Genomic DNA, 72089 nt, shown 5'->3' on the forward strand with positions numbered 1-72089 from the left:
AGGACAATTAATGCAATACATAGGTTCTGGGCTAGATTTTCACTGCAAAAAGATACTATAAAGGACATAATTGAGACAAATGATGGAACTGGAGTATGAATTATAGTTTATAAAGAGTACAATATCAATGTTAAATTTCCTATTTTTAAAAAAGTGCACTGTAGATATATTAGAAAATATTATTGCTCTTGGTCAATATATACTCTTAGTTTTATGAGGTAAATGGGTAAGAACAATACAGCATAGCTTCATATGGTATATATTTATACACACATACATGCACATATATGCCTACATACACATACAGAGAATGAAAGCAAATTATGTATGTGGCAAAATTTTAAAATGGGGGAAACTCTGTAAAGGGTGTTGCCAGAGGTGGATTCTAAAATGACCCCCAAGATTCCCACCCCCAGCTGTGCATCCTGTGAGTGGAACTGTGAGGTCGCTCCATGGTTAGATGAGGCTGTGTGGCAAGACGCAAAGATGATGTTGATGCAATTAAACCAGTTGCCTTAAGTTAATCAAAAGGGGATCACCCTTAGTGGGTCTGATCTCAACAGCTGCAGTTTTTTTGCTTTTGTTTTTTTAAAGATTTTATGTATTTATTTGACAGAGATCACAAGTGGGCAGAGACGGGGGGGGGGGGTGTTGAGGGGGTGCGCTCCATTCCAGAACCCCGGGATCATGACTGGAGGCTAAGGCAGAGGCTTAAACCCACTGAGCCACCCTGGCGCCCCAACAGCTGCAGGTGTTTTTTTTTTTTTTTTTTTTTTTTTTTTAATGTTTTATTTATTTTACAAGTAGGCAGAGAGGCAGGCAGGGAGAGAGAGAGAGAGGAGGAAGCCGACTTCCTGCTGAGCAGAGAGCCTGATGCGGGGCTCCATCCCAAGACCCTGAGATCATGACCTGAGCCGAAGGCAGAGGCTTTAACCCACTGAGCCACCCAGGCGCCCCTCAACAGCTGCAGTTTTAAGCTAGGATTGCTGTAATTTGTTACACAGCATAGAAAACAGATACCGGTAAACAGATGCTCTTTGTTTGATCCTCGTGTCATTTGTATTCTTTTGAAACTATTTCAGTAGAAAAACATTTTTGAAAGAACTTGCCCACTCTGCCCCACTTTTTCTTTTTCCTGCTTAGGTCCTAGGCTAGCTAATCAGCATAATCCCTATCTCAAACTTTCCATTTCAATAGCTCAAGTAAGAATGGAGACTAACAATAGTAATGTGGCCATTAAATGCCTTTGAGATCTTTCATTGTGTTTTGCTATTAATGTCAATATTGCACTAGCGTGTAACAGATCTGTTTATTTTGATATGATAATTAAAGCTTGTATATTTGCTTCTGGCCATGATGAAGAAGTTCGGATTGGATTTTCCTCCTGCCACAAACAACTAGAGAACTGGGCAATAGAAGAAATACCTACTTTTAATCACTGTTTCCAGTGTTTAAATGAGTGAATAATTGTAATCTCTAACTAGAACAGGAAAAAAAAAAAATGGAGTGAGCCACACAGTCATCCCATCTTCCTATCTTTGAGCATTTACTAAGTTACATTTCAGATTGGGAGATCTTAAGCAGAGTGCAGAGGTTTCGATGAATTGTGGAGGGTGAGATAGAAGTTTAAAGTGGCTGAAATGACCAGAAAAATGAGCGGAGTGTCAAGAGGAAACTATGCAGAAAGCTGCTCCCTGAAACTTCATAGATTACCCTGAATTTATTTACTGAATTTTAGGCTTGTACATTTAGAAGGGTTGGAGAACAACGGGGAAACCCCTAGCTGAAGAATTCTAGAAGGTCCCCAAATCCCGGGAGATGATAGGGTTCTGATAAAAGAAAGTTGACGGGCCATGTCAAGTAACTAGTGCATTTAGCAGAAACCCCCAAATGATCAAGTCATAGTAGAAGGCAATATTGTGATTGTATTTTTACCTTTACAGTGACCTTGTTAAACTCACTTTTTAGTTCTAGAAGAACTTTTTGTAGAATCACTGGGATTTTCTACATAGGCAATGTTTTTTATGTGCAAATAAAGACAGTTTCAAATCTCTAAACCCTTAACTATAATAGTAGGACTAAACCTTAATCTCTACAAAAGATAACTTCCATAGGACTTGACAATAAATTTTTAAAATATGCAACAGAGTAGGAGAAACAAAATAAAACTACATTGAATGCTAGACTTGGTATTGGAAAACGCTTATTTTAAATCTGATTTTACCATATACTAAATATGTGAAAAAGCAAAAGGCATTTAACTGCTCTGGGCCTTCTTATTCCCATTGATAAATGAGGAAACTAATACTTAATCCACAGAACTGTTGTGAGAATTGAATGAGAAAATATATACATAAGAGCTTTGTAAGCCATAAGATTAGCATAAATACTTAGCATTGTTTCATTTTTTGTAAAGCCCAGCAAGAGGAAAAACATAGTCTTTAAAACTAAAATTAAAATATTTTAAATAAAATTTTTCAAATAGGAGACACTCTTTAGAAAGACCAGTATTCCTGGGACTTATTTTTCCTTGTTTTTATTGCTTTAATATAATTAACACGTAAGTATAATAGATTCATTTTTTTAAATGTTAATAGTAAAGAATGGGAATTTTAAAATAAAACTGCATATTAAGAAATTCTGTTGTTTCTCTTGACAGTTTCTATACTACATACATACACACACAGAGGGACATATGTACATGTATTTAGATTTTACTGTAATATACACTGCTATTTCATAAATACTTCAAATCAAGATACTGTTCAAGTTTCCTGATTGTCTATGTGCTTCTTCAGTATTTTCATATTCAGTATTACCTCTTACCATTTTGCTACTTGACTCATTTTCCCATTACCCTTTTTGGACTCAAGAGAGTCCACTGTCACTGTCTTTCTATGATGTTTTACTATCTTTTTATGAAATCAAAGGTATGAAGTTATAAAGTGTGGGTAATTTGTTTGGAAAATACTCCCAATGTAATAATAACTACAAGAGTGTATATTAAAACTGTTGTGAACACGATTTAGAGGTAAATGTGCTAAGTGTATGAAATGTTTTTCCAAGTTTTATTGAAATTCCAGTTAGCTAACATACAGTGTAATATTAGTTCCAGGTGGAGATTTTAGTGATTCATCACTTAAATAGAACAGCCAGGGCTCATCATAAGAGCCCTCCTTAATACCCATCGCCTACTTAACCCACCCCTGCCCACAGCTCACCTCCTCTCCAGTAACCATGGAGTTTGTTCCTTACAGTTAAGAGTCTGATTTTTGGTTTACCTCTCTTCTTTTCCCCCATGTTTATTTGTTTTTTAAATTCCCCATATGAGTGAAATCATACAGTATTTGTCTTTTTCTGACTGACTTCTTTCACTTAGCGTTGTACTCTCTAGGTCCATCCATATTGTGATAAGTGGCAAGATTCCATTCTTTTTTTATGGCTGAGTAATACTCTGTTGTGTACATCTACCACATCTTTATCCATCCATATATTAATGGACATCTGGGCTGTTTCCATATTTTGGCTACTGTAGTTAATGCTGCATAAATGTGCATATATCTTTTCAAATCAATGCTTTTGTATTCTTTGGGTTAATCCCTCATAGTGAATTACCAGATCATATGGAAATTCTGTCCTTAATTTTTTAAGGAAACTCCATACTGTTTTCCACAGTGGCTGCACCAGTTTGCATTTCTACTAACAGTGCAAGAGGGTTCCTTTTTTCTCCACATCATGCCGACACTTATTGTTTTATGTGTGTGTTTGATTTTAGCCATTCTGACAGGTACGAGGTGGTATCTCATTGTTGTTTTGATTTGCATTTCCCTGTTAATGAGTGATGTTGAGCATCTTTTCCTGTGTCTGTTGGCCATCTGGATGTCATCTTTGGAGAAATGTCCATTTATGTCTTCTGCCCATTTTTTAATTGGATTTTTAAATTTTTTGGTGTTAAGTTATATAAGTCCTTCATTTATTTGGGGTATTAACTCTTTATCAAATATATCACTTACAGATATCTTCTTCCAATTCAGTAGGTAGTCTTTTTCTTGTTCTTGTTGTTGTTGATTGTACACTGAGAAGAAGCTTTTTATTTTGAAGTAGTTCCCGAAGTTAATTTTTGTTTTTATTTCCCTTGCCTCAGGAGACATACCTTGAAAAATGTATGTTGTTCCTGCCAAAGACAGAGAAATTACTGCCTGTAATCACAGGTCTTTAATCCATTTTGAGTGTTTTTATTTTTTATTATTTTTTAAATTTTTTGAGTAGTGCTTTTTTTTTAGTTTTTTTTTATTTTTGAGATTTTTTATTTTTGAGTTTGTATTTTTGAGTTTTATTTTTTGGTGTGAAAAAGTGATCCAGTTTCATTCTTTTGCATATGGCTGTCCAATTTCCCCCAACATCACTTGTTGAAGAGACTGTCTTTCCCACTGCATATTCTTGACTCCTTTTATGAAAGATTAATTAATCATATAGTCATGGGTTTATTTCTGGACTCTCTGTTCCATTCCACTGATCTGTTTATCTATTTTTGTGGCAGTTCCATACTGTTTTAATTGTTACAGCTTTGTATTATTTCTTGATATGTCCAGCTTTGTTCTTCTTTCTCAAGATTGCTTTGGCTATTTGAGGTCTTTTGTGGTTCCATACAAATTTTAGGATTGTTTGTACTAGTTCTGTGAAAAATGCTGTTCCTGTTTTGATAGGGAGTGTATTAAATTTATAGATTGCTTTGGGTAGTATAAACATTTAATAATATTTTTTTTCTTGGAAGCCAGGAGCACGAAACATCTTTCCTTTCACATGAATCATCTGTTTCTTCTTTCATTCGTGTTTTATACTTTTCAGAATACTGGTCTTTTACCTCCTTGGTTAAGTTTATTTCTAGACATTTTACTTCTTTTGGTGAAATTGTAAATGGGAATGTTTTCTTAATTTCACTTTCTGATAACTTATTATCAGTGTATAGAGATGCAATGAATTTCTGTATATTGATTTTGTATCCTGTGAACTTAGTGAATTCATTTATCAGTTTTAGAAAGTTTTTGGTAGAGTCTTTTGAGTTTTCTATATATAGTATCATGTTATCTACAAATAATGAAACTTTTACTTCTTCCTTATCGATTTAGGTGCCTTTATTTCTTTTTCTTCTGTGATTGCTGTGCCTACAATGTCCAGTACTATGTTGAATAAAGGCGGTGAGAGTAGAAATCCTTGTCTCTTACTTCTGATCTTAGAAGGAAAGCTCTCAATTTTTCACTATTCAGTATGATGTTAGCTGTGGGTTTTCATATATGGTCTTTATTATGTTGCGGTATATCTCTGTACCCCTACTTTGTTGAGGGTTCTTATCATGAATGGCGGTTGTACTTTGTTAAATGCTTTTTCTGCATCTATTGAAATTATCTTATGGCTTTTATCTTTTCTTTGTTGATGTGATGTATCACATTGATTGATTTGTGAATATTGAACCACCCTTGCAACCCAGAAATAAATCCCATTTGATACTATGAATGATTTTTTAAATGCATCGTTGGATTCAGTTTGCTAATATTTTGTTGAAGATTTTGCATCTGTATTCATCAGCGATACTGGCCTGTAGTTGTCTTTTTTGGTTGTGTTTTTATCTGGCTTTGGTATCAAGGTAGTGGCTGGCTGGCCTCCTAGAATGAATTTGGAATTTTTCCTTCCTCTTCTTTTTTTTCGGAATGGTTTGAGAAGAATAAGCATTAACTTCTTTGAATGTTTGGTAGAATTCACTTGTGAAGCCTTCTGGTCCTGACCTTTTATTTGTGGGGAGTTCTTTTCATTACCGATTCAATTTCATTGCTGATAATTAGTCTGTTCAAATTTTCTGTTTCTTCCTGATTTAGTTTTGGGATGTTAATGTTTCTAGGAATTCATCCACTTCTTCTAGATCATCCAATTTGTTGGTATATAATTTTCATAATATTCTCTTATAATCCTTTTTATTTCTCTGGTGTCGGTTGTTATTTCTTTTCTTTTATTTCTAATTTTTTTATTTGACTCTATTCTCTCTCTCTCTCTTGCCACCTTCAATGAAGCTGTCAAAGGTTTATTAATTTTGTTGATATTTTCAAAGAAGCAGCTCCTGGTTTTATTGATCTGTTCTATTGTTTGTTTGTTTGTCTTTTAGTTTCTATTTCTTTCTTTCTTTCTTTTTTTTTTTTTTTTGCTTTAATCTTTATTTCCTACCTTCTACTGGTTTGGGGTTTTGTTTATTCTTTTTCTAGCTCCTTGGGTGTAAGGTGAGGTTGTTTATTTGAGATTTTTTTTGTTTTTTTTGAGATAGGCATGTATTTCTATAATCTTTGCTAGTTTCATAGCATTTTTTATCCATTCCATCACTGTGTCTTTTGATGGAAGTATTTTTTCTATTTAGATTCAAAGTAATTATTGATAAGTTTGTACTTACTGCCATTTTGTTGCTTGTTTTATGGGTGTTTTCACAGTTCTTCTCTGTTCATTTATTCTCTTGCTCTCTTCTGCCATGGTTTGCTGGCTTTCTTTTGTGATATGCTTGGATTCCTTTCTCTTTATTTTTGCATCTATTACCAGTTTTTGGTTTATATAAAATGTGCACATAGCAGTCTATATTAAGTTGGTGGTCACTTAAGTTTGAACCGGTTCTTTACTCCTCCCTTCTCCCCACACATTTTAGGTGTATGGTGTGTATGGTGTCATACTTCATATCCCTTTATTTTGTGAGTCCCTTGGATGATTTATATATATATATATAATATATATATTATATATATATATTATATATATATACACAAACCATAAATACTTATGGGTATTTTGTGGATTTTCTTTTGTGGGTTTTTTGTGTTTGTGTGTGAGAGTGTATGTGTATGTGTGCGTGTGTGTGCACGTGTGTGTGTTTTGTTTGTTTTTTAGTGCTTTGACACTTCCTACTTTTCTTATACCTACTTATAGTCTTTCCTTATCACACAGAGAGTCCCCTTAACATTTGTTGTAGGGCTGGTTTGGTAGTGGTGAATTCCTTTAACTTTTGTTTGTCTGAGAAACACTATCTCACCTTCTATTCAGAATAATAACCTTGCTGCACAGAATATTCTTAGTTGTAGGTTCTTTTTCTTTCAGGCCTTTGGCTATATCATACCACTCTCTTCTGGCCTGTAAAGTTCCTGCTGAAAAAATCAGCTGGTAGCTAAATGGGGTTTCCCTTGTATGTAACTGTTTTCTTTTCTCTTGGGGTTTTCAAATTCTTTCTTTATCACTACTTTTTGCCATTTTAATTACTATGTATCTTGTTGACCTTCCTGTGTTGATTTTCTTGGGGGATTTCTGTGCCTCCTGGTTCTGGATTTCTGTTTCCTTCCCCAGATTTGGGACATTTTCAACTATCATTTCTGCAAATATTCTGACCCCTTTCTCTTATCCTTCTGGGATGCCTATAATGTGGATGTTATTATGCATGATGATGTCACTGAGTTCTCTAAGTCTGCCTTCAGTTTTTATTATTTTTTTCTCTCTTGCTTTCAGCTTAATTGTTTTCTGTTATTCTGTCCTCCGGGTCACTGATCCATTCTTCTGCTTTTATTCATCTACTATTTATTCCACCAGTGTATTTCTATTTTAGTTATTGAGTTCTTCATCTCTGATTGGTTCTTTTATATTTTATTAAGGGCCTCACTGACTTCCTGCACTCTTTTCTCAAGTTCATTAAGTATCTTTATGCCCATTACTTTAAATTTGCTGTCAGGCATATTACTTATCTTTGTTTTGTTTAGCTTTCTTGCTGTTGTTTTGTCCTTTTGTTTCATTTGGGATATGTTCCCTGTATCCTTATTTTATCTAACTTTCTGTGTTTCTATGTATTAACAAAGTCAGCTGTGTCTCCTGCTTTTGAAAATAGTGTCTTTATGAAGAAGAGGTCCTACAGTGCCCTGCAGTACAATGTCCACTGTTCCCCAGAAGCTGGTGCTTCAGGGCTTTCTCTAATGTGTGTTGTGAGTGCCCTCTTCCTGTGGCTGAGCTGCTTTTACCTTCAGTCCTGTCATCTACATTGGCTCTCTTTGCTTTTGCGGTCAGGGTTTGGTCCCTGTGGTATCTGTGGGCCAGTCTGTGGCAGCTTTGGCTTGAGTTCAGTCAGGCTAGGCCTTTGCACAGAGATACAGTAGCACCAAACTACAGGGCTCTTTCTCTGCGTTGTCCTCTGGGAAGCTTGCATTGGTTGGTGGGGCCTGCTGTTAAACCAGATGTCTGCCTCCGGCCCACTACTAGAACCGTAGTTGGACTGGTGTGTGTAGTTATTTTCTCCTCTGCCTGGGACAGACGGCAGTTTGGAGTGGTGTTTGTCCCTGTTGGGATTGCTTGCACACTGCTAGGCTTGTGTTAATGCTTTGGATGAGATCTAACTAAGGGTGTATTGGAGAAAGCAGGTACACAGGAGAACTCAGGGGTAGAGTGTGTGGTGTTAGCAAAGTTTGAGTTGGTCTGCTGTGGGAGAGGACCTGGAGCCTCTTTAAAAAACTCCTGCTGCAAGGTTGAAGAGGGTGGAAATGCTTAAGAGAGTGGGGGTGGGGCACACCATTCGGTAGAGACTTGCTGATTCTCTGCTAATTCCCACAGGTGTCTGTGTGTCTAGGCCAGGGGACAAAGGAGGGAAATGGTGCCCTAGCTCACTTGTTCCTGGAGAAGTTTCCTCAAGATCCCAGCGCCTCCAGCTCATGGTCTGAGATTAGTAAACAAATCTTCCTCTTGTCTATCCTAGGAGGTGTTTTTCAAACTCCTGCCTTTTTGCTGTATCTTTGTGGGGCTATTTGGTGTGCTGTCTCTTTAAGGGTGGGGATTTAGTTTCTGATCCCCCTCGTGGCTCTTCCAGAACTGATCCCACTGATGTTTCAAGTTCCAGGTAGTGAGCCCTGCTGAGTTCATTTATTGATTTTTGAACAAATTTTTTAGAAGAAATAAAATTTTTATTATGCAAACATATTCCAAAGGGAAAGAGTAAAAATGTAACTGCTGATTTTAATGTATTTGTTTTTCAAAGTCAGATGCTATGGGGATTTCTCTTCCCTGTGTGGTTTTCCCATTTCTGGGATGCCTGGTGTGAGGGTCTGGTCCTCTCCGTTTTTCTTGCCCAGTTTGCCTCCCTCTCTCAGACAGTTCTTTGTTTCAGAAAATCTTTATTCCTCTTCCAGTTATAAAATATATTTTTGATGGACATAGAGGTAGGGCTATAATTTCTTTTCTCCCTTCCAGGTCTTTGAATATTTCTTTCTATTGTCTTCTTGTAGGAATCGTGGTCGGTGAAGTCTGTTGTAAATATTATCTTTGTTCCAATGCATATAACATGTCATTTTTTCACTATTTTGAAGATACTCTCCTTGTCTTTTTGTTACAGTAGAATGAATAAAATATGAGAAATTTGTACTTGTTTGTTTTTTGTCTATTTTGGTATTTATTCCGTTTGGTGTTCTTTGAGCTTCTTGCCTCTGTAGATTAGTATCTGTTATTTAATTTGGAAAACTATTAGGCATTATTTCTTCGAATATTTCTTCTGCCCCATTTGCTCTTCTTCTGGGATTCCAATTATGTTTATGTCAGCAAACCTGATATTGCCATATAGTGTTTGAGGACGTCATTCTATTTTTTCTGTTGTTATATTTTTCTTTCTTTTTTCTTTTTACGATTTTGTGTATTTATTTACTTACTTATTTGAAGGAGAGAGAGAGAGTGAGCATGTAAGTTTGAGCAGGAGCAGAGGGGGAGGGAGGGGATGGAGAAGAATCCCAGGCAGACTCCGCACTGAGTACGGACCCAATACAAGCCTTGAGCTCATGACCCATGACGTTATGACCTGAGCCAAAACCAAGAGTCTGCCACTCAAATGACCGAGCCACCCAAGTGTCCCATTTTATTTCTTAAGCAGTGTTGTTGTTGTTGTTGTTGGTCCGTGTTTTAGTTTGAGTAATATCTATTGACTTATCTCCATATTCACTGTTTCTTTTTCCTCAGCAGTGTCAAATCTTTTGATGAGCCTGTTTTTCTCCTGTGTTATTGTGTTTTTCATTTTCAGCCGTTCCACTTGATGTTTTCCTTATCATGTCCATCTCTGCTAAAATTACCCACGCGATCTTGCTGTACTCCTCCTTTTTTCATTAGCGCTTGCTAATGGGCACTCCTTTACTTCTACTAAGCCCTTAGTTGGGTATTTGAGTCGATATGCGAGGAGTTGAGCTGGGTTTGAAATTTGTCATTACTGTGATACTCTCGGTGCATGTAGAGTTTAGAATTTTCTGGAGCTATGTGTTAAGGAGAGGCGCTGGTTTGCTAGAGGGCAGGGTTGGGAATACGGTGTGGTAAGTGAAAGGTTGGCCTCAGGTACAAAATTTAAAGTCATATCAGAAACTCAGTCCTCAAGATAAATAATATTTAATTCAGTATTTAAAAAAATAATAATGAAGAAAATCCATGATGAACACGTAGAAAACTTTAAAATAAAGACAGGTTGTTGTTGTCTATTTTACTACATTATGTTATTGTCCGTGGGAACAGCCTGTGGTTTCCAGGCGTGGCCTCCTTGCTGGGTGGGTTAATCAACATTGACATCGGTGTGCAAACTCACTGGGCAACTTGGGCTTTATCAATAGTCATGTGTATTGATTGTTGGGTTTTTATCCACTTTTTCCACTTGGTTCACAATGTGAAAGGATATTTTGATGAGTGTGAACAGGACACATTTTTTTCTTTTGCCTCTGGCTCCAATACAGTTTGTCACAGACTTCCCAGCAGATTTTTTTCAATAGCTCCTCCACGCTCAGCTTTAGATCTCCCCTTTGTGCTGTCCTAGGAGTATCTCTCTCTGTGCTCCTTTAACTCTCTCAGCAATATTTCCCTGTTACTTGTGACTTAATTCTCATTAGCTTGGTTGGAACAAGAGGAGTCCTGTTAAGCCTCAGACCTGAGCAGGCACTGTGGCCCTGGCTCGAGATGTGGTTGCTTACTGGTCCCCATTCTCCAACTCCCGGCTTAGCTCCTATTTTTGTCCCTCAGCCAATGAAAGTGAGTTTCTCTCTCTCTCTCTCTCTCTCTTTTTAAAAATCACATTGGTAAGTTCACAGCAGTGCTCTAAAAATGATGGTTTTTATTGCCCTTTCCCTAGAAGTTTAATGCTTTGGTCCTGAGGGGAAATAGAAGAAAGTGAGTGAAGCTTTGTGCCTCTCCACAGCAGCAGATGTTCTCATGCCCCAGGCCTGTACCAGGAAGGATGCCTTCTCAGAACTCACTCAGTTCAGCGAGTGAGGTCCAGCAAGAAGAGCTTTTAAGTGGGTAAGAGCATTCCCCGTATCTGCATTCCCCAGAGCTCCACACTCTCATCAGCCCATACTCAGCATCCACCAATTTATGAACAATTCTAGCTGAATTCTTTGTATCCGTGTCTGGTCGTATCTGTCCCAGTTAACAGGTGCTTCTAATCTATCTCTCCCTGTACATACCTGCCTTTCCTTAGATTTTGAGCTAGTTTATTATCTTGCAACCTCAGCTTTATGATGAGTACAAGAGAAATTGGGAACTTTGCAATTTGTCATTTGTTGTTGTGACAAGGGTAGAAATGATATTCTTTCCAGCTCTCTACAATGGAATAGAAACCATAATCCTATATACATTAAAAAAAATTTTTTTTTGTCTCTTCTCAACCTTTCCAAATTCATACTGAAGACATGCATCTTACTTTCTTATACCACTTACACAGTTAGTTTGACATTTAATCATGCATTTCTTATACTATTTTTGTTGCTACTTTAAATTCTTATAAAATAAACACTTTTAACTTTTCACATAGCTGTAAATATACAGATACTAAAAACAGACTTATGCCTTTTAAATTTTTTTCAAGTGAAAACATAAATTTTTAACTGGAATGCTAGTAATTAATGTATAATGAAAAATCTAAGTACAGTTAGGCTGGAAATTTTGGTGAAATGGTCAATTTATTCTTTCCCAGTCTATAAAAGAAGCCAATTATAGTCAGAAGTGTCTGTGTTGAACCTGAAACTGAAGGAAGAAGTTACTTGAAGGACCCGTGTCTCTGATAGCTTTGTTCACGCATCAAACACTGGAGTCCTCCGTTTGGGACTCCTCTCCCACTCTATCAGAAGCAGACTAATCAATCATTGTTATGTGGCATCTACTTTTCTTCTTCTTCTTCTTTTTTTTTTTTTTTTAAAGACTTCAGGAAGTGTATATTCAATACAAGGAGAAACTGTGTTAAAAAAGTAAAGGGAATTTTCTTCATGATTTTTAGTTGTGATCATAGTATGCTTTCATTATAGTTTTTCTGTGACATGTCTTCAGAAAATCTCTTGTCTTATTCATAAAGATGACTAATCCCAAATATTAGTGGGTTTCACTTGTTCTCAGGTTACATGGACACTCATTTTGTGGATATTCTTGTCAGTCATGATTATTACCACTACCTTACTCCCAACCAAACACATTTTGAAAATCATGTGTAATGAGGAAGGCTATACATGTGTGGGGGTATAGGAGAATTATATTTCTTGTACCTTCCTTGTAATTTTGCTGTGAACCTAAAATTGCTCTAAATGGTTAAGTATGTTATTATTTCATATAATACTTCTGAAGACACAGTTCAAATAATTTTCACTTTTAAGACTTCTGATAATTATTTGATACATTTAAAATTCCAAAGAATGGTACATCTCCAAATGTATCTCCTTACTTGATTCTTTGTACCTGCATCTCATTAGATTTTATCTCATAATATTTATCCATTTGGATGACTCTTGTTCTGAGATTGTCCTACTTTCTTCTGGATAATAAAATATGAGGTTTCCTTCCTCTTCTCTCAGCATTAATCTATTGTGTCCCTTCATAGTTTGGGCTGTCTTTCATTATGCACATCAGGCTGTCAAATTTTTGACATTGCTGAAAATGAGAATCCTTTATGAGTTGTTATGGTACGTAAAGAGTCTAGTTTATTTCTGTTTTTTTTTTTTTCTCTTTTTAAGAAATATGCTGAGCATATACTCTGAGGTAAATGCTCTTTATTTTGTTTCTCATCAAAAGACAATGTCTTATACCTAAAGTCTTTCCTTCAAGGGCAATATTTTTTCTCTTTTCAGGTTTTTCACCTTTTCAATACAGCAAAACATAAAAGTTTCATGGATTGATAGGTATTCTCTTACAGTTCTGGTTAGAGTGTAGTGCTGTTTCCTCAGGGATTAACCACTGTAGGATTTTTCCCCCCGTATTTCTAATGGCAGCATATCCTAAAACAATTACATCTAAGTAACATCTACTTCTTTGCATGGATTCAGTATACATATGCTCAGGATTTGGTCACTCCAGTCTTTTGTGTTTTTTTTTTTTTCTTTCTGTACATGCTGAAGGTCATGAAACATGACAAATGAGCGAAATATGGAACATTCACATAGATTCTTTTGTGAGTCTGTTGCACTCAATTGTTAAAGCCCCCCAGTTCAGAGTACATATTCCCATCTATATCCTCACAGTCTCTCAAACCTCTTAAATGATGGCTCAAATATATACTAATTCCATAGCATACCAATAGTATATGAGTGTCATTTATGTAACTCTGTTTGAATATAGGGACTTGCTTATCATTAATTCTTTGGAAGTTTTCTTAAAATCTGGCAGATTAGACTAGATACCTGCATTTCTGAATCTGTAAAATTACTATGATCTATGAGAAACTTACTGTTTGCTTTTTATGAATAGTCTTTGAAAACTTCCAACAATTAAAATGTATCAAAAAATAAGTGTTACTCCTACATATGTGGCTATTGAGATGAGTCACAGTTTTTTTTTCTTAATACAGTGGAAAATCCTGGCCAGTTCTGATTTATAATAATGAGTATAAATGTTGTCATGTCTTAAATCCCTATTATGTACAAACTCCTATATAAATTTTATGTCTAACTTTGACAACAGCCTTATAAGGTAGATAATATTATACCTGTTTTAACTGATGAGTCTTAGAGAGGGATTCTTGTAAGAATTCCTGCCTTTAAAATGTTGACAGTGGGGGCGCCTGGGTGGCTCAGTGGGTTAAGCCGCTGCCTTCGGCTCAGGTCATGATCTCAGGGTCCTGGGATCGAGTCCCGCATCGGGTTCTCTGCTCAGCAGGGAGCCTGCTTCCTCCTCTCTCTCTCTGCCTGCCTCTCTTCCTACCTGTGATCTCTCTCTGTCAAATAAATAAATAAAATCTTTAAAAAAAAAAAAAAAAAAATGTTGACAGTGTTTGATCAATTCCTTCCGCCCTAAGATCTGTGGGTTTGCCAAAAGCAAATGCAACGGTTGCCATGCTCTATTGTTTAAACAAGAAGAAAGCTTTATTTTTTAAACTAAAACTATAATGTATGTTTTTAAAGCAGATATTTATCCTGGCTTGTGGTGGCTTGGTCGGGTGTGGCTGTCACCTGGCATTTTCCCATCATGGCCATCCGGAGTCCAACATTGAGCCTTTGCAGTGCTCGCATTAAAGGATAGAAAGAATCTGATGCCCTGGCAGTCAGCTAGAATATAAAGCTGACTCTAGTGACCCCTGTAGTTACGGTGGATGTTTCCAGAAGGGTCACTTTTATAGTTTCTGCTGAACTGGTGGAGCATAGTAGCTGCTCCTAAAAACTGTCCCGTGGACACCACATACATGGGTAAGTCCTAGCACGTCATACGACTACTATTCCAATTGTTGTAAAGTAAGAAGGAGGGAGTGGTGATGAAGTTAGCAGCCCTCTGAACTCAAACATAAGGAAATGTCTGGGATTGGTTTACTCTATCATACTAGCAGTTGGCATCTCGGGACAACATGGGAGCTGGTGAAATCATATTCAAAGATTAAGCCTCTATTATGCATCCTTTACTTAGATATTCCTTTAATTCTAGAATAAGGGCCATTTTCTTTATGACAAAATACATTCTTATTAGTGCAAACAGCAAGGTATATGTGCCATCTAAGAATTTTTAAAAAAGCAAATACCAAGTTAATGTGTGGGGGGACATCTGTGTGTATGTGTTTGTGTGTGTGTGTGTGTGTGTGTGTGTGTGTGTGTTAAGCATTTAAAATAAGTCCAGGGACTAGCTCAATAATGCATAAGCTAGCATTGTGGTATATTGGTAAGCATAGCTGATTTTATTAACACAGTTGTCATACCATAGTGAATGTCTAAGCTTGGGTTAAATTCCAGGTATTTTTTTCCTATACAGCTTGTATTTTAGGTGTGTTCCACAGGGCATATCGCCTCTATGTAGTTTGATGTTCTTCCTTTGTTTATTGTATTTTTTTTCTCTTAGCAAATTTGATGATCATAATACAATATTGTTGTTTGTATTCACTAGGCTGTGCATTAGAGCTCTAGGACTTATTTACTACTCAGGAAGTTAGTTTTTTCAAAGATTTGAAGGAGAATACTTGATATATGGTCTGGTTCTCAATTTTCCTTCTCCATGAATTTTATTTTGCTAGCATACTCAGACTTAATTGGATCCAGGGAACAGAATAGGGCAACTAAACTCACAAAAGACTTACACAGAAATAAGAATATCAATGTATTGATTTATAATGATTAATATAAGTGCAAAGAGTACACAAAATTTGTTCCAGCTGATCACTTTGCTTTCACCTGTGTAAGAAATTCTGTCTAGAAAGCAAAATATAACAAGGTATATAGAATGACCCGAGTCAGAGAAAGGGGAAGTAATTGGCTGGTTTTAATAGCTGTGATATCTAATGTATACATTTCTGTCATAGGAACCTATTTGCTATAAGGACTGAATTTTGAGTCTTAGGTCAGTATATCTATCCTACTGAAGAAAAAGGAGAACATCTTGGCTTGATTTAGATAATTTTATCATCTAAGAGCAAGAATTATATATTGACTAGGAAGAGGATTTTGGGGGGAGGAGGGGGGAAGTACCAAGTTTAACTAGTAGATGTAGAATGAGTTAAATTATTAAATTCCAGAAAAATTGTAGGTCAGGTCTTGAGGAGAGAGAAGTAAAACATAAGAGAAAAGTGACAGAATCTGACTACAAGAGTCAGAGTAGCAAAGAAGACAGGATACTTTGCACCAAGTAGGAAGAGTTAAGGTTTCTCATGGAAAGTCCCCTAAGTATGCACCATTCATAGAGGTCCAAGAAATAGACCCTCTTCCCTGTGGCAACTACATGGTAGTAAGAAAAATCTTCTGCAAATGAGATAAACAGTAATTAAGGATAAGTCTATAGTTGGTCTAGTGAGGTTTCTTTTAGGTAAAGTAAATGTATATATTCCCAAGATGCAAATGCTTAGACATGATTACACTGGGAGAGCCAGTTAAGGGGTCAGGTGTTTGCACCTATGGTTAGAATCACCGTGAGTGTGACCGCTACAAATTGGCATTAGTATTAGATAAATACCCAAGGTCTGATGTGGGTACATTGTGTTGAAATTCAGATTTCATGAGTGGCATTTCCATGGGTCTAATGGTTTTACAAAATGGCAATCAGCTCTTGCTAAGGGTCTAAAGAAGGTGTAGTCTTTTGTCTCTTGTTACACAGTGGTTGCATTCCTAGAATAGTGTATATAAGTTAACCCCCCCGCACAAAAATCTTACTTTTATTCGTAAAACAAAACTATGCCATAAATTTGGGAAATTATGAACAGGTATTTTATCTCTAAGAATGTCCTATGGGATAGCTGAAAGTCTTGCAGAATGTAAGGCAATTCTTCAGTTGTACAGGACTGAAAGTATCCTTTTGGCCATCTAGTACCCCTGACCCTTGTACATTAAATTCTAGAAATGATCCCAACCACTGCCAGAATCACAGCACCCTTTCAGATTTCCAAAGCACTAGATATCAGAGAAGGGTCACCAGGAACAAGTCTTCTAATGTTAATAAATGCATTATTTGGGGGTATTTTTTATGGGGCAGTTTTCAAAATTTTCAGAACACTGGAGTTTTCTTATTGCCTTAGATGATTCATCAATCTGTGATTGTCTTTCAAATTAAATATCTACGTGTGGTCAAAGATACAATTAAGGGTGGGGATGAGGGGTTAATCAAAAGCAAGTATCAAAAACAGAGAAGGAGTGTGAGTCAGTAAGGGCAACTGGTTATTTCTAAATTTTTTAAACAAAAGGAGGTGAACCTAGAGATAAATACCTAAGGTCTGGAGAATGAGTGCTGGGATAAAGGCACATGGGACTTGGGGAATAACAAAGAGGATGTCCTGAGCATGTTTTCTAGCAGCCTGAGGTCTCAAAGTAACTGCTGCTTTGAACCTCTGTAATTAGAAGAACATGGGTTCGAAGAGGCTCCATTATCTCAACTTGACTTCAAATACTGATGCTCTTCTGAAGACACTTTGGCCACTATCTCAGGATAACCATGCTTCCTCGTTGCACATGGGGATTAGCAACTATGAACCAGAGCAGGGACCTAAAAACATTTTGGCCTTTAGCCAGAGATGTGACATGTTAATGTGGAGGCCAAGAAAAACAGGGCTGTACCCACCTTGAGTCTAGCCCTGACATAAGTACAGCCATCTTGGCAAAGCAAAAACTGGCACCTTGCATCTCCCCTCTCCATCCGTATGTGTGACATTCGTCAGCCACCTCTAACTGCCCTAAAAGGAAAACAAATAGTTAACTTGCGGAGATCACCATCCTGCAAAACAGGAGTCTCCCTTGGTTTACAAATATCCTAGAGATCTACAAAGAAGCTATCTAACAATAACACAATTTCCAGAGGCAAATAACTCAATTACTCAAGCCCTAAATAAAGTTAAATTTCTTCTAAACCCAAATCTCACTAACAAGGATGCTTGATAACAAGAACGTGACATTCCACCAGGAAACTCCCAATTGTCTTCATGCTAGTGCCTCATTAAAGGGAAAAACGGCCTTGGCTTGATAGTAACCAGACCTTCAATATCCTGACAGTCTTCTTTACCCTGATAGCCCTTCGGAACACCCCCTTTGTCCTCATCCACCACTGAGTCCACCCCTACTCTGCTTTTAAAAACTCTGACTGTCATTTATTTGGCTTGGGGTCCAAGTCCCTACTCCGCTGTGTCGGGTATACTTGGGCTGAGGCTTAAGCTTGTCAAATAAACCCTCGTGTGATTGCATCAGTGCTTGGCTCCTTGGTGGTCTCTCGGACGCAAAAACTCGGGCATCTGTTACCTCTTGCCTCGCTGCACCTTGTGTTTCCACTTACATTTGAATTTATTTCTCTCCCTTTATTCTTTTGGATTCTTTCTGTCTTTACCCCTAACCCCTGTCTTTTCTCACTTAAAATCGTGTTAACAAATTAGAAATGTTAAGTTTGATTTAGGTAAATAAAAAAGGCTAACCCTTTTGTCACGGGGGTAACTGCCTTCCCATCCCTTTCTTCCCATTTGCGGACATGGCTTTTTTTCTTCCTTTATCAGTTACCAGAATTTGCACTGGTTTTTAGGTTTTCCTTCCTCCCCTCCCACAGTGAGGCTTTTGCCAACCATCCACCATATACAATATTGCAGCTACAAGCTGTTCTCAGAAAATCCACTCAAAATAGCTGAGGAGCAGCTGCTTCTGTGATATTTTCAAAAAGAAGAAATTTGTATTTGGTTTTACAGGCAAAGGGTCTGTTGGTTTTGCACAGAGAGAAATAAATGAAGTCCTTCGCTCCAGCTGAAATCCTCTGCCTCTCGCTCTCTAGCTCCGACTTCAATGTATGGATAAGTGGGCAGGGAAATGGAAAGATGGTCCTGGAAAGAGTGTGCATCATTTGCTTAAAGACTGTTCATTTGCTTCTCATATTTTTGTAACCGATATTTACAAGTAGATTAACAAGAGCTAATTTATGGGTACAAATTAGAAAAAAAAAAAGGCCAGTTGAATCCGATTAGCATTTTTTAGCATTTTTTGACTCATTTGTCACTCACCTAGTATAACACTGGTGGGAGCACTTTAATAATGTAGAGGAAACGTATCATTAACGTGGGGCATGCTTCTTCTACTCTTGAAATTTAAAAGCTTTGGGAAATTTTGGGAGTGGGGCTAAGTATCCTTAAATTTTTTAGTCTGCTATTATAAGTCTCTTCTTCCCCTTCCCTCTCACACCTCCCCAGGAAGCGTTTGAAAGAACAGTGTGGCTGTCAGGATTGGAACAGAACAATTAGATGTCAAGGATGCAATTAGTCTAAGATTAGAGCATTAGGGACTCAAAATCATGGCATCTGAGACCAGGCAGCTATGAACTAGTAATTAAGAAACTACTTTCTACTTATTACTTCCCGGAAAAAAATGTATTTATGTATTTCCTGTGAGATCATGTTTAGTCACTGTACAATTATGGTTCAGTTGAGCACTTGATGCCATATCTTGATTCTGCAAGAGTTGAAATGCTCCTGTACAAGGACTACTCTTGGCAATGGGTGTGTATTAGCGACATATCCCATTGCCTGCAAAGTAGATTTCATGCTGCAGATCAAGCAGAGCTACAAATAATCACACTTCTTGTCACCCGCTGTGGGATCACATCAAGCATTATAAATTATTAGAGAATTCACATGGACATCATGTAATACCACAGGAGTTCCATTATGATTTACCGTTAATTAACATCCACTGACTATATTTCAAAGTGCTATTGCTCTGTCACACCACAGGCTGTTATACAAACCATAAATGCTATCAATATTCCTGCATTTATCTAAGCTCCAACTGATTAAAATGTGATTTGTCCCATAATACCTTCTTAGTTTGATATGTGACTTAGATTGCTGACCTAACATTACTTCTATCTCAAGTAGTCACGCAGTCAATTATACTGAATAACGGCAGGGCTCAAGAGCACAGAGGAGAGCCAGTATTGGAAGGAAAACATTACTCCCATCATTTAAAGAGATAAAAGAAATACTAAGATGAAGAGTGGGGGAGGGAGCTTTTCTGTGCCCATGAAAACCAACCGTAAAGGTTGTTAGTTTCTAGGAAAAGATGGTTATTTAGTCTGTCCCACAATTTAAATGAGTGGTAATGTTCTCAGATTTGAGGAGAAACCTGCTGGCTGGCTGACTGTTTACCACCCGCCCACCTTTCCTCCTTCCTCTATTTTGTCACATGTTTATTTAATGCAGATTCCATAGCTTTCCTTAGTGGGTCAGGGAGAAGTCAATTGTTTTAGGTGGAAGGGCACAGAATAAGCTCTCTCCCCACTCACCACTAGATCAAATAGTAGTATAAAAGAGTTAACAGGAGCGCCTGGGTGGCTCAGTGGGTTAAAGCCTCTGCCTTCGGCTCAGGTCATGATCCCAGGGTCCTGGGATCGAGCCCCACGTCGGGCTCTCTGCTCCGCAGGGAACCTGCTTTTTCCCCTCTCTCTTTCTGCCTGCCTCTCTGCCTACTTGTGATTCCTCTCTCTCTCTGTCAAATAAATAAAATCTTAAAAAAAAAAAAAAGAGTTAACAAAGAGTTTGTTTTCACTATAAAGGTAAATGCCAGATAGTTAGAGTTTCATAGGATGTTAGGATTAAGAATCTTCTTAGAGATTACCTAATCTGACACCCATCAGAAAAATGAAGCCAGGTTTATCAAATGAAAGGTCAAACACCAAATGGTGGGGCTCAAGAAAATCAGGGTGGAGAATCCCCATCTCTTAGAACTTAGCCATAAACATATGTTCATCCTTCTTGCACTTTCTTTTATACTTTGCTAGCCTAGAAAACAAATTATGAGATGGGCTTATTTAAGCACTTATTTTTCTTCAAGTTAAAACTAATAAAGAAACTATGGAGAGCTTAAGCCTTGTGTAATGGGAAAGACAGAGTTAACATAAGGGGGCACAGACTTAACTTTGCACAGTTTGAGGTGAAACACTTAGATCTGAGCTACAATGCAAGTTGAGTGTCGCTAAGCTTCAATTCTGGAACACCGCGTGGTATGAGCTCCCTCAGATAAAACCTGCCCCCACAGAGAGAAAACCTTCGCATAAAACTGTGTTTTCATGTTTAAAATGTTCAACGTCAAGAAGTTCTAGAGTAAAAAGCAACAATGCTTCGACATGTTCTGACTGTTGAATAACCAAGTTATAGCACCGATCAGACGGGAGAGGTTAATCGAGAGAGGAGAGAGGTTAATAATTCATTGCAAATGAGAGGGACGCTGGCTGTATGACCAGTCTGTGCAGCCCTGACTAAGAAATAGGAAGCCCTAGGAAAAGGAAAGACTTTGGGGGAGAGGTCTTACAGAGATCCCTTGCTAGTTCTTCACTTTTGCCAGGTGAAGGTCAATGTAGAGAGGTAGTTTGGTTGGCAGTGCATCTCACCAGCTCAGGGACTGATGGCAGCCCCATTATTGATAAAGCTCGTGTGGTTGTAGGATAAGCTGCCAACCAAGAAGAGCTCACTGGTGCCTGGGTGGGTGAACCGAAGCCTGGACTTCATAGAAGGTTGGAGTAGGCTGAACTGATAAACCTCCCTACACTCTAGATACCCTGGGAGCCGTCCTAAGAATAGAGCTAGTGTAGTGTAGGTCCAACCAGGGATGAGTGGAAAGAAGATTCAGACAGGAGGGGCTGAAGTGGAGCCCCCAGGAGCCTGCACAATATTGGTTTATAGCACACTCTTGACAGCTCTGATACAAGCTTGACATGATTGCTCTTCCAACGTGGGTGTTAGTTTTTTTCATCGTTTCGCTTCAGATCGTATATTCTCCAGAGAAGGTGTGAATGTAGATAGACTGAAATTTTAGATACCTTGATTTTGACATTTTGGCAATTAGAGGGTTTGTTTCAAGGAAAAGAAATCCCCGGTGACTAGATAATCCGTGTTCATGTCTCTTTCAGTTAACCTTGTAAAGAAAAGAGAAGAAGGAAGGAAAGGAGGGAGGAGGTGAAGGGAGAGGAGGAGACGGAGAGGTGTGGAAAGTTGCTTTTTATGCCGGCCTCAATGGTGCCTCCTGGTGGCAGCTACCTTGGGGTTAAGTTCCAAAATGAAACAAAATAGGTTCTGGGCCACGTGCCCTACAAATCTAGCTTAATTGTGGAAAACAAATGTCACATTCATTATCTTCTTTTTTCTCATGCAAACAAACAGATATAGCGTCTAAATATCAGGCACATTTAGAGAAATTTATTTTTGTTTACTCTTTAAAGGCTGTAGGAAGGGCTCAGCTGATTTCCCAAGAAATTAATATTCATTCATTCAACAAACATCTAAGTGAGTACTTTTTTCATGCCAGAACTGTGACTGTTCAGATGTAATATGTTTCTATATTTTCTATATTCATGTTGTGTTTTTAATTTCTTTTAAAAATTAATTTCATATTTTGGGAATTATTTTAGGGTGAGTTGAATAAAATAATAAAAGTACAATATTTAAAAAATCTTTTTTGCATGAGGGACTCTCTGATAAACTCAAGGATGACAAAAGTTGAAGCATAAAAGGAGGATGAAAGGAACAGTACAGGAGCATTGACTAGATCTTTGTGGAAATGCCATTGTTTTCAGAAGTGGGCATCAGCCTCCTGGGTAGCTCGAATAGTTCTGTGCTCTGAAGATTGATGGCTTCCCTGTGCTCCCTTCACTTAAAATAATAGTGAGTCATTGGGCACAGCTCCAGCTCAAAGCAGAACTTTGGAAAGAACATTTTTTGTCTTTTCCTAATGAATCACATGAAGCTCTCTTATAGTTAAAGGGTCCCCAATTAAGAAGGACATTGAACCAATTGGGCAAAGGAGTTTGATGTATCAGTGACATTCTTCATAATCTAGACTGCAGACTTGGAAAAAAAAAATGTTCAATCTGTGCACAATCTAGGTAATATATTTCCTCAAATTTTCCCCAGTCTTTGGGCTGTGGAAATGGCATCTGAAGGAAGGAGGGAATCGTGTTCCCAGTGCACTGGCTACCCTATCAGAGCCTCCTTCCCTGAGAAAGCTGTTTATATTTAGATTTTTAGGAGCGCCCCTCTTCTAGTGGACTGAGTGAGCCATACTGATGATGAAGTTCCATTTCTTAAAAGAAAGATAATAGTTACTGTGCAAAAAGACAAAACCTATGCTGAGCAAACAAACATCTCTAATCCTGGGATTTCTTCTGGTGCCATACTATTACCTGCAGATGTACTGGCCTTTTCTTAGAGGAGAATTCGTCAATGGACTAGACCAGGCTCCTCTCTCTAGCATTTGTCTTGTGTTCAACTCTGTCATTAACCTTTTTCTTTAATGTGACCAACACTTCACTCTAGATGTGATATTCTTCTGATTGTTTTGGAATTCTGATCAACATCTTTCCCCAAATGACTGAGCTCTGTTTACCTAGAGATTGCCAAGTCAACTTGCTTTCCTAAGGTTTCCTCACTTGCACAGGAAGGACTACAGCAAAGTACTGGCTGATCACAAGGCTTTGGATGCAGGAGAGCTTCAGGGCTTGAGGATTGTTTTAATAGTTCTTTTATTAACCAAAGCCAAAACTCAAAAAAAAAAAAAATGAGCATGAATGAATGAATGAATTTAATAGTCATGGAGTCCTTGTAATAGGTAGGACTTCATAGCACATTCCTGGATGCAGAATAAAATCAGACAGTTGCTGACTTCAAGGGGCAGGGACTGAGACACACATATAAATACATAATTACAGTGATAAGTGCTAAAATAGTTGCCAACCGTAGTGCCACAGAAGAGAGAAGAGGCTGTTATTCTTAACAGCTTGGAGAAGTCAAACGAAAATAGGAGTCTTGGCAGTAGCATTTAATCTTTTAATTAAGGCATCACTAATTTCTCACTATTATTTTCAAGTTATTTCTTTCATATGTCCCTTGCTTGCTTTTGCAGGCTCAACCCAATTGGCTAAGAATAGTGAAATCATGGCATTAAAATGCATTTTGATAGGTCTGTGTTCTGTGTCCTAGTTTACCAACGGAACAAGCATTAGTTGGCTCATGGTTTATTTTCTGTTATTTTCTAAGCTTTAAAAAATTTGAAACTCACCCAGATGATATCAGGAAATCTCTAATATGCCTATGAACCTAGTATATTTAACAATAAAACATTGTTTTAATCTTCTCATTCTTTCCCTTTTTCTAATATATATTCCTAGACAATCATGTACTTTACACAGGTTTTAAAGTATATTTTCCATAAAGTTGAAACAACAGTTATCTTAATTTCCTCTTTATTATGGTTCATTCTCATTACAAATCCTAATTTTGTAATTTTCTGCTTTCTCCTGGATTTTTTTTTTAATTTTTATTTATTTATTTGACAGAGAGAGATCACAAGTAGGCAGAGAGGCAGGCAGAGAGAGAGAGGAGGAAGCAGGCTCCCTGCTGAGCAGAGAGCCCGATGCGGGGCTCGATCCCAGGACCCTGAGATCACGACCTGAGCCGAAGGCAGTGGCTTAACCCACTGAGCCACCCAGGCGCCCTCTCCTGGATTTTAAAGTTAAGTTTACCTATTGCTTGTTTTTTTCCCAAAGAACAATATTCCGAATTCATTCATTAAAGTTATTGTTTTTATTTATTAATTTCTGCTTCTGTATTTATCACTTCTCTTGTGCCACTTGCTTTTGGGTTTTTTGCATCTTCTTTTTCAAACATTTTTGTGTGGAATACTTAATTTCTTTCTTTCTTTCTTTCTTTTTTAACATGTCTTCTTACTTCATTTAAAGCTCTGGATTTCTTTGTGTGCCAAATTATAGCCATTTCCCACAGTGTGTAAATTTTTATTTTGGTTTCCTTTTCTTATTCAAGAGTTTTTAGAGAAATTTTTCCCAAAATTTCAGGTCAGGGAGTTTTTCTTACAAATTTATAGTCTTCTTTCATAGTAATCCTAAGTTTTGGACTTCTTTATTTCCCCTTATGGAACTTATTGAAAGTTTTCCTTATGGAGTAATATATTTTCATACTTAGAAACAATTTCAGTGGCATTCATACAGAGGTATATATCTTCTTTATTAAACATACTATTTAGTTCTACACATTTTATTAGTAAAAATGAACTACTTAATTTTGTCAAAACTGTCACATGCTTCTGACCTGCCTGTGGCATATCTTTATCATATTGTATGTGAAAGTTCTTTGAAGGAATCAAAAACTACTTGCTCTAGGCTACCAGAAAGTATTGACTAGCACTATGGAGATTTCAACAGATTTACAAAGAAAAGTGAGAGGTTTATGTTCAAATAATTTTACCTAATTAATTTCAGTTAACAAAAATTTAAAAATGCGTTTTTCTAGGTTTCTCAAGACCTTCAATATGTTAAATATGAATTGAATTTCCCTAATGGGAAGTCATGTTGTAGAGCAAATGAAGTAAGACAATTGTATTCTAGTGGAATTTTTTTTTTAAGATTTTATTTATTTATTTGACAGAGATCACAAGTAGGCAGAAAGGCAGGCAGAGAGAGAGAGAGGGAAGCAGGCTCCCTGCTGAGCAGAGATCCTGATGTGGGGCTCGATGTGGGGCTCGATCCCAAGACCCTGGGATCATGACCTGAGCCGAAGGCAGAGGCTTTAACCCACTGAGCCACCCAGGCGCCTCTCCAGTGGAATTTTTTAACGAGGAAATAGAAACTGTAGAAAGAGAAGGTCTGTTGTCAAAGGCAGTAGTTTTCTGTTGGCACAACCAGGTTTGGATTGGATGTTCGGTGCCATGGCCAGTACAACATCAAGTACGCCAAGAGAACTAATATCTCCTATCAAATTAGCTATCTGAGCTGCATTCAGCTAACAATCTATTGAATTCCAGTCTGTAATCTCTAACTTGGTGGCTCAGTTTTCAAATGCTCTGATCTCTGACTTATTTAAATACGTGAATATATACTCCATGCTATACCTGTAATTCATTTAGTGAATAAATAATAGTTGAACCCCCAGTCATGTGCTAAGCACAGTTCAGTGTTAAACAGGACATTACTAAGTTTGCTTCTTGAAGTTGATGTTTTTAGTTGAAATAGGTAATAAATAGGAAAATATTTGATAGTTAACGAAGTTATGAATAAAGTCAAACTAAGTCTGTGACAGAATTCCTGGTAGGCTGCTTTAGATGGATGGACATGGAAAACCCTGTCTGTATTCTTGAAGCACCCTATTTCCTAATGACTAAGCACAGAAAATCTGCTATGTAGGATGACAGGCAAGCACAAGAGCCTGAGGGGTTCAGAAGAAATGTTGGAACACCGATCTGTAATAAGCAGAATCAGCTTTTGGTTCATCTGGAACCAGGAAATAGTTCTATTTAGACAGTATTTTCTATTCTACTATGTTCAATCAGGACAAATGCTGAATTTTTTAAATTGACGCATGAAATAAAATTCACATGTAAACCAGTTTATGACACATAAAATTAAAGGTTTGGTATTGGAAATGTTTAACTGATATTTAGTAGAGCTTTTTTAAAAAATAACAGTAACAACAAAAGTATTTCTCAACTCATCATGTGTGATCATGTCAATTAATGATCATGTGGCCCTGATTAAGTTAAAATTAGCACTTTCTTTTACCATATGTGATAAGTACAAGAAAATATTAAAAAAACACATTTGAAAGCACTTTTGAAAGTATGTATTTCAAGATAGGTATTTACAAGATCTCATGAAATTATCAGAAAAAATACACAAAATTACATTCTAGCGTTAAATTCTGTTACATTGTTCTCTGTTTTATTTAATCTTTTTATAAGTAATTGTTCCTGATGCTGTTGTTTTTGAGAGGGGAAAATGCCTTAAATAAGGAAGGTGCAGTAATGTAATTTTTAGATTTTCAAAAAGCCATGTGCAAATATCCCTGCTAAATATATTAAACTTTTAGTCACAAGCAAATATTAATATCTGCAATTTGTGATAGGTTGGTGGAAGAATGAACTTTCATAAATTTTATCAATATGCAAGAAGCTGTCTGATTCTGCATCACTTTGAATGTTACTGGTATAAATGTTCTTCAAATATTAATTTACAATTTGTAATTCTTCTACTGTGGTATTCATCCCAAAATAGTGAGAATGAACTCTCCTTGGATCCTTTTGAAAATCACCTAGATGCTACTGTAATTTTCTTTCAAATCTTAAACTGGGGACTGGATAAATCAGATTTAAAAGAATTTGGGAGGACTGGCACCGTGAATCATCCCAGGGGTGGAAACTCAGATCTGCATGGTAGTTTCCTCATTGCTTCTAAGAAAGTTCTATCCAGTGGTCAAGTTTCCATTTTGGTCTAGCCTGAAATTAAATTACATGGTGAATTTTCTAGCTTTCCAAGCCGTGTTGTCCTGCATGCTAGGAAATTCTCTGTAGCAGTGGAATAGGCTATATCAAGGGCAGCCCTACCATTCCCAAGTTTGTTGTGACCACTGACTGCTATTGAGACAGAGTAATTTCCAATCCCTCCCCTGTATTCTTTCTTCATTTCAGCGCTTGGTCATTCAAACTAAGAGATATGTTTAAATCTTCTTTCCTTATAGCCAGTGTCAATGCACTGAAAAGAAAAAAGAGCTAAAATTTGTCTTTTACTACTTTCTCTGAATATGTGAGACTTCTTAAAACCCATGTAGTGTTTATTCTTATGTCTAATGGGTGGTACCTTACAAAGGTTCTAGCATTAATTAAAATAACTCTTTAAAAAAAATACGGTATGGGCTTTTGACTTGAGTTCTCTTGTATGAAGAGTGGGTGGGGAGATATGGCAACAGACAATATAATGATATTTAGGCATTTATATAAAAGTGCATTCCTTTTTAAATGCTACATAATAAATGACTACAATCTTAGTGCTTAGAGCATCACATATTTATTATTTCACAGTTTTCATGGCTCAAGAGTCTGGGCACAGCTTAACTGGGTCCTCTAACTGCTTATCGTCTCACAAAGTAGCAGTCAAGGTGTTAGCTGGGCTGTATTCTCATCTGGTGACTTCACTGGGAAAGACCACACTTTCAAAGTCATTCAGGTTGTTGGCAGAACTCATTTCCTTGCAGCTGCATGAGGACACCAGCTTCTGGCTGGCTGTTGCCTGTATGCCACACTAAGGTCCTAGAAGCTGCCCACAGTTCCTTTACAGATCATCTTCTCCAGTGTGGCTGCTTACTTTATTAAGCCTGCAAGATGAGTCTTTCATCCCAAGGAAAGCCAAATCCTCCCTTAAGAACTCTTAATTTAGTCAGGCCTTCCCAGAAATATATTCCTTTTGATGAATTCAAACTCAACTGATTTGGAAACTTCTTCTTCTTCAACATCCCTTCACCTTCGGCGTTTTCTCTTGGCCAGAAGGTATTCAGAGACCCAGTCACACCCAAGAGAAAGGGATTATTCAAAATATCAATACCAGGGGGCAGAAGTCCTAAGACACCCCTCTTAGAATACTGTCTACCACTACAAGCCACTATTTTCCCCCAGTATATATCTATATATATTTAATGTATATATTTAACTTCATATGTCTAAAACTAAAATATTATTTTAACTTAAATGATGGAATTTATTTAGGAGAAGTGATTTGTTTATTTGGGGGGAAACCTTACTGTTATACAAAATCATCAAGATCTTATTCAACTTTCTAAAAGAATGCAGGTTGTTAAAAGTACTTTCATCAACATCCATGAAATGATTATGAACTAAGTATTCACTTTATTTCTTTAATATTCTAACAGTTTCATCATATCACTTTTTTTTTTCAGCCTAAATTTCAAATGCTCTGCTTTCCCTCTTCACAAAATACACATTGCTTCCCAAATCATGAAAGTAAAGCACTGAGAGAATACCCCATCTCAAATATGCATGAATGCCTAAGAAATAGTCCTTCTGTTGTGTTTTGTTTATTTCTTTCCTTTCACAATGATTCCACAGATCAGTGTTTTTTTGTTTTTGTTTTTGTTTTTGTTTTTTTCAGGTATTCAGTATGGAAATTTTAGAAAAATCAAGGATTAGAGGGGCACGTGGGTGGCTCAGTGGGTTAAGCCTCTGACTTCAGCTCAGGTCATGGTCCTAGGGTCCTGGGGTGGAGCCCGGCATTGGGCTCTCTGCTCAGCGGGGAGCTTGCTTCCTCCTCTCTCTCTGCCTACCTCTCTGTGTACTTGTGATCTCTCTCTCTGTCAAGTAAATAAATAAAAAAATTTTTTTAAATATACCCTTAAAAACTAAAAAATAAAGTAGCCTTCCCTTCTCCAGATTGTGCTTCCAGAATCATTCAACATTCAAGTTGAAGACGGCTGTGGCACTTTTGCACCCCGTGCCACTACTTTTTTTTTTTTTCCAGACACCCAATAACTACATGAATACAAATGTTGTAATGGGTTCTATTTTATTTTACAAAATGGAAGCCATAAACAAAGACAGAGTAGATGTCATCACTAGCATGATTTCATGCTAACCAGGATTACCATGGTATCTACTAGATGCCAATAAAACTAACTTTTTAAGTCATAAACTCACATGAACCACTAGAAGGCTCTTTGTGAAAGTGGTAGAAATTGCCTCTGACTGCAAGTCAGCTGATACTGGTAAGAATTGGAGGCAAACTAGCTTCAGGCAATCCCCTCTGTGCTTCCTCTTATTCTGACTTGCTGGTAGGAAGGGTGCAGGAAATTATGGTGTTCATTAAGAAAAGTGCCTTTCAAACATCCCTGGACTCTAGCCCCAAGTGAGCTGACTGCAAGTCTGCCTGTTTTAATGCTACAAAAAAAAACAAATTTTGCAAGAAAAAGCAAACAACTTTAACAGCAGGTGGCTGCAGCACTGCCTTCAGAAAGCTGTTAAGAACCATTTTTGTCTGTGAAATAAAACATGGTTGCAAGCAATGTTATTTGCACTTATTGATTCAGTGAAAGAAGTCACCTTATGTTTAATTCAAATTGCAGTCCTGACATGGACAGGCTTAAAACAATCATGTTTTACAAATCCATTTGTTTAAATGATTCTCTTGTTGGCTGTTCACACTGTGCCCTGTGTTGTTATAATATCACTCACTGCAAGTGCTGTTTAAAGAAGTGAGAAACCAGAAACACACATTGCTTTAAGCAACGGAGGCTGGATTAGTAGAAAAAAAGGCAAAACATAAGGTCCACTAATTTCAAGGTAAAACACAGTGACAATTAAGTTCAAGGTGAATCTTTGTCATTTCCTTAGCCCACTTGAACTGTTAGTTCTCTGTTCCCACTGCTGAGTTTAGGGGTTGGCCATGAGCATAATTTGATGGCCATATCTTTTTTTTTTTTCTCCTTTGGGGTTGAGGTACAGTATGAAATTGCGCAAAACCTTTCAATGAAGTTTCCTGTTAGTTCTATCTGTGTTAGACATCACAGTGCTTTCCAAAAACTTTCTATACTTTAGAGGCTAAAGGTCTGTACTGTATGGGAAAAAATGCTTGTCCAAAGTTGGTTAAGATGTTGTAGACTAATTCTCGGCAGGCCGATTATTATGATTTACATTAGAAAACCTCCTTGAAATTGCTAAGAGATTATTGCAAATTAAGTTTTTCCCCATTTTGCAAAAGTAATTCTGACCTTGGTTGCCTTTATGGAAGCTTCTCTGATGGCATTTGTGAAGTCCTGCAAGTGAAAGTAGAGAGAAAGTTTGAATAACCACCCTCAGAGTCTAAATATTAATAAGGAGAAAGTGAATCTTGTTTTGGTGTGGTTTAAAACTCCAGTTAGAACAGACCACTGAGGCATGTGTGTGGAATTAGAAACCCCAGATACATGATGCTGTGTAAAAGCTGAAGAGTCTGGTAGGAAGACTCGGTGTCAGTTGTCCAGGGAAAGGCATGGGAAAGCACCTCACTGTACAGATGAACTGAACAATGTAGGAGTGTTCCCCTTTCTCCACATCCTCACCAACATCTGTCATTTCCTGACAAATTAATTTTAGCCATTCTGTCTGGTGTGAAGTGGTATCTCATTGTGGTTTTGATTTGTATTTCCCTGATGCTGCGTGATGGGGAGCACTTTTTCATGTGTCTGTCGGCCATTTGGATGTCTTCTTTGGAGAAATGTCTTCTGCCCATTTCTTGATTCTATTATTTGTTATTTGGGTATTGAGTTTGATAAGTTCTTTAAAGATTTTGGATACTAGCCCTTTATCTGATATGTCATTTGCAAATATCTTCTCCCATTCTGTAGGTTGTCTTTTGGTTTTGCTGACTGTTTCTTTTGCTGTGCAAAAGCTTTTTATCTTGGTGAAGCCCAGTAGTTCGTTTTTGCCCTTGCTTTCCTTGCCTTTGGTAGTGTTTGGTTTGATTTTCTTTCTTTCCTTTTTTCTTGTATTTTCCTTCTTGATAGGCGAAAGACGTTAATCTCCTGTAGCCCATTCTACCCCAAACAAATCACATACACATAACTATTCAAAACAACAACAAACAACACAACAGTAATACAACAGTGGCCTTAGTGTAGATAAGCCCCAGTTTGCATCCCAAATCTTCTACTTACTTAACTACATAACCTTGGGCATTGAGCAGACTCTGGGAATCTCAGATTCTTAATCTAGGCAAACTGAGATAACAGGCCCCCCTTTTTAGATATGCCAAGAGGGAATAAATGAAACACATTACCAAATCACCTACAAGAATGCTTCATTCATTGGATTCTTTCATTCCTCAACTTGTAAAGCTGAAGGTCATAGGACTCACCCCTTCATGAAACCTTGCCTGAGCACCTGCTAACACTTTCCATGACATAATCTCCACTTGCATATAAATCATTCTTTTGTCTATATCTGTGGGAGCTAAATGCATCTTTTGAAAAGTAAATGAGCTTTCATACTGGGACATCAGCAACATGGCCAAATAAGATGTCTCTTGCTTATATCCTCCCTCAACAACAATTTGGCATCCATCCATGGACAGAGGTGCCTTTCTAGTAGTGCTGGAATTCAGCACCATTACACCAAGGGAATATGAGGGCTCTTGCTCACCCTTGGGTTGGGTACGAGGCATACAGACCTCAGGCACAGTGGTGGACACTGTTATAGCTATAAACCAGCCCTAGTCCCTCTAGGCAGCAGACTGGAAGCCCTTGGAGAATGCCATCTCAGATAATCAGCCATGGGTGAGAGAGCCTTTGTGGAAGTCCAGGTTTCCAGAGGAAAAGTTGTGGCACACCACTGGAGCGAAAATAGGCATGTTTGGACACACTGGAGAGGGTAAAAGGAACGGATTCACTTTATCCACATCACCCTCCCTCCAGGGTGGTGTAGCGTGGTGCCAAGAGATGCATTCTCAGCCTGCGATATTTTCCCCCAACTGTGTGGGAAGCTACCAGAAGCCCATTTCTCTCTGGCCCCATCTAGAGTATTGAGTCTTGAGTTGCATAAGGGCGAGCAGGTAGAGGCTGGTAGGGCAATAGGTAGGACTCTTAGAGGACATTAAAGGGACATAGAGCCTACTAACTGCCTCACAAATGACATCAAAAAACGCGCCTAGGAGCCGCTGGGGATATCTCACTCAGATGGCACACAGGCAACCCTAGAGCTCTGTGCACCTCACCTATACCTATGCTCCCCTCACCCTATGGCCAGCTCCCTGTGCACACTTCTAATGGTGGTGAGAGCAAGCTTTGGCCCAGGGCTAGCAAGCATGCTCAAAAAGCCAGTTGAATATGTGGGCGAGGGAGAGCCCACACAAACCCGAGCTTTGGCTCTGCCCTTGGGAAAGCAAAGGGAAGGTTGTGGGCACATGGTCTGGTGTGCTGTGAGATGGAGAGAAGCTATCCAAACTTAAAATACTGAAAGGACTGCTACACAAGGGAGAAAGAAGCATGGAACAGGCTTATTCACAGAAGGTTTGAGAAAGCCTCAGAATCCCTAGCAGAGATGAAGAAAGGTTTATCTCTCCAGAGGTTGTCAGTAAACGACTGGGGTAGGTACAGAGGACTTCAAGACTTCAAACTCAGAAATCTTCTGCACAGCAAAAGAAACAACAAAATGAAAAGCAGCCTTTCAGAATGGGAGAAAATCTTTGCAAATCATTTGTCTGATAAAGGGTTATGACCCAATATATATAAGGAACTGTTATAACTCAATAACAAATGCACAAATAATCTGATTAAAATGAGTGGAGGAACTGAATGGAAATATTTCCAAAGAAGACCTACAAGTGGCCAAGAAGTACAAAGGAGATGCTCAACATCAGGAATCGGGAAGAGGCAAATCAAAACCCTTCCATTACTAGCAACAAATAACCTGAAATTCAGTCACTTCCTTTCTTCCTTATTCATTGAGTAAATCATTTTTTAGTATCTCCAAAGCACCTTGTGATCAATTGCTGTAGGAGGTGCAGAAGTGAATCAGCTTGTGCTTGCTATCTAATAGATTTAACCAACATATATTAATGTGTATTAAAGATATGAGAAAATGTTAAGAGCCTTAGAAGAAGTAGTGGTATGTTCTATTAATTAGGCAAAACAATTTGATAGGTATATACCATGGTTCCTGGGTGATTAGAACTCTGCATGTTGAACTCATATTGAAAAACTGCAAACTCATAAAGAAAGCACAGAGAGCATTACACAGTCTGTTGGGTTCCCAGGTTTCACCAGATGAGGAGGCAGAGTGGTTTAAACTGTTTCTTGTTTGAACCTCTCAGCATTTAGATCTTTGTATGTATCTTGCACATACATTTGAGAGAAGTCAAAACATGAATGAAGGAACAAATGGGAATAAGACAAAATTGAGAAGCCAAGAATGAAGACGGTGTAGGCCCAGTTGGCATAATGAGAGATTTCTCATGTCTTTCCCCCAATAAAAATTTACTCAGTCATACCCTGTCCTTAGACAAAAGGAGATTAAATCCTGGCCTCGATTTGCAGCTGAGTTAAAAGATGCCATATTCTCAGAGTTGGCAAAATGATTCCTATGACCTTCAAGAATTTGCATGCGAATAAATATATAAATGAGATATGTAAATATGCACAAGTAGGTCTATCCTCTACTGTAGTGTTTTCAGTCTCATAACTTACAAAAATCATCTTTAATAATGAATGTTGACACCTTAACTTTGATAATAAGTTGTGGTCAAATTGTAGAACCTAATGTTTTTAAAGTGACTTAAAATTTTAAGCCTGCAATTGCTATCCTGAAGACAAATATAGTTGTGATTGGGCATTCATTGTCACTCAGCCAGAAGGTTGTCATTAAAATAAATTGACAATGGGAACGTTGGCTGAGCTCTCACATGGTTGCTTCATATGTCTGGAAGACCTCTCTGTGACCTATCAGCATCTATCCTGACAGATTCTAGAATGAGAGTGAAAGGGATCTTGGCTCATATGAAGAAAGGTGCCCCTTGGAAGTCAAATCATAAAGTAACCTTAATATGACTAATAAATCTGGCCCAGACCCTTTGTTCCTTAATTGCCTACCTAAATGTAACACAGAAATGTGTCCTGCACATTCTTACTGTGTTTCACTAGTATTTTATTTTATTTTTTAAAGATTTTATTTATTTATTTGACAGAGAGAGATCACAAGTAGGCAGAGAGGCAGGCAGAGAGAGAGAGAGAAGGAAGCAGGCTCCCTGCTGAGCAGAGAGCCCGACGCGGGACTCGATCCCGGGACCCCGAGATCATGACCTGAGCCGAAGGCAGCGGCTTAACCCACTGAGCCACCCAGGTGCCCCTCACTAGTATTTTATAAGAGAAAACTGAATGCTCAGGTTTTTAGGATATATGAATAAAATTAAATGAACAAATACATTGAACATGTTTAGCTCTCCGTCTACACATGTAAGTACTCAATAAATGTGGCTGTTACCGTTGGTTAAGTACACTTAAAAATGGTCACTTAATGAAATTAACACTTTTTGTTTGGTTCTCTTATTTGGTTTGTTCATCTTTAGTCAAATGTTAGGTGAAAATATGAAATTCCCATCCATTGAAAATGTGATTATAATTTATAATATAATTTTGATTTCTTCTTTTATGTACTATCTACCATAATTTTATAGTACAAGGTATATTATATTTATATTCTATAGATTATAATGTATTATAAAATTATGTTATTAAAATTATATTTCAATATTTCTTGAAGTTATTTCACACTTACAATAACCTTGTTGAGTGCCCAAGAAAAATTCTGTGATAGCCTCCTTTTTTTTTTTTTTCACTGACTAAATAAATAATATTTAATAATTGCAACTTGGAACACAGAATTTTTCAAAACATAGTATGCATAGGAGGGCCATAAAGAGGTTATTACTGACGTGGGAAACAGAAGCAGAAGAAAAATTACTAAATTTCCTTACCACTGACAATCCCTTAAAACAGGCAGAGTGACATTCCTTTAGGGACTCAACTGCTTCCTCCTTAACACTTTGCTAAGGGCAAAGGGCAATCTTAACCTGACCAATCCCTACCCCCAACCAGGATCCTGTAAGTCTACTTTAACAATTCCTTTGGAAACTTCCTTTATCTCTAAACCCTCCAAGATACTGTTGACAATCATTCCCAAGCATATGGCCCACTGATATACATGTAAAGGGTCTCAGACAAAGGTTTTATTACTGATAATGAATAACCTTTTTCCCAGCAACAGCTAGTCCCTCAGGGTCCTGGAAACCTTGCTTCCAAAATTCCTTAGACACATACACCATCTCTGACCCCCTCCCAACTTGCAAGCATATAATGGACCACTCCTCACAACCCCAGGGGAGCAGCTCTTTCTGCCCACCGGTCCTGTTCCCATGTTTTTTTTTTTTAAATTTCTTTTCAGCGTAACAATTCATTGTTTTTGCATCACATGCTCCATGCAGTGCATGCCCTCCATAATACCCACCACCTGGCTCCCCCAACCTCCCACAACCCACCCCTTCAAAACCCTCAGGTTGTTTTTCAGAGTCCATAGTCTCTCATGGTTCATCTTCCCCTCCAATTTCCCTCAACTCCCTTCTCCTCTCCATCTCCCCATGTCCTCCGTGTTATTTGTTATGCTCCGCAAATAAGTGAAACCATATAATTGACTCTCTCTACTTGACTTATTTCACTCAGCATAATCTCTTCCAGTCCTGTCCACGTTGATACAAAAGTTGGGTATTCATCCTTTCTGATGGAGGCAGAATACTCCATAGTGTATATGGACCAGATCTTCCTTATCCATTTGTCCGTTGAAGGGCATCTTGGTTCTTGCCACAGTTTGGCAACCGTGGCCATTGCTGCTATAAACACTGGGGTACAGATGGCCCTTCTTTTCACTACACCTGTATCTTTGGGGTAAAAACCCAGTAGTGCGATTGCAGGGTCACAGGGAAGCTCTATTTTTAATTTCTTAAGGAATCTCCACACTGTTCTCCAAAGTGGCTGCACCAACTTGCATTCCTACCAACAGTGTAAGAGTGAAAGAGGGTTCCCCTTTCTCCACATCCTCTCCAACACACGTTGTTTCCTGTCTTGCTAGTTTTGGCCATTCTAACTGGTGTAAGGTGGTATCTCAATGTGGTTTTAATTTGAATCTTCCTGATGGCTAGTGATGATGAACATTTTTTCATGTGTCTGATAGCCATTTGTATGTCTTCATTGGAGAAGTGTCTTTCATATCTTCTGCCCATTTTTTGATATGATTATCTGTTTTGTATGTGTTGAGTTTGAGAAGAAGTTCTTTATAGATCCTGGATATCAACCTTTTGTCTGTACTGTCATTTGATAGCCTCTTTTTTTGGGCAAGGATTGGTATCTTGGAGAAGTTGTGAGTTTCCAGACATACACAATTATTTTAGTCTTTTAGAAGCCAGCTAAGAAAGGAGTACACATTGCCAATGGCAAGCCTAGGGATCTCCCTACCACCTATTTGATCTGGTAGCGATGCTGCAAAACTGGGTGTGTTGTTTGCCTTATTTTGCTTTGTTAATAAGTTAAAAAGAAACATTGTATACTGAAAAGAGCTTTTGAGGCAAAAAAGACCTGGGAGTGAATGCTTTCTCTGCTGCTCTGATAAGAATTACTTTCACTTACTAAGTACCTCTTTTAGGACAGACAATTTGTGGAAATTTTAGTTAATTTTTAGAACAATTCTGCAATATAAATGCTGCTGTTCTCCTTTTATAGATGGGAGGACTGAATTGAGCCTCAAAAAAAAAAAAAAAAAAAATCACTTTGTAGAAGTCAGGTAGCCAGTGTGGTCTGAATTTCGAATTGGTCCTCTGCATTTTATCCTTCTGGCTCCTGTCAAACTGTGTACTAATGATTGTACAAAATGGTTTACTTCATTGAGCTTTAGTTTCTTCCTTTGTAAAATGGTGATAATATGATCCACTTTTCATGGTTTTTGTGAGGGTTAAATAAAAATGTATCTATAGAATTTACCACAAATCTGTCAATAATAAGAATTCGAAAACTGGTTGCTTTTATTTTAGCCAGCTGTATCATTACCTTTGGTTTGTAGAAATATAATTCAAACTATAAGCCACTTAATGTTTTAAAGAAACCTTGCATTAGGCTACATTTTGCAGTAACCAATCAAATATTCACTTCATAGTGGGTAGTAACAGGCAGAGACTTTTTGATGCTCATTTATGTTTAACATGAACTATAACCAAAAATTATGTGGAATACAAGTTCTTACTTATTTCCATTAAGAAAGTATCTTTAGATGTAATCTTATATAAGAGCCAGGTATTTTCAGAAAATCTGAAAAATAAACGTTTTCCTCACCAAATTCTATAACTTAAATATTGCTTTACTTGGCAGATTGCTGTTAAGCTTGTAGCTCTTGTGTCTTTAGAGAACATTGTGGAATCAGATCTCTGTTTCCAAGTCTACACACATATACTTGGTAAATTATAAATTTCAAAGAAAAACATGTGGAGTTTTAGTTTTACAGATCTGGAGAAATCTGAGAAGCATGATTTTGGTCTTTGTGAAACTAAATGAAATGTTCAGTTTCAAATAAGAAAAAGTTTAAATGTGATTAGGCATTTGCTTGTTTTCCAATTGCATTTCAAAAATTTTCATTAGGCCACTTTATTCATGTTTCTATGTTCTGTTTATAAAAAAATCACAGACCTCCTTAAATCTTTCAAAATTTGCTATTTATGTATTTTTCTATATTTGTAAATTCAAAATTTGGCCTGTTTTAATATTGACACTTGGCAAATTAAGTATTAATTAAAAACTATTAGAAAATATGTTAAATGGATTCAAGGTAACATTAAGTATTCAACCCGTTTCTGAAACAGATTTAGGAAGACACACAGTGAACTTCTTGCCCCCAGATGCTGCACTGTATTTATATGTAAGTTTGTTCAATATTCTCTTAAACATATGTTTAAAGCATATGAATGACATCTTCTGTTCTGATGCTCAGTGGAAATTTAGGGCTAATCAGGACTTCTCAGATCAGGAAATCCAATAGTTTTATTTAATAGGTGAAGAATCTGAGGGAAAAAAGAGGCTAAATTAGAACCACATAGCTAATTAAGCTATAAGCTACAACTAGAAACGAGGGTTTTTAGTTTTTCAGGTCTGTGTTGTTTCCAGTATACTAGACCACCTCAGGCTTGGTAGCAAAACAGCTAATTGCCTTCTTACCCCACTCTTCTTTTTGAATAATTTGGCAAATATTTTTATAATAATACAGACACACAATAAAGGTTTTCATATATAAAAACATGTGATTGAAGACTATTATGATATTTAATTCTGGTTATATTAAAAAAAAATAAAAGGAAAGGAAAGAACCCTATCACCGTAGAGCAACTTAAATGTTTCCATGAAAATATTTCATTCAAAATGATGCTTCTGGGATGTGAAAATGGCAGAATAGGTGACTCCAAGGGTGCGTCTCTATAGAAACAAACAAACAAATTGAGGAAAAACTATCAGAATCAACTTTGTCAGAATTGTGGAAAATAGTCAAAGGTTTACAGCAACAAAGCAAATGACAAATCAAGGAAAAGGCAATTTTAAAACAGTAGGAAAGATTTGTAGCAATTGTACTTGCCCTTCCCCCCCAAAACAGGTGTTGAGTATGGCAGCCTGCAGGCCCAGTGCGGGATCATGGCTTCTGGTTCCAAAGGGATAAGACATACCTTACTCTCAAAGAATAGTGTTTGTCTATTTTGACCTGTCTGGGGGCTATCTAAAGAGAAAGAGCTGAAGCAAGGGATTTGTTTTTGTTTTATTTGACTTGGAACCCTTTCAGGGCAGAAAAGCAGCTATACAAAAGAGAGTCTTTATAAACATTGTAAGGCAAATGAACAACCTGCTAGTGCCTGGAGCAAAAGATTACAGTTAAAAGGAGCTGCAGAGAGCCTGGAAGAAGAAGTAGGAGAGAGTTTGTTTGGGAAACCAGGGCACTGAAAAGCACTTACAGATACTTGAAATTTAGAAAGCCATATGCATGCCCAGGACAGGATGCAAGCATGGAAAAGACCAGAGAAGACCCTAAGCTTTCACCCCTGGCTGAGCTGTATGCTCCACATGAGCTGAAAGTGAAGGTTACAGCAGAGTATAAATGACCTGGCTAAGCCTTGAAGCGGTGTCCCAGCACAGAGCCAATTTGCAAACCCTGAGACAGGTTTCCTTCCTTCCTTTCCTTCCTTTTTACCTTCCTCCTTTCCTTCCTTCCTTCCATTTTGGCTACAGGAATTCAAGAAAATCTCTGTCAAAACACTAGCTAACTACAAGAAAAATAAATACCCTAGAGACCACATATAACTAAGAGACAGACTTATAAGAATAATTTAAGAGTCACTAACCAAACAACCACCCACAATTCCTAACAAGCAACAAAAACAAACCCTGGAGATGGTTGGGGCAGAATCTGATTTTAAGAGTTACCTTATTATAATCTTTAAATTTTCTAGTTTTCAACAAATAAAGATGAAGCACACAAAGAAACAAAAATGCACGACCAAATCACAGGAAATATATTTTTTTAAGATTTTATTTATTTTTTTTTTGTCAGAGAGAATGAGCACAGGAAGACAAGAGGGCAGGCAGAGGCAGAGGGAGATCCACATCAGGACACATTATAAAGTATTCAAAGACAAAGAGAGAATCTTGAAAGCAACAAGAGTAGTCACTTGCCATATGTAGAAGGGATACTTAATAAGATTAGGAGCTGGTTTCTCATAGAAACCACATAGGGGCCCCAAACTAGTGATAATACATATTTAAAGTGCTAAAAAACAAAGCACCTGTCAATAATGAATTCTATATCTTGCAAACCTGTCTTTAAAAAAATGAGAAAAATGTTAAAACATTTCCAGATAAACAAAGGCTAAGGGAAATTTTTGCTATTATACCTGTCCTACAAGAAATGCTGAAGGAAGTCCTTCAGGCAGTGATGAAAAGATATTAGCTAGTAACATGAAACCAAATAAAGAATATTGACAAAGGCAGCTGGTCTTATAAAATGAACTAGGAAGTATTACCTCCTCTTCTGCCTTTTGGAAGAGTGTGAGAAGAATTGGTGTGAATTCTTAAGGAACTGGTAGAATCCTCCAGTGATCTTGTTTTGGCTTTTTCTTTAATGAGAGGGTTCCAATTATTGATCTCTTTACTTATTATTAGTCTGTTTAGATATTCTATTTCTTGTTGGGTTAGTAATGGTAGTTTGTGTGTTTTTAGGATTTTTGTCCATTTTCATCTGGTTATCTAATTTCTTGGCATACCATTCTTCATAGTATTCTCTTATACACTAAGAGATGTAACATTAATCCCCTTAATTTCTGTAAGGTCAGTTATAATGTCCCCACTTTCATTCCCAATTTTAGTAATTACAGTCTTCCTTATTTTTAATCTGGCCACTTACTGCAGTTTGGGCAATTTTGTCAAACTTCAAAAAACCAATTTTTTAATTTCATTGAGTCTACTAGTTTTCTATTTTCTGTTTTTCAGCATTGCCCTGATACCAAAACCAGACAAAGTCACCACACCACTAGGAAAGAAAACTACAGATGAGTATTTCTTGAAAATACTATCAAACTACATCTAACAGCATATTAAAAACATAAGAAAATCCCATTTTTATAAAGGTTTTATATGTGCCTGCAATATAGTTATAGCTGTTATTTTTCAACATGAGTGTAGATTTATTCACAATTATGCTATTACAATCTTCTGGAAACTTTTGTCAATTATGAGACAGTTTTAAACTGTTTCTATAATGATGGATTTATTACTTTACCCATATAGTTCTGGCAAGTTTTGATTCTATTTATTCTAACTTGTTGGTCACATAGGTTTAAGTTTTTGTATCTTTTTGGGGAAGTGAAACATTTATCCTTTTGTAGCAATAGCTTTTACCTCTAATAATGCTTTTTGCTATTCTTTCTAATATTAGTATATCTCCATCAGCTTTTCTTTGTTCAGTATTAGCCTGGCATATCTTTTTCTGTACTTTAACTTTCAAACATAGCTGTACCCTTTTATTTTAGATGTGTCTCCTTTAAGAGATATATAACTGGACTTTGTGTTTATCCAATTTGATTTTATCAGTTACAGTAGAGTATATTGCTGTAAAAAAAATGTGTAGTAGATACCAAAAAAGTGTATTTATTCCTTATGTAATAATCCCGAATCTCTCTACATGGCCAATTCCATAGGACCTTTTTTGCCTTCATGTCAGACAGTGAAAGATAAGAGTGTGAAAATACTCATGTGGGAGATTTCTGTGGGAAAGGCCTGAAAGTGGTATTTATGCTCACATTTCATTGGCTAGAACATAATCAACAACAGAGACCTGAACACATTTGGGGTGTGCAGTCTTTTTGTACTCAAGAAGAAAGGGAGAAAGATTTTGGTGAGCCTTCAATAGTCCTCACTATAATGATAATCTGGTTTTGATCATTTTGGTCCATTTATATTTATTATGATTACAAATAGTTTTCATTTCATTTCTCTCCTGTCATTCTGTGCTTTCTATTTATCCTTCTTCCTAAAACTTTTTCCTCTTTTCTTTTTGGTTTCTTTTTTCCTATTTCTTTGGAAGTTGTGTTGTACTCTGCTTTTTTGGTTTTTTTTTTCTCTTATAAAATGGTATTAAATATTTTATTCTCCTCCCAAACAATATTATGACCATAGAATGTTTTAAATCTTATCTCTATCCAAGTGTTATCCTGATGTTATCCCCATCTTAACTGTGATTACTCTCCAAAGTCTTTATCTTTTATTTACACCCTTAAATTCACACAATTTTCACTATTTTCTCTGAAAAATACTTTCTTAAAATATTTACTCACATTTGAAACAATCTCTTTGCTCATCTTCTCGCCCCACCTTTTGTTTCTTAGGCCTTTGTTTGGAGAGTTGTTTTTTTCTTTTTAAAGTTCACCTTTTAAAATTTCCTTCAGTGGGCAATTTTCCGAAGTTCATTTTAAAATTTATTTCATTAAACATCTGTAGTTACATTTCTGGTTTTTAACTGTTGCACAGTAACTTCATGTGTCCCTTCCTCATACAGATATAGGTGGAAGTTTTATGTGGGAAAAGGCAGAGGTAGGAGAAAAATGTAAAACACTATTATTCCAGCATTCATCCCCAAAGTACTTTCATCCATATTTACTTTTCATTTCCACATGTCTTTAGATAGTAGAGTATACTAATTAATGGGACACAAGCTTTGCCCTCAGACAGTCTTGTTTTGAATATTAGATCTGCCATTTACTATTTATATTAATGGGAAAATTACTTGATTTCTCAACTTAATTTACCTCATCTTTAAAATACAGATTGTAGTACCAAACCTATGGAGTAGCTGTGGGAGGTTAAATGAGATCATGTATTCAGAGTGTTTCAGAATATTTGGCAGAAAAAAAATAGCTACCATTTATTGAGTGCTATGATGAGGACAAAGAGGATATTAAAAAGTCTTTCTATATCATCAAAGATTTAATTCACTGGAACATTAGTGATCCTACTTTACCATAATTGTAGATAATTAAATTTCCCGAGGTTTATGTGTCTGGATCTCATTGTTTTAAATGCTCCTGGTAGAAAAATTCAGGGAAAGGGAAGCCACCTTGAACTTCAGCCTCACAATGGAGAATTCACCCTTGTGTTCATTTGAGGGCATGTAATCTACAAAGGAGCTATACTTGAATTGTATTTTTTTTAATGATAATGTCAGAATTCTATCTAAAACAACAAGAAATGGCACTGATATTTTACTGGTGTATAGCTTTTTTTTTTTTTACTACATTCTCTTTTTTTGTTTTTTGCTTTTTTATTGAGTTATAACTTAAAGAGAAAAAAATCTTAAGTGTGTAGCTCAATATTTTTACTTTGTATACATTATAGAATATAAATCAAAATACAGATCATTCTCAGAATATCAGAAGATTTTTTTCATGCCTCCTCTCAGTTATTATTCTGTAAAGGTAATGATTCTTTTATTTTCTAGAAATAGATTAATTTCTCCTATTTTTGAATTTAACATGAATTAAGTCACACAGTATGTACTCATTGTACATAAAATCTATGACATTTTATTCATATTATGTTTATTGTTTTACATAGTTGTGTATTGTTCCATTGTATAACTATATGATTTTATTTTCTACTTGACGGGCATTTGAGTTATTTCCAGTTTTAGACCATTATATTTATTGTATTAATTAACTAGTTCCAATATGGCTAGCATAATAAATGAATAATATTTTCTACTCATACCACGCTTATTTTTTACTCACCAACCACTGTCCATTCCCCCATGCCTTTGCTTGTACTGGTTTATTTCCTAACAATATCCTCTCTTCTTTCCTCTGATTTTCTAAATCTTAGCTAAGTTTCTAAATCTTAGCAAAGTTCAATCCAGGTTCAAATCAAATATAAGAGAGTGATGATTATGAACATGGAAAGGGCCAAGACTATTTACTATGAAACTGTTTCTAGTGCCGGGTATGTATTCATACAGTCATATCATCCTTATAATCATCTTCAACATGACTAAGGAAATAGTGAGACTACTCTATGTAGATCACAGAATATCATGTTAGGTAGTATTTAAAAAAACATAAAAAATAAACAAACAAAAAGAGAGGACTTTCCTCCAGAAGATTACAACATACATGGAGAGATAGATCAGGTATACTGCTATTGATTGGGTACCTGCTGAAGACATATAACATACAGTCAAGTGATTTAGAAATTGAGAATAAGGAATAGGGAGGGGCTTGACAGAAATCATTAGAGAGGTTTATGAGAGCTGGAGCCTTATGAAAAATAAGGAAAAATAATTGAAGAAAGTGGAAAGAGCACAACTGAGGTTAGTGCTGTATGTCATGCCTGGGAAATCTTGGATCAACTAAAGAGATTGTGCAGGGAAGTAGTGAGAGACGAGGTTGGAAGGAAAACTGGAATTTTTTTTTTTAAATATTTTATTTATTTATTTGAGAGAGAGAGAGAATGAAAGAAAGTATGAGAGGGGAGGATGACAGAGGGAGAAGCAGACTCCCCGAAGAGCTAGGAGCCTGATACAGGACTCAATCCCAGGTCATCTGGGATCATGACCTGAGCTGAAGGCAGTCGCTTAACCAACTGAACCACCCAGGAGGCCCTAGAATTTAGGTTTTTAAGAGACTTGTATGTCAGGTAGTTAGAATAAGCTTTATCATTGAGGAAGTGGAGAAATATTAATGGCATCAGTCAAGAGAGCATTGGGAATGATATCACATTTTTTTGCCGCAAGATAAATATATAGGATTCACATGCAGGATGGGTTGGAATGGATAAAAGTGAGGTCTAAGGAAAAATGATAAAATGATCTATGTAAAAGATATTGGAGGTCTATAAAAGAGTGTTTTTGGAAAAGAAAGTCATTTTACGCTAAAAGAAGTCATGTTTAGTAAATAACTAATGTGAGGAGAGAATAAAATGATGAACTCAAGCATCACCCCACCTATTACTGGTAGACTGGAAGTGTAATAGTATAAGACACTAGCATTGAATATCTAGGAGGAAATACTAATCTTATGACACATAATGATATTGATGATATGTTGAATTTAAGGTAACACATGAAACCAAGATTGTCAAGCACAGTAGGTAATTAAGGAACGAGACTAAATAGTAAGGACGGTGGTTAGAGCTGGCATTATATGGATAATCCACAATGATGTGGGAGCCAAAGTTGTGCAAGGGCATAAAAGCAGCAATGGGGTGGGGTGGGTGGGTAAGAAGAACAAAACTGGCAGAAGGTCCAGTATTTAACCTTCAGGAAGTAAATCAGTGAAAGAAACAGAAGGAAAAATCTTTTACTTATAAAGAAATAATGCTGCCCTGAAAAGTACATTACTTACAACTGCACCTAGTTTGTGTACTGGAAAAATATGACTCACATTTTTTCCCTACATTTTCATCACATTTCTAAAAGGGAGGTATTTTTCATGTTTTTAACAGCACCAGAATCTCTGACATTAAGAAATTTCTGACATGTTAAATTTTAAAGGTAAGTTCTTCAATTCTTCAATACTTTAATTTTTTTTTTTTTTATTTCTAGTCTTGTTTCATATCCATGTTGCATTCAATTTCCTTATTTTTCATGGAAAGGAGAAACATGAGCTGGAGCTGAAAAATGCATTTTATATAATCCAATTGATTTTAAACTCTGCCGTTTGATAGGTAGTGAGAATGCCCTAACAGCTCTGCTATGGAGTTCTCTAATTTGTTTTTTGCAGCTTCATGCTGCAAGCAATTTGTCACCTAAAATTCTAATAGAACTTTCATATATTGAAATGAGAGATGGAAGCAGCCTTGTAGATCATCATGGTTATGGTAGGACAGACTTTTAGACAGGGACATATAAAATTTTAAATTGATCCTACATTTGACCTTAGACAAAAAGTCAAAAATGAACAACTAGGTACTGCAGTCACATAAAAGGAAATATCTCATCAGCAAACAATAAATCTGTTCTTTAAATGCCAGTTTTAACAGACCCATGTAATGCTTGAAGGCAGATATCAGTCAAGTTTAAGGTCTTTGTCAAATAGCAAAAAGGAATTCAATATTCAACTTTCCTAAAATATGTTGTTCTAGAACATGAAATTCATTGATATTTTTATTTGTAGTGATAAAGTAATTATATACCTCTATTAATTCAACTATAGGAAAATTGGGAGTTTTACACATCAACAACTGAGAGATACAAACATACCATTGTTTTGAATCTGCAGTTAAATCTTCACAAACTATCACAGGGCAATCAACACTTGAATGGCCATAATCTCTACCAAATAAATTCTATCAAATATCCAGATAAGTAAGAATACATGTTTTCCAGGGCATTTAGATAATCATTACCCTTAATTTCTGCAGATAGAATAATCTAGTCGATTAAAAAAAAAGTCTAGTAGGTCTTCATTCAGATGGCTCCAGGTGGAATTATAACCTGCAGAAGTTATGATCCTCACTTTCCAAGGCTGTAATTTAATAAAGCCTATCTGCCAGTTTGTTGTGAAAATAAAAAGATGATACATGAGAGTTAACAGGATCTAGTAAGAGCAGGAGTTGCTCTTACTGCTGTGCTTTAGAATTTAGACAGCAATGGATGCATGTGAATACACAGAAGTATTCAACAACAGAATATGATGATCCAACTCATAAACAGGCTTAAATTGTAGGCATCTATTCATCCCTAACATGGCAAAATTGATCTCTTCTAGAAGTGGTGAACAAAGGTAATCAGCGGCACTATAGATTTAGATAAAAGCGAGTTACATAATAGGTCTGGCTATTTCATCATTCTGGGGAAGCTTACAAAGGGTATGAGGATGATGAAAATCAGATCATACAATAGGCAGCTAGAGCTGCAGTATAAAATAATACAGCCTGGGTGGCTTAAACAACAAAATTTAACGTCTCGTAGTTCTGGAGGGTGGAAAGACTACTGAGATCAAGGTGCTGGCTGATTTGATTCCTGATGAGGGCTCTCTTACTGGCTTGTAGACAGCCGTCTTCTTCTTCTTTTTTTTTTTTTTTTTTTTTTTAAGATTTTGTTTATTTATTTATTTGACAGACAGAGATCACAAGTAGGCAGAGAGGCAGGCAAAGAGAGAGGAGGAAGCAGGATCCCTGCTGAGCAGAGAGCCCGATGCGGGGCTCAATCCCAGGACCCTGGGATCATGACCTGAGCCGAAGGCAGAGCCTTTAACCCACTGAGCCACCCAGGTGCCCCAGACAGCCACCTTCTTGATAGATCCTCACACTGCCTTTTCTTGGTGGGCTCATGTAGGGGCTGTGGATGGGGAAAGTGTGCACAGAGTTCTGATTGCTTTGTCCTCTTATAAGAACACCAATTATAGTGGATCAGGACCCCCCTTATTACCTCATTTAATCTTAATTATCTCATTATAGACCCTATCTCCAAATATAGTCACTTTGGGTATTAGAGCTTCAACATATGAATTTGGAGGGGACAAAATTCAGCCAATATAAATGCCAAGTGTTGAACAAGGAGGGTGTTTCAGGACTCCCCATGATGTTTGAGGAAAATGTTTGGGAAGAGGTATCAGTAGTTTTAGATGATGAGACCTGAAATTGCTGGTTACCCAAATTGCTAAAAGTTACTTGAAAAGTGCCTGAATTTATATGATGTAATATGTAAAAATTACATATGTAATAGAGGACTAGCCATATGATAGAAAAGAGGACAGATTGAGCCTGTTGTACTTAATGCCCAGTAAAATAGGAAATAAGATTGTGATGCGGGTAGCATGATCAGAAAGGCAACCAGATGAGGTTTACATAGCAGTATTAGTGAAGGAAATGAGGGTGGGGGTGAATGGGAATGCTGAAAAGGAAGATAGAATGCTTAGATTAGAAATACATCTAAATATTTTTTGACATCTACAATAATAGTTCGTGAATTGTTTCCAGCTCTCACTCTTCCTCTGTAATAGTGAGCTGCTCCCTATGATTGATGGAGTCTACTTCGCCACTCTCTTGATTTGGGGCTTAGTCATGTGACTTATCCCAGTGGAATAAGAGAAGACATGTCACAGAGATACCTGTACTTGCTGGTTTTAGGTTGGCTCCCTGTGCTCCTTCTCTGCCAAGAGAAAAGCACGTCCTGTGTAGCCACTGGTTGAAGAATGAGATACTGGAGCACATTTTAACCACGACCTAGCCCAAAGTAGAACTCTCCTAGCTCAACTCCAGACCCATGAGAAAGGAAAGGAAATTTTAGTTTCTGGGGATTTTGTCTACTCAGAATTATCACAGCAGAAATGGCAGACTAGTACATTATGGTTGTAGATATACATTAATATAAATAAATAAATGTATTGAGATACCCAATTGGATTATAGTGGCAATGAAAAGAAGTAGTAGAGAGCGGGCCCTCAAAAAATATTTGCCAAATTAGTATATAAGTGACGAAAGTCAACTTAGACTCCAGCATATACTAAGTATACTGCCTATGACAAGCCTCAAACTATTCTTGGTTTCATGATTGTGTGAATGCTTAATAAATCTTTGTTAAATAGAAAGGCATGTGGTGAGTTTACAAAATTAAGAAACTGTCCAATAATGTGAATAGTCTCTCTGAACTCCTACCTCACTACTGTTTGCATCCCATAAGAAAAATTAGAATTAATCACATTAAAACTTAAAAAGAAAAAAACCCTTCTCCCTAACAAGATTATAAAGTAGGCCAATTTCCTATTTTTCTTTAGCTCTACCCTTTATATAAACTAAAAGTATGTGCTATGTGCCTATTTTGGACACTTGACTGGTGAAATGATATGTTACTATTGATTGGAGAAGTACTTGAAGCATAGTTACCTGTGAATTTTGTAATTCTACAAGATTTCTTTTATTCTTCACCCTGGTATACTTACAAATGACAATGCACAAGTAAATCATCTTAAATGTTTAGCAGGTTGAAAGATCTACTTTACATTTCAGAAAGAGAAAGATTTGAGCACCATTATAGAGAAGCTAGACATAAGCACACATAGCACAATGATGTATAACTCTTCTCCTGAATAGTTACACGGGACAAATCACACCTATTTCATGCCATCAAGAAAAGTGTTTTAGTGTACAGAGTAGTGGAGAAGAGCATGGTAGGACTGAATGATATGGCTGAATTGATACTGAGTTCTTCGTAATAAATGCTATTACTCAGTTTCCTTATGATTAGTAAAAATAATAACCCATGAATTTGCAAAATGAGAGGCACATTCTAATACTGGAAGGATGTGAAATGGTTCTCCAAGTGTGACTAAGGACCACATGCACTTTGATTATGAGGCTATTTCCTGATTACCACTCTAGAATTAATGTTTTAGAATATTTGGAGATGGGACAAAAATGTGCATTTTAGCAAATTTCCCAGATGACTTAATGCATTTTATCATTTGAGAAGAAATAATTCAGGGTGAATAACTGTAGGAATGGTAGAAAAAGTGAAAGACAGCTCTAGGAAGGAGGGTACCTTTTGAGGAAAGTGGCCTAAAGGAATGTGAGAATCATGAAAACATGAGATACTCTTTCTGAAATCAGTAACTGAGAAGTTTTTAATGGAAAATCCTAACTGTAAATAAAGTAGTAAATAAAGAATATTTTAAAGAATAGGTCTTTATAAGGCAAATATTTCTTTTTGGCTCTAGTCCAACCAGAAATAATAACTGTTGAGTTTATTTCCCCATTTATATTAGTCAGGGTTCTCCAGAGTAACAGAACCAATAGCGTATATAAAATGGAGATTTATTATGAGGAATTGGCTCATGTGGTTATGGAGGCTGAGTACTTCCATGATCTGCCATCTACAAGCTGGAGATCTAAGAAAGCCAGGGTGTAATTCAGCCCCAGTCCAAAGGCCTGAGAAGCAAAGTAGCCAATGATGTAAATCCCAGTCTAATGGCAGGAGAAGATGAGATGAGATTTCCCAGCTCAATCACTAAGACATGAAAAAAAAGGGGGGGGGGATTCGTCCTTCCTCTACCTTTTGTTCTGTTTAGGCTCTCAAGAGATGAGATGATGCACACCCACACTGAGGAAGTCCACTGAGTCCACTGATACAAATGCTGGTCTCATCTGCAAACACTCTTAAAGGCACATGCAGAAATAATGTTTAATCTGGGCACAGATTATAGCTAGTCAAGGTGACACAAAAAATTAACCATCACAGATTCAGCGACATAAGGGCAACAAACAAAGTCATTACATCTTCTAAAAAAGTTCAGAAGTATTGTGTATAGTTCCACCTGGTTCCTTGCTTCTCATGAAGGGTTGACTAGGACGTTCCGGTGCATACCTCTACAATAGTTAATGTCATAGACCGTCAACGCTCTCTTTACTACTAGAAATAAAGTCATTAGGATCTTTAAATCTAACCAGATTAATGATTTAACTACAGAAACCCCAGAATCAATTCAGAAAAATTTTGTTCCTCTAGACCCTACTTCTTCTACCAATCTCTGTCTTTCTGTTTTGGCTACAGTAACAAAAATACGATGGCTTAAACAAAAATACGGGGACTTAAACAGCAGACCTTTCTTTTTTGCAATTCTGGAGGCTGGGATGTCTTAGATCAAGGTGCTGATAGGTTCAGTGCCATCTTCTTGCTGTAGTCTCACATGGCAGAAGGGTGAGGGAACTTTCTGGAGTCTATTAGAAGGGCACTGACCCCGTTCATGAGGGCTCTACTCTTATGACCTCATTGCCTCTCAAAGCCTCCACCTCCTTGTTTCATCACATTGACAGTTGTGGTTTCAATGTATGAATTTTGGAGGGACAAAAATATTCAGTCCATAACACCATCATTATTCTGAGTATTAACTTAATCATCAAATCTTCTTGATTATAACTCTGAATTTCTACATTATGTGCTCTCTCCTCTTCATTCCCATGGTTATTGCTTTCATTGAGGCTCTCAGTGACTCATCTGGACTATCACGGTAGCCTCCTGACTAACTGACTATGGTTTTCCTCTTCATCAACTACCTAGTGTGCTATAGGAGTGCTTGTTGTGGGATCAACTATGCAACCCCTGCCAAAAATATATATATATTAAGATGAGGTCATCAGGGTGATCAGTATCACTAGTGTCCTTATTAGAAGAGCGACATTTGAACACGGATGCAGAGACACACAGGGAATTCTACGTGATGGGAGAGAGAGAGGTTTGAGTCAAACACAAGTCGAAGTATGTCAAGGATTGCTGGTCAACCACCAGAAGCTGGGAGAGAGAGAGGCATGGAACAGATTGTCTGTGAACCCCCAAGAAGGACCCAATCCTGCTGATACCTCAACTTCAGACTTCTTGTCTCCTGGACCATGAGTGAATAAATTTCTGTTTTTTTAAACTATTAAGTTTGTGGCATTTTGTTACAGCGACCTTAAGAAACTAATGCAGTTGTCTTTCTAAGACTAAACTTAATTATGTATTTTCAAAATTGTCCAATAGCTTCCTATAGTATATAATATAAATGCAAAGGCACAAGTCTATTGGTTTTCATGTCATACCTATTAAATCAGTCCCCTCTCCTCTTTCATTTATATCAAACAATTTGTCCTTCTCTGATTCTGACCCTTGTTCTCATTCTGCCATTCCTTTGCACATGCTGATCCTCATAGCAGACATGTGAGCCTCGCTGCTGAAACAAATCCATCTGGAAGCATCCTTATAGAAGTATTAATCCAAGTAACACTTCCTGTCAGTGTGGTTCTTGACCTCTCCCTGTCCCAACATAGTCCCAGGTGATCCCTTCTCTCTTTTTAATTGCATCTTGTAAATATCTCCACTTTAGCATTTAACAGATTTTATCATAAAGGTCTGAAAATGTGGCTGTTTTCCCCATTAGATGACAAAGTCCTTGAAGCAAGGAACTTTATCTTTATGTTCGAGTGCTCAATGATTCAAGTCATGTCTGAAGCATAGTAGGCTCTCAATGGCCATTTTTTAAAAATGAATGAACAGTGGGGCACCTGGGTGGCTCAGTGGGTTAAAGCCTCTGTCTTCAGCTCAAGTCATGATTCCAGGGTCCTGGGATCAAGCCCCGCATCGGGCTCTCTGCTTAGCGGGAAGCCTGTTTCCCTTCCTCTCTCTCTGCCTGCCTCTCTGCCTGCTTGTGATCTCTGTCTGATAAATAAATAAAATCTTAAAAAATAAATAAATAAAATGAATGAACAAGTGAATGAATGAATGATTAAAGGTATTATGGATTAAAAGAGATTTTATCATTATCATCACAGGGGAGAAACTGAATTCTACCAATGGGTGTCACTGTCTTTATTTAATATAGAAGGTAAAAATAACATTGAATTTGTCCTTTTAATGTGTCTTTCCCATTGCCTTTTTTTTTTTTTTAAGCTGGTTAAAATTACCATCACCTACACAGGGCTTACAGGTAATAAATATGGACTGCTGCCATGAGAGCTTAGCCAACTGTACTCTGCTCTCTATCTCCAGCCCTACTTAAAAGATCATCGTTCTGATTTACAAAAGGAAAAAAAAAAAAGTGTTTCTGGTAGCTTTCCTTAGCATTCCAGAAAGTGTAAGTATTGATGGAAGAACACATAGTTCTATGCCTTGCTGTACCTTAGTTTGCCCTCAGTTGCTTTATTGAAATGAGCTATGTGACATCACCCTGATTCATGTGCACTCAAAATTAGCTTAGTTTTAAAGTTATTAAATGTGGTAATTTTGCAACTTGAGCTGGAGCCAAATAAAATTATTTTAGTACAGTACAAAATGAACCTCTTAAAAAGCACCAGTGGTAAAAAGGGAAGTTTAAAAAAAATTACCTAATCTTGAAAGATTCCTTAATTTTCTAATTTTCTGTAAGGTCTTATGAAAAATAGATAGATTCAGATGATAGGTAGAGAGATGAGTGGAGAGATGGATGAATAAATAGACACACAGATGATAGATAGATGGGTAGGTAATACACAGACATATACATATACTTAATTACTTACACAAATACTGAATGAGTGTTGTGGATAAGAGAGAAGGGCAAGATTCCAATTCAAGGAACATATGCCTTGTTAACTTTCCCCTCTCTTAATTTTCTTTTCATTGCTGGTTCTCCTACAGTGGGTCTCGGAGAGAGTTAAACAACTTATGATCTGGAAAAGCACTAATGGAAAGACTAACAGATGGATAAGTGTGCTCTAGGATGAGCCTCGCACTGATTCAGAACTGCCATCACCCCCTGCCCTGGTTCTGTCCCCAGCGGCTCCCAACAGTGCGCACCTGTAGGTTGCTGGCAAAGCTCTTTTGACTACAGCATGAGAGACGCCCTTGCTGACTGGCTAACCTTCTCCCTCTGTGCAAGGTTTCCCTCTGCGTGCATTTTGGTTATTTCCTGCCTCCCTTATTTGAATTTGGCTGTGCTTGTTGTTATAATTATTTTACAAGTGTGTGTACCAACAGCACGCTACCTCTTTACATTTCCTAAATACCTTGCGTACTCCAGCTTTGGGAGGCAACTGCTCCAGCTACCCATGGTGATAAAACCCTAAGGAGCAACTTGGAGACTATCAGGTATGGATTGGTGATGGCTTTTTTTCTGTTTGCCTATTGTTCTGTAATGATAGGATGTTGTAACAGAAGCAGACTCAGAATCATGTCCAACTTTGGCCATTTACTAATGTGGAAACTGGAGTTTGGAAAAGATAGGCAATGTCTTCAAGTTCACAGAGTCAATTTTATCTTTTGCTTAAGCAACCTCTTTGAAAGTGATGGTGCTTCTTAGCATTGAATAATCTCAAGGAAGGCTTCCCTGACCACTTTCTCTCATTTCTAATGCTTTACCCCCCAAAACTGGATTGGTTTCCTTATTGAGTTTGAAAACACCCTTTTGCCTATGGCTATCATTGTGTTTGCATACTGAGTTACAACTGCATGTTTATAAACATATTTCTCTTAACTATATGGTCCTTCAGGGCAAGAACTCCATCTTTCTTCTGGAATCTTAAGTCCCTGTGATAGTAGGTACCCAATAAATATTTGTTAAATAAATTATTAAACAGTGACTGTCTAGAGAAAGAATGAATAAATGGATGATTCAATAGATGAATGAATGAGTAAGTGAATGAATGAATGAATGAATGGAGAAAGAGCAATAACCTATCATTCTTACCTTCTTCTTAGAGGATTGGCCTTATGAGAATTAATCTCATGCTCTTGGGACCTCATCCAGCTTTACCTTTCTTTAGCTGAAAGACATTTGCAAGCTGGGTTTTAAAAAATCTGATTAAAAATCCTTTACCTCAGGATAGATATCATAAAGAACTTATTTCTCTTCCTAGCTCACCAATTCTATCACATTTTCATCTGTCATGAATAAATATGAAAAAATATGGTACTTACCCAAGGATAATTTCAAGGTAGCTTTAAGTACATGATAATCGGATTGTTTTTGGTCACTTCATCAAGTATACTTTGTGTTGCTGGCCCTATAAAAAAATTCATTTTGTTAACACTAGAATGTTCTTTTCTGAGTTACAGTAATAAAGGTGTTTTCAAATGTCTAGACTCATGGTAAAATATATGTTACCTCTTGGTCAGTAGTAAGGATATGGTCATGTGTCTCTTCAACATGATTAACACCAATATTTGTTGGGAGTCTTCTCTGTGCAGGAACTATGCTGGGTCCTAAAAACAAGATTCAGAAAACCCAACTTTAACCTTATTCTCAAAGTGCATACAACTCACTCTTACTGTATTTGGTCAAGCTAGAAAAGCCCAAATTCTTGTATCTACCTAATGTAAGTTATCTAATAAATTATGTATTATATTATATCATATGCATACATTTAAGCACACACTCATGGGAATATACCTAAGTAGTTGTGATTTATCATTTTGATAAAATGCTAAAATTTATCATTTTGATAAATCATAAAAACTTCATTGATCAATGAAAAAACTTTTTAAACATTTCTAATGCAAATGACTGATACAACTCATGCTGGAAATTATATTTACCAACTAAAAGATTAGGTGCAAAGAACTCTCAGACAAAACAATTTCAGTATTTAAGAAAAACTTATGTCAATTGCACTATAATTCAAACAATCTGAAAATTGGTGGAAAACTCAAACTCATAAAAACTGCTGTGGAAGTTAATAAAGGGGCATGTTTCTTTGTGATGCGCTCTACATGAGGTAACACACGCAGTGTTCATGTGGAAATAGTTTAGTAGAGATCAGTGATAGGGAGCAGTCAGAGTCGAATAATACTTTTTTTTTTAGAAGCACAAGATTTACTATGGGCAGTACTTGGAGACAATTTACAGCCTAAAAGTGGTTTGTTGGTGGTAAGAAAACCTCTAACAACTATTGAGTGAAGTGTGGTGGACACACACTGCACTCCATCCACTTTCCATATTAGCACAGTATAAGGGGCTTCTGTGCCTTTGAATCCCACGGGTTTTCAAAATTTGCACCTTTGTCACAGTTTACACCAATAGCAAATGAAAATACCTCTAATTTTCTAACAAGAGATAAGAATGCACTAAAAGATGTAAAGTTTGGGACAAGCATATTCATCAATGACATAGCCCATCACTAACCTGACATCAGAACTCACACTGCAGCTTGCATATTGATGTGAAATTAGACAGAAGTCTGCAAAAACTCCAATCTCCTTTTCATCATCAGGAGCGGATGTTTGGAGTCCGTGTAAATCAGTGCAGTTTGGATGTGTAGAAGCAAGACATCAGGGATGGAGTGGGCCACCTCTCCTGTGCTTCAGGCCCAATGCAGAGCTCAGGGGCTGAACTTTGGCCAAATCATCTCTTTCTTCTCTTCCAATCCATAAGACTATCTGACACTCTCATTCTTGATGCTTTTCATCCTGTACTCTAATGGTGAATAATGCATTTCCTACACATACTGGCAAGTCTAAAGGCACGTATTTTCTAATCTCTTAGTTGTGATGGCAGTAGGTACTTGAGAAAAATTCAGAAAGAGTGACAACTCCCTATAACATGGGAGTACTCTGCAGAGTATAAAAATAAACATAAACATTTAATCCAGCATTTTATTGGTGTAGGTGTATCCATGCCTTGGATTAAGATGAGCATGTTTATATAAATTTTCAATTTCCCTCCTTCCTGTTGAGTGATTTTATGTGTGACTTACATGTAACTGTGCAAGTATTCATGTATAGTATTGAGAGTAAAATTTTTATGTAATTATTTGATATTCCTATACCTCAGACCTTGAGATCTCAAGATTTTTTATTAAATGGAAAAGGAGGGCACAGATTAGCAAGACTAAGTTTCGTGGTCTCTGGTTTTTCAGTCCTGTACAGAGCCTGAAATTATTTATAAACATTATTTCTTTATATCTTCTAAAAATGAAGATGGCTAAAAGATTAGCCAAGAAACTAATTATATTAATAATACAAAATGGTGTTAGATGATATAAGAAAATTAACAAGTCGATTGTCCCATATTTCCAATACCTCCAGGAGACAGACTCCATCAAAGGAGAGTCTTAGTTTCACTATCAACAGTTCTGATCATTTGTAGCCCCATGGCTGACCCATTATATGGCTTAGTCTTTCTTTCAGTCAGTTAATTAATCTAAATATCTCTGTATCCATCCATCTGTGTCTTTCTACCCATTCATATGTCCATCTATTCAATATTTTTGTTGAGCTCTTGAATCTATTGGCAAGTTTATATTCATGTTTAGTGAAGCCACTGGTGCAAGTGACTTTCAATTCTATTTTTCCTTTTTTATGAATTAGTACTGAACATTTACTTGGTAAAGACCTAGTTTTGAATTTTCTTATGACTTTAATTTTTGGAAGTGTAAAAGAAGTAGTGAGAAAAGGGACATGCATTATGAAGTGATTTGGTTATGGACATGTAAGTAAAAAAGAGAAATTACTAACCCTTTCCTACATAGAGTCCTGTGTTTGTCCTTGGGTCATAGTGGTCAGGTTAGCAATATAAGAGGTACAGTTTTTTCGACTGGTTTGTTATCTGCTCCATTGAATCACACTAATTCCTTGGTTTCAGGTGTCTTTAACTGGATTCTGATTTAAAGGGGGCATGATGTAATGTAAAAAGTGTAACATTTGAGTTAAGAGAATCTTACTTCATGTTTGGCTTCACCATATACTCAACTTAGATATAATGTAGAACATACTTTTTTGAGCTCTGTTTTCTTATATATGAAACAGTGATACAAAACTAAAAATGTATATGTTATATATATGTAGATGTATGTAGATCTATCTATAATATATATAGATATATTATATATCTCTATCTTTCTATCTATATGTTAATTTGTAGAATTGAGCACCAGAAATAATTTAAAATTATCTTCTTGACTATGATCACCAGCTACAATGTTGAAAGTGCTTCCCCCAAAAGAAATATAAAATTGGTAAATTTTTCAAAAATAACAATTTTAGGGCACTGGAAATTGACCAGAGGTGGACAAAAGAAATTTAGTGTTTATTTATTTTTTTTAATAGCTATGTCTTTGAGTAAGAGCACTGTGAATCTGTGGACTTCGGCTTCTTTTCTGGAGCTGTCCCATCCCCTAATCCATAGCTTATTGGTGAGAACAATGGTTTTCCTGACATATTTCTGGATGCAAAAGCTATCTGTTTTGTTTCTAGAGAGGGTAGATTTGATTTATAATGGAAGGCAAAAACCTGTAACATTGTGAGCTACTGTGACAAACAGAAAAGAAATGGAGGAAACCTACAACTTTGTTAGCCTGAGGTTGTTGTCTCAGTTGGGGTGCTTAGCAGGATAACCAAGAATTTAATAGAGATCCTAGAGATAAGAGAGCCACAGATGAACTAAATCACTTCTCCACATATCCCTGCCTGTCTAGGAAACTACACGAGCAGGGAGACCCAAGAGAGCCTGACTGAAAATAAAAGCCAAAGAAGACTTGCAAGATAGCTCAATTCTGAATGCATTTCCCAACCTTGGCTCACACAGACCAGCAGTGGTGGAAACCTTAGCAATTCAAGGTGTTTGAGTATAACTTTTGTCCAAATCACTGGTTGACCACTAAGCTTTGCACACACAGGGCAAAACACTAAAAAGGCATTTTAAAATTAAAAATAAAAATAAAATAACTGAGTAAAAACATCAAAGCATAAGCACCACACAGGAGATAGTTTTCAGAGTTTAAATCTAGGCAAGTTACAAAACAAAACGAAACAAAACAAAACATACATATTTTTTAATTGTTAAAAACATATTGGAATCCAGAGACCTATGGGAAACACCACACATATCAGCTAATATGTAATGGTAGTCTCAAAGGGAGCACGAGAAGAGGAGTAGAAAAATTAAGTAAATGGCCCCAAACTGATGAAAAATATGCATCTGGAGAGCCAGGGAATTCAACACACCTTAAGTATGATAAACACAAAGAGGTCCACACTTCCATACATTATAACCAAGCCCCCCTACAGCAATCAAACCTTGAAAGCAACAGAGGAAACCTGACCCATCAGATACAGGAACAAAAATGGTTAAGTTTAGCTAACTTCTCTTCAGAAAAACTGGACAGTGGAATGACATTGATATGGGAGAGCTAGGTTAACCAGGGAACTTAGATCTGTTTAACATCTCTATTGAAAGCACCATTGAGTGAGGACTAGCAGCGGTAATGCTTTCAATGGCTTACTTCCTTTTTAGAGTCTTGTAATTTTGGGTTGGTCACAAGTAGCTGTTATAACAAGACCTCATCTCTGACACCTAGGACAGGAGGGTCTGATTTGTTCCCTTATCTCTGGTTTCCTTTCATGTCCACATTTTGAATTTTGTGGTTCTGATGCCATTGCCCCCTACCTATCTCTCCCTGCCTAGCTCCACTTGTTCTTTAGTCAACATTTTCAAACTGTCAAAGGTGAACACACTTAACCCCAAATTTTAAACCCAGCATAACTATTTGCTGAGAATAAAGACATTGCCAAACAGCTAAAAACTGAGAGAATGCCCGCTCATTGATAGCAGGCATGCTGGACAAGAAGACACTAAAGGAAGTCCTCCTAGGTGAAAGGAAGTGACCCCTTCCCTTTCAGGAAGTTGATTTTATTAGCAGAAATGAAGCATATCAGAAAACATGTGGGCAAAAATAAAAGACCGTGCGTGCATTTATATTCTCTTCTCTCCCTTTCTTTTCACAAGATTGTTGAAAACAATGTTAAAACATTGTATTGTTGGATTTAGAGCATATATAAGCATGACAAATACTACAATATCATAAAAAGGATGGGCTTGATGAGGTTTTGGAATAAAGATGAGGTTCTTTGGGGTAAGGTCCAGAGCTGAAGACCAAGAAAGAATTCTTGAGACATCTTTGATGCAAAATGGTGGTTTTATTAAAACACGGGACAGGACCCGTGGGCAGAGCTGCTGTCCCTGGGTTGTTCAAGGTGGCTGATTATATAATATGGAGTTGGGGGAGGTAAGGAAAAGAAAGATTTTCAAAAGGGTTTTCCTGTGTTAAAGAAGACTCATAGGATACCAGATGCAGGGCCATTGTCAAGGTTGTTTTTCTCTCTAGCAAGGCATTAACATGGAGATAGCTGGGAGCTTCCTGGAGGAACCTTACATTCTGTCAATGGGCTGCAGGTTGTAAGGACATTTAATTGTATCTACATTTCCTTCTGGAAGCTAGGTATTGATAGAAAGACTTTGTTCTTGTAGATTGCTGAGACATTTGTAAACTGATGGAGACTCATGTCTTGCAGGTTGTGATCTCTGTAAGTTAACGATTTGCTTCTCCTTAGCTTTAGGGCAGCCAGGAGTGCATGGGGAATGTCCCATCCATCCCATGGTCGGGGGGCCTTGTGAGGTGTCAGCTTCTGCTTTGTCCTCAGCTTGCCTTCTGTTCCCTCATCAGGTGGAAAGACCTTCTATTGAAGCAGATTTGTTCTATTAAGTCAAAATTAAGTCAGGATTAACCTAAATAGATTGTGGTAAATTCAGAGAACACACACACAGAGGAGGAGGCAGTATGATTGGAGTTTGAGCGGTACAGCCTTCAGGCCACAGATCAAGGAATTCCTACCGCCTCCTGCGTTTAAAGAGAGAATGAACTTGATAGAGTCTCCCTTAGAGGCTGCAAAGGTAGTGCAGCCCGGCAGACATCTGATTTTGGACTTCTGAACTCCAGAGCTGGAAGAGAGTAAATGTCTGTTGTTTTAAGCCACAGAGTTTGTGAGAATTTTCTATGGCAGTCATCGGAAGCCAATGTAGCCGACGTGGAGGACATTTTTAAAAATTCTTGAAGCACATATATGACCTGAATAGGTACGGAGATGTATCTATTTATTAATGCAACTCCTCAATGTCTTTGTTATGTCAGTCCTTCCAAATGATTCTGTCGATGCAGTGCAGCTATAATAAATATTCTAAGTAAGGAAAATAGAAATAACCAAAGATAATCTTCAAAAAGGATTAGGGCCACATGTGATGGGGGACAAGGGGACTTGCCCTTCCAAATACTGTGGAACACTATTATCAGTTTTCATCGTCTAGCAGTGGTCAAATATTTGCATTTCCACGCTGTTTGAGGAGAATCAGTACTATGATGAGCATTTCCTCCTCCCCAAGTGCTGGTGTTCTCTTTGAAGACACGTTGCTCCTTATCAAACAGTTGTGGAGAGGAATCCTATTACTCTCCAAAGTGACTCTTAACAAGCTGAGATTGATATTACAGACCATGCAAAAAGCCAGTCTTTTTCTGTGGTTATCAGCCCTCTTCTAGAGATGAAATGCAGCAGATTTGCCGTTTGCCTTCTAATACCCCTTTTTCTTAATTATTTTTATTTTAATAAATTCATTAAATAAGGGTATAATGAATAAATTACATGTTGTTGCCCAAAGAGTCCATAAACCTGATGAAACTACTTAGGCAGAAAATGGGCTCTGTTTATTCAGATGAAGCTTTTGAGAGAAAGATCAAAGTTTCAGATGCTTTGAGGCACAAAGGAGATAAAGAACCCATGAAAGGTCACTGAAGGCCAGGAAGAAAGAGACTAAAGACAGTTTGCTCTAAAAGAAGTTCATTTAAACACAGTAATTTGAAAACAGACACAACAGGAGATAATCTATATTATCTTTTATTTGCACAATCTTTTTGGTTTTACTACTGCCAATTCCACCCCTGCCGTTCAGACCTGGCAGCAAAATCTGTATTACTTTCCAGCAGCTTCTCACAAGCTGATAAGGAGGAAACTTGAACTGGGAAAAAAAGGAATGGATGGTGATCTCTCTGGCTTTCTCTTTTTCTCTGTGTGCATCTTATTTCTTCCAGCTTCCTCCAGGACCTGGGAAAGCTTGACAATGGAAACTTGGTCCTGACCTAGAACTGTCTCTGTTTAGGACTACCTCATCTTAATGGTTTTATGCAACCCTATAAAGTCTTCAGCAGTTGTGTATATATTGGAACTATAATGGTTGTGAGTCATTTCATCCTCATGTCCTCCAAAGGTGAAATCCTTTGATATGTTGAGCTGCAGAACTGGGGAACTGTACCAGGAGAAACAGCTTTCCCACTATTATCTGACCCAGCACCATCATTTATTTGAGTAAAGCCATCTGTTGTATTTTGGGTGGAAAATTACATACTCACGATGGAGTTTTTGAAAACATACTGTTGCCATGCTCTGGCTGACAGGGGCTTATTTTTCAGATCGAGCCAGTAATTCTTACTCATCTTCAGTGTTATTTTTGTAAAACAAATCCCCAGGAACCGCTGCATTTTAAGTATCTCATTGTGATTCACACTAGTGACATTCAGGACACCTTCCTGACACATCAGTTCTGGAATAGATCGATCAATACATCTGTTTGAATCGAGTTCTTTATTAGTTATTTCAGAATTAAAGAATTGTATTTTCCAAAGTTATTTAGTTCTCCAAGTGAGTTGAAGTAATGGCTCTCTGTGATCATTTTTAATCTTAGTTTGTTGAAAATGTTTTTGAATTAGACCCCCTGAATGTTTTCCAGAAGGAGTTGTCTAAGGTTTTCCTCATATCCCTAATATTTTTTTCTTTACAATTTCCAGGGGCTTTTTACGTATTTTATGATATGTCCCTGATAAGTTCTGCACTTCAGTCTCTCCCTAAGCTAATCGTTTATCTTCTGATTAGCCAGCTGCTGCTTCTTTATGATAGCCTGTGTCATGGATGATAAACCCTAAAAGGAAACATTAGACTTTGAGGGGAACTTGTCTTCCCTGTAGAGCGTTTCTGAGACTAAAAAAGAAATCTGGAACATTGATTAGATATTTCTTTCTAAACATACTGGATGGCATAATATTTTCCCAGTACTCTGTAGCCAGTGATGGTGTCTTGCTGGCCGAGTCTTAGTCATCAGGGAGACTGCAGCTGATCACCCCTGATATGGGGCTTGCTACAACTCAGGTTTCCTTGAAGCTCTCCAGTGTACTTCTGGAGCTACAGAGAGAGGGGAGTGCATAGGAGACAGAAATGGAGGTGGACATGGACAGAGAAAGAGACCAAGAAGAAAGAAACTAGGTTTTATACACATGCTTAACCCACTTTCTTGAATCATGCTTCAATCCCTTGTGATTGTGGACTAAGTTGTAGGGTATGAATTCTGAGGAATTTGTTAGAACCTGAAGTATTTATCATCAAAATGATGGTGTAAATAGCCTAGAGATAATTATGAGGAGAGTAGAATAAAAAACTTGTATTTTCTGAAGAGTCAATTCATTTCTTCAAAACTTATCTCACCTGTTCAAAATCAGTTGGAAATCTTGCTGTCATTTTAATGCAACAGCATCCCATCTTGGTGAAAATCTGTTCTGGGGATTCAGTACTCTAAATGCCCCAAGAACAACCATGATCCTAGATTGTATGCTGTATCACAGGACACTTTTGTTCTCCCAGAAAGCTCTAGGATTAGTTATAGGTCAGCTTCTCTCATTAACTATCATGAACACATTGTTATTTTCTACCTGCATGGACTTTTGGATTAATACTCTCCTACTGAGCAAAACTTTGCCTCCAAGACCATATAAATTGACAATCAACAAGGTATCAAAAAAGAATGAGTGTGGTTCTTTTATAATTTTATCCCATTTCTTTTCCTTAATATGCTTAGTATATTTCATGTTGTTTGTTCACTTCATTTCTTGCTCAAGATCTAAAAAAGTCTGATCTTCCGGGGTGCCTGGGTGGCTCAGTGGGCTAAAGCCTCTGCATTTGGCTCAGGTCACGATCTTGGGATCAAGCCCCACATCAGGCTCTCTGCTCAGCGGGGAGCCTGCTTTCTCCTCTCTCTCTGCCTGCCTTTCTGCCTACTTATGATCTCTGTCTGTCAAATAAATAAATAAAATCTTTAAGGAAAAAAAAAAGTCTGATCTTCAGCCATGCACAAGAATCCAGGGGAGGGTATGTGATATGGGGAGTGCTGAGTAGCGTGTAAGCCTGATGATTCACAGACCTATACCCCTGGGGCTAATAATACATTATATGTTATTTAAAAAAAAAAAAAAAAAAAGGTAAAAAAAATTAAATGAACAAAATAAAAGTTGATAGAAACAAAACAACCTAAGAAGGTACTTCAACATATCTTTCTTACTGTTTTATAGAGAATATAGAAAAAATAGATAAAAATATTTAATTGATTTTTGCTTTTATCTTCATTATTTTTTCCCTTCCCTTAATATATTTTATTGTTATTCTAGCTTCTTAAATTGATCTGTTAACCCATTCATTTTTAAATATCTGTTAATTTCTAACCAATGCCTTTAAGGCTTTGTAATTTCCACAGACAAGCCTTTCTACCACCACACACAAAAACATATTCTATCTCCCTTATGGTGTTAATCCAGATCAGCATAAAGTGGTAGAAATGGTGCAGCCTGCCTACTCACCGACCAAATGAAGATGCAGCTCTACTGTGTTATCCATAACGACTTGGATACTACTCTTACCCATAAATAATATGTAGTCAATTTATGGTACCTATAGTGGTTGGGCTATTATATTAATTACACCAGCCAAATTGAGGATCACTTTTTTTTTTTTAAGACTGCCTGGAAATCTTCAAGTCCCTTAGTAGGACTGAGACTTTCAGGAGTGTGTTTCATCAATTATTTTTTGTAATATCAGCAAGGACTTTATTCCTTTTGACTCTTTGTAAGGTGATATTCTTGGTATTGGAAAGTCTTAAATTTTGGAAAAATCTCATGAATAGTTCCACAAAATAATTAGCCTTCATTCTGTTTTGCCATTGAAGATCATGATCCCACATAGAGGGAAAAAAATGAAAACACTCAGTCACTTTTAAGTGGTATTGTTTTGATAAATAGTCCTTTTTGCATGATGCACTTTTTGTAGTGTAAGGACTTTCTCCTTTACTTATGTCAGATTGTCCAGGAGAGTAATGTTTCATTATTGGTAGGGTTGGTGTGCCATGGCTTTATATCATTATTTTAATTGGTTGCACTACACCTGGCCAGGAGAACTGAAACATAGAGTTAGGGTGTCGATCGCTTCTAGTAGAGCTTAGACTTAGACAAGCCAGTTTTATTAGCGAGCTGAGATTCTCCTTTTTGGTAGGGTCTTTGCCTGGTTTGGGGATCAGGGTAATGCTGGCTTCATAGAAAAAACTTCATAGTCAGGAAGTTTTCCTTCTGCTTCAATTTTTTGAAACAGCTTCAGGAGAATAGGTGTTATTTCTTCTTTGAAAGTTTGGTAGAATTCCCCAGGGAATCCGTCAGGTCCTGGGCTCTTGTTTTTTGGGAGGTTTTTGATCACTGCTTCAATCTCGTTACTAGATATCAGTCTATTCAGGTTGTCGATTTCTTCCTGGTTCAATTTTGGTAGTTTATAGTTTTCCAGGAATGCATCCATTTCATCTAGGTTGCTAAGCTTATTGGCATATAACTGTTGATAATAACTTCTGATGATTGTTTCTACTTCCTTGGTGTTAGTTGTGATCTCTCCCTTTTCATTCATAATTTTATGAATTTGGGCTTTCTCTCTTTTCTTTTGGATTAGTGTGGCCAATGGTTTATCGATCTTATTGATTCTTTCAAAAAACCAGCTTCTAGTTTCATTGATACATTCTACTGTATCTCTGGTTTCTACCTCATTGATCTCAGCTCTAATCTTGATGATTTCCCTTCTTATGTGTGGAGTTGGTTTGATTTGTTGTTGATTCTCCAGTTCTTTAAGGTGTAGAGACAGCTGGTGTATTTTGGATTTTTCAATTTTTTTGAGGGAGGCTGAGTATCATGGGCTAATCAGAAGTGTAAATGCTTAAATAAGTAAAGAAGAAAGAATGCTAGAAAGGACAATAAAGGAAATGAGAGTTTCGTTGCAATGTAATGAGAGTATGCCCCATAGCATACTTTTATTCCAGTGGTTTTGGGAGACTCTGTCTACTTTCTGATATCATTGCCTTGCTCTGAGGACCTTGTATTCCTGGCAACTTTAATGAATTATCTTGCTTCTTAACACTCTGGATCCCTGGGGCACCTTGGTGGCTCAGTCAGTTAAGTGTCTGTCTTTGGTTCAGGTCATGATTCCAGGGTCCTGGGATCAAGTTCTGAATCCAAAGTCAGACTCTCTGCTCAGCAGGAAACCCGCTTCTCCTTTTCCCTCTGCCTGCCTCTCTGCCTGCTTGTGCTCTCTCTGTCAAATAAATAAATATAATCTTTGGGAAAAAAAAAAATCAAAAAACAAGAAAAACACTGGATCACCTCAGTTTGGGATCTTTCCTAAAATACAACTTACTGGTTCTGCTAAGATTCTTTCCTTTTGCCCACAAATTCAGTGGTAATGAGGTGAGTTAGGCTCCCAAATAAAAGGCAAAGCCTTGCCTAATTCAGGAATATTCCAGTTAAATGTGTTCCTGTATCATTGGCTAGAAAAGTTGCAATGTCCCATGGAGTAGACACAAACTGTAAATTTTTTTTTTTTAGCACTATAAATGCTGTGACTTTTTGAACAGGAAAATTCTTCAAACAATTCCCCTAATATGCAGATTATTAGTAGTTCATATTTACAATCTGTGGAAAGAGCCAATTGCACAAAGTTTATTTGGAGATGCTCACTGTTCTTTAGGCAGGGTTCCTATCCATGTCTCACTTTTACTGTTTTCCCATAATTGTATTAGTTACAGCAAGGCATGAACTGCCCATCTTCTGCTGTTCTAGGAAAGTTTTCCCACTGGTGTTTATTTAATATCACAGCCAATTTGTCTCTACTGTGATGGTTTGCTTCATGGAGGATTCTGGCAAGCATTCATTTGAGAGTCTGTTTTGTTATTATTGTTGCTTTCTGGTGCTAGCTAGTAGCCATTCTGGGTTTGTTTTGTTCTGTTTTTTTGTTTTGTTTGTTTTGTTTTGTTTTGTTTTGTTTGGGGGGGTGGGGGGTGGTTTCCAATAGTTCAGTGATTCCAGTGCTTCTTTCTCAGAATTTGAGGAGCCACACATTTTACACCCCTAATAGAATGGCTTAATTTCTCCATGGAACTGTTAATTTTTTTCTTTTGGGGGGTTCTTATGCTATGTAGGGAGTCAAAATGGCTTCTTTAGTGTGATGATCTGCTAAAATATTTCTATAGTCATTCTAAAGTACTTTTATTGTATTGTAAAAATATTTTCAGGGTGTCCATAAAAAGTCTTCGATTAATGCCAGGAATTATTTTGGTAGCATCAAAGCATTACATAGTTCATTTTTGTTGTATATTTCTATAGAGTACTTGAGGACATTTGTTTCTTTAATGTATCAAAGTACATTTTTCCAAAAACATGCCCACTATCATTATTTATATTTACTCTTTTAATAATTTGACATGCCTTAGCAAGGGTATCAGTTTTGCCATTTGAATTTATCTGGCTTCCAGTTAAAAAACGGGGTGGGGGAAGTATCTAGAAGAGACCAGATACTGCTTACCAGGGTGGTATCTTTTTTGCATTTTTAAGATAAGCCCAGTGAACAAAAAACATTAACTCAGAATTTGGTAGACGTGCTTCCAAAATGGCTGTTCTTGTCGGTGCCTGGAATAGGTGAGAAGTAAAAAAACAAAACAAAACAAAAACCCAAAAAAACAACAACAAAAAAAATCAACCAAACAACAAAAAACCAAACCCACATAATCTGCTATATTGAGTAAATATTAAAGAGTCACTGCTTTAAGAATATTATACAAGCAGACAGTGTTATGAGAAGTATAATACAGCAATAAATCATAATAAGTAATCAACTAGTAGTAGTAATAAAGTAAATCTCAAAATATTTTGTGGGCATGGTAAGAAAAAGCAAATGACTACATTGTTTTGAGGAGAGACACAAACTTATGGAATGGGAGTTTAGAGTGTTGGATTTGAATTGGAGACGTGTGAATGAAATCTCATACATTTAGCTATGAGAACTAAAAGAGCCTAGAAACATCCATGTGACATCTGTATAACAATGAGTCCACTTTGCTCCCAGAATGTAGTTTCTAAATATCACATCTCACTAAATGAATTCAGGACTCCTTGAAGAAGTGTTTGTTTCCATGTCTGGACACAGAATGCACATGGTTATCATTAACTATCTTGTTGCATCATTGTGGAAGAGTACATGCCAAAAGGACAAAATCCAGAATCCCACATGAAGGGCTCTCAACAGGCAAATTCTGGGAAGTTGAACATCAAAATAAGGATGACTGTACTGGATTTTAGCTCAATCAATCTTAGAAAGTCAGTAGTCCATAGTTACAATAAAAAAGGAAAAAGGTGAAAGGAAATCTCTTTACAGAAACATTCCAGATAGTAAATGTAGAATAAAGAAAATTATAAAATTGTGATCTCATAAACATCCAGCATAATAATTGATTCATCAAGGATTTTCAACAATTGTGAAACCATTGACAAAAATGTGACTGGAGACCAGGATTTTCATATGGTCTCAAAGTATCACTTCAGAGACCACTTAGTTAAAAAAGAAAGGGTACTTGTGCAATGGAGAAATATTGTGGACACCACCTTAAGCAAATGATCAAATATTAATTTACCAATGAGTGGACGAAATACTTTTTTATGTGATGTAATGGAAAGTACATAACCTATATAAAATCCTTGTCAAAAACATATAATCTGACCCTGATCACAAGAAAACAAACAAATTCAGGTTGTAGGACATTCTTCAAGACCACTGACTTTCACTCTTCAAAAATGTCGTGTCTCAGACACTAATGGCAGTAGACTACTTTGGGTTAAATGTGATTAAAAATATCAGATGATGAATATGCGATTCTTTATGTATCTGGATTTTTAAAATAGGACTAATATTGGAATAATGGGTATGTGAACAACTTTAGATTAGAAAGTATTATGAAGGGTATATTTATATTGCTATTGGGGGTATGTAAGAGAATTTTCATTTTTTTAGGAGAAGCATACTGAGATATTTCAAAAAGTGAATTTTCATAATGGCTGAATCTTACTTTCCAGTGGTTCCCCAAAAATCTAAAGGGAGAGATCAGTATATAGTGAGAGAGAGAGAGAGAGAGAAAGAAAGAAAGAAAGAAAGAGGAGAGAAAATGTGACAATATATTAAAAATGGTCGATTCATGTGAAAAATATAGGTAGTACTTTAACCACCTTTTTGCAGGTTCAAAAAGTTTTAAATCAGTTTATAATACAGTTTACCTGAAAATAAATCTAATGAAAAATAACAGACTGTGTTGAAAGATGTTAAAGAAGATCCAGACAAAAAGAGAAATGCCCTCAGTTTATAGGTAAGGAGTCTCAAGAGCATAAAGATATCAATTAACCCTTAAATTAAAAAGTAATAATAATCTGACAATACCAAGAGCTAGCAGGAATATGGAGCACCAGAAACTTTAATATATTGCCAATGAGGGTTTAAATCAATTTGGAAAACATCTAGTATTAACTAGTAAGTTGAAGCTACCATAGTTTGAGTTCCACTCACATACCCAAAGGAAGCTCTCAAATGTATAAGAATAAACACCTTATATATGTATAAGAATAAACAACAATGTTTGTAGTAACACTGTTTATAACAGAAAAATACATCTATGTCTACCAATTGGAAATTGAGTGTAAAATGTAGCATGTAATTCATATAATGTATTTATATAATTTAATGCTATGGAACAGTGGAAATGAATAAACTAAACTTCACATTAACACAGACAGATCTGCCAAATCTTCTGTTTGGCAGAGTCTTTTATGTCATCAAGCTTAAATATTTTGGTTTTTCTAAGTAGGAATTGAGACTTTTCAAATTATTTCATTAAATATTTTCAATTTTTCTTAATACTAATAGCTTCATTTTAAACGCAGTACCGATGTGTGTCTGTGTGTGCATACATGCATACATGAGTGTGTGTGTGCGGTTTCTTGACTCTTACTGAACTTATTATATAAAGATTTTCATCTGCTTCACATCTTAATTTTATTTCCTTAGCTTTTCTTCTCTTGCCTAGTATTGTCTTTTCCTCAATTTTCTAATTTCAATAGAATTTCAGGGAAGGACATTAAAAAACTGTATGTGTAATCAGTAGGCTGAATAAGATGTTCTCTTGTCTCTTTTTTTTTTTTCTTTCTGACAACTCTATACATTATGCTGTGCTCACCGCAAGTATAGCTACCATCTGTCACCATACAACAAACTCTATTACAATAGCATTGGCTATATTCCCTATGCTGTTCCTTTCATTCTCATGACTTACTGACTCTGTAACTGAACCTATATCTCCCACTCCCCATCACCCATCTGGCCCATCCCCGACCTCCCTCTCCTTTGGCAGCCATCAGCTTGTTCTCTGTATGTATGGGTTTGTTTCTACTTTGCTTGTCTGTTTGTTTTGTTTTTTAGGTTCCACATAAAATTGAAATCATATGGTACTTGTCTTTCTCTGTCTACCATATTTCACTTAGAATAATAGCCTCTAGGTGCATCCATGTTGTTGCAAATGGCAAGATCTCATTTTTATGGCTGAATAATATTCCATTTCTCACACACACACACACACACACACACACACACACACACACACACATATCTTCCTTATTTATTCATTTGCCAAGGGACACTTAGGTTGCTTGCATATCTTGGCTATTATAAATAATGCTGCACTAAACATAAGGGTGCATGTATCTTTTCAAATTAGTATTTTCATTTTCTTTGGGTAAATACACTAATGGAATTATTGGACCATGCGGTATTTCCATTTTTAGGTGTTTTTGAGTATCTCCATACTGTTTTCCATAGCACCTACACCAGTTACATTTCCACCAGCATTGCACAGGGGTCCCTTTTTTTCTACAACCTTGCCAACAGTTGTTATTTCTTGTCTTTTTGACGCTAACGATTCTGACAGTTGTAAGGTGGTTTCTCATTGTGGTTTTGATTTGCATTTCTGTCATGATTAGTGATGTTGAGCATCTTTTCATGTGTCTGTTGGCCATCTGTATGTCTTTTTTAGAAAAATGTTTATTCAAGTCTTCTGCCCATTTTTTACTTGCACTGTTTGTTTTTTTTTTTGGTGTCAAGTTGTATAAATCCTTTATATATTTTGGAGATTAGCCCTTGTTGGATATGTCCTTTGCAAATATCTTCTCCCATTCAGTAAATTGCCTTTTGGTATACCAGAAAATGGTATAGGCTGAAGGAGATGTTTTCCTCTTACCTTAAAAAATAATCATAAGTCCTATTTCATCTAGAGATAAGATTTATTCACATTTATAGATTTATTGACCTCATTTAAGCTGAACTTATTATCTGACATGTTTTAAGAAATGATGTAATAACTTGACTCCTCCCACTCTCCAATAGCAATCTGGTTGTCAGTTACCCCTTTGTGATGCCTTATCAAAGATTAATTGTTGTAGCAAAGTGGGGGCATTTTATGGCATCAGTAATCCACTAATTAACTAAAAATAATTGAGGGGCAATTATGTGCCAGCCACTATGCAACTTGCTATCTCCTTTTCCTACTGACTGGTGTATCTTGTTGTTGGGTAAATACTTTGTCTAGAATAGCTATAGCACACTTTTACTTACTTCAGTTTTGTCATTGCACATTCCTCTAATTGTTCTTAAATAGCCACATGACTACCTAACCTTCATTCCATTCAGATAATGTATGTCTCTTTCCTTAACAGATAATTGTTGATATTCTTATATATTGTCCTTATACATTATCCTGGTCTAAGTGATTTATTTGAAGCTTTTTACATCATAGCTAAGATTTCTTCTTTAAGGCTTTCAAGTTCTGACTTGTAGATTTTTAATTATGACTATAGATGTAGGGAAACAAGATTTCTTTTGCTTGCTTGCTTCTTGCATTTTTTTTTTTTTTTTTGGCTTTTGGGGTTGATATAACTTCATTGATTTTAATTATGTGTGTTATTTTCTTCCTACTCCATCTGGCAGAACTGAACTGTAAAATTGAAACCAGAAGGTTGCAAATCTCAGTTAGTTCATGAAACTTAATTGTCAGTGTTAGTTTTGTGACCAACCATTGTTATATGTGTTTTGTTATGGAGCCTTAAGAAGGCTTCAGAAACTTTGGCACAGCCCTTAGTCACAGTCAATCAATTATTGTACTTTGCAGGTGCTTGATTTTCCAGCACACAGCAATTGTACACTAGGTCTGGAAGGTGGGCAAACATGCCCGTGAATATTTGGAAGTTTATTTTTCTTATACTGTCACAGGCACATCTGTTAGATGGGAGTTTTGTAATACGCCTCTCAAACACTGCTGAGATACTTTGTAGTATCTTTTAAAAATATTTTGTCACACCGGCTTATGGAGAAATCATTAACAAGTATAAACATTCCCTTTGTTTTACACAGTGGACTTATTATAATAATAGCCCATCGAATTAATTACCTGAGACTCTAAAAATTATATTTTAAATGTACAATAAAATGGATTTGCTATATTTTGGAGAGCTTTTCCTATTCAAAAGTAATATTTATAGTAGCGTTCAGCGATAAATAAATTTTGAAAGAGAGGAGGTCATCAAACTGTATGGCTCATGTAAGGATGTTTAGCTTCATCACTGTGAACATTAGCTAGACAGGTTATGTCAAACTGTGTGATATGTCTGCAGACATTTTCATGCTAATGTTGGGAAATTGACTCATAATCGGGAGAAGATTGATGGGTAATACTCCTTTCACCTCTTTATAGTAATAGAGTAGAAATCAGTGGGATCTCTA

The sequence above is a fragment of the Mustela erminea genome, chromosome 13 (assembly GCF_009829155.1).
Source record: "Mustela erminea isolate mMusErm1 chromosome 13, mMusErm1.Pri, whole genome shotgun sequence".
Taxonomy (NCBI): Eukaryota; Metazoa; Chordata; class Mammalia; order Carnivora; family Mustelidae; genus Mustela; species Mustela erminea.